Source organism: Triticum urartu, chromosome 3A, assembly GCF_056163025.1.
Source record: "Triticum urartu cultivar PI428250 chromosome 3A, HENAU_Tu73, whole genome shotgun sequence".
NCBI classification, from domain to species: Eukaryota; Viridiplantae; Streptophyta; class Magnoliopsida; order Poales; family Poaceae; genus Triticum; species Triticum urartu.
Window position 1 is genome coordinate 173650440 of NC_141875.1, and position 72089 is coordinate 173722528.

A 72089-nucleotide genomic window follows, 5' to 3' on the forward strand; every position below is an offset into this window, starting at 1 on the left:
ATGATCAAGTAAGATCATAGTGCCCCTTAGTTGGTGCTTTATAAGAGAAGGTGGAGACTCGAATTAAAAATAAAAATTTCATAAAGTAAAAGAAAGGCCCTTCGTAGAGGGAAGTAGGGATTTGTAGAGGTGCTAGAGCTCAAAGCTAAAAACATAGATAAAAACATTTTGGGAGGCATGCTTTTCCTGTCAACGAGAATGATCAAGTAGTTCTCAATACTTTCCATGCTAGATATATCGCAGGCGGTTCCCAAACAGAAATTAAAATTTATTCCTTTTTCAACCATACTTTCACTTTCCGTGGCTAGCCGTATCCACCGGGGCCTTCCATACCAACACTTTCCAAGGAATTTATTATTTGACAACATAAAGTAAATTCATTTTTCATTTCAGGACTGGGCATCCCTAATACCTTTGCCTTACTCTCATGCAATGACAAGTGAATAAACACTCATCGTGAGAATAACATATCTAGCATGGAAATATGTTAGCCACCCCTGACAGTTTCACGAGCGGTACGAGCACACAAAAGAGAAATTTTATTTTGAAAATTAGAGATGGCACATAGAAATTTCCTTAGAACGTCAAAAGAATACCGCATATAGGTAGGTATGGTGGACTCATGTGGCAAAACTGGTTTAAAGGATTTTGGATGCACAAGTAGTGATCATACTTAGTGCAAAATGAAGGCTAGCAAAATATTGAGAACCGACCAACAAAGAAACAAAAAATATCATCAGCGAGCATTGAGCATACTTAAAACCAAATAATGCACCACAAGTAGGATGTAATTTCATTGCATAACTATTGACTTTCATGCTTGCATAGGGAATCACAAACCTTAACACCAATATTCTTACTAAAGCTTAATTACTCATCAACATGACTCGCATATCACATCATCATATCTCAAAACTATTACAAGGAATCAAGTTTATTTTGTCCAATGATCTTCATGAAAGTTTTTTTATTATATCCTCCTTGGATATCTACACTTTGGAACTAATTTTCATGTGTTGCTTTTGATAAGCTCAAACAAATATAAGTGAAGATCATCAGCATAATATTTCTTAATCTCAAAATAATTTAAGTGAAGCAAGAGAGAATTTCTTAAAAAAATTACTAACTCTCAAATAAATCTAAGTGAATCATTAGATCATTTCTTCAAAAATACTAAAGCACACCATGCTCAAAAAGATATAAGTGAAGCACTAGAGCAATTCCATAGCTCATAAAGATTTAAGTGAAGCATATAGAGCAATTCTAACAAGTCATGGCATAATTTTGGCTCTCTCAAATTGGTGTGTCCAGCAAGCATTCAAGATTTAAAAGAAAAAGCAAAACAAGCAAAGACTCATATCATACAAGACGCTCCAAGCAAAACTCATAGTATGCGACGAATAAAAATATAGTTCCGAGTAAAATACCGATGGTCGTTTGAAGAAAGAGGGGATGCCACTCGCGAATCCCCAAGCTTAGTTGATTGCTTATCTTGGGATAATAGCTTGGGATGCCATGGGCATCCTAATCTTAGGCTCTTCTTACTCCTTATTCCTTCATCCATCGTAACATCACCCAAAACTTGAAAACTTCAATCACACAAAACTCAACAAAACCTTCGTGAGATCCATTAGTATAACAAAACAAATCACTACTATAAGTACTGTTGCAAACCCATTCATTTTTTATTCTTGCATTATACCTACTATGTTTCAACTTTTCTATGGCAAAAACTCTTCAAAGAAAACCATAGAATCATCAAAACAAGCACACAATGCAAAGAAAACAGAATTTGTCAAAAACAGAACAGTCTGTAGCAATCTAGATATTTTGAATACTTATATAACTCCAACAGTTCTGAAACATTAGGACCACGTGAGAAATTTGTATATAAATCTTATGCAAAAATAATTGGTATTTTATCAAGCTCCTATTAAAAATGAGAATTATTTGCGTGAGCGCAAAAGTTTCCGTTTTTCAGCAAGATCAAATCAACTATCACCCAACATGATCAAACACTAATTAAAACACACACACAAAAACAATCATAATAGTATCATAATTGTGCAAACACTCAAGAACAGAAAGCAAAATACAAAAATAAATTTTATTCATTGGGTTGCCTCCCAACAAGCGCTATCGTTTTACGCCCCTAGGTAGGCATAAAGCAAGGATCTACGTGTTGTCATCTTTGTTTCTAGATCCATAAGATGCCCTCATGATTGATTTATATGGTGGCCTAATTCTTGTTCTAGGGAAGTGTTCCATACCCTTCCTTAGTGGAAATTAAAATTTAATATTGCCTTCTTTCATATCAATCACGGCACCAATAGTGCATAAAAGCGGTCTACCAAGAATAATTGGACAAGATGGATTGCAATCAATATCAAGAACAATAAAATCTATGGGCACATAATTCCTATTTGCAAGAATAAGAACATCATTAATTATTCCCATAGGCTTTCTAATAGTAGAATCCAGTAAGTGCAAATTCAAAGAACACTCTTGAATATCGGTGAGACCAAGCACATCACATAAAGATTTCGGAATTGAAGAAACACTAGCACCCAAGTCAAATAAAGCAAAACACTTATAATTTTAGCATATCAGCAATCTTATTCCACTTTTCTTCTATTGTAGCATTGAAAACTTTTTGAGTGTTGATAAATTTTCTAACATTATTCTCAAGATAAGTGGTGTTACTATTATTATTATAAGAATGATTACCATAGGAATTACCATAATTATTAGAGGAATTACTAGGAAAAGGCCTACGATTAAAATTACCTCTATAAGCATTGTTATTGAAATTGGTTCGAGAGATAAAATTCACATCTATGGAATCACTATTTTGCTCAATCAAAGTAGACAAAAGCACATCATTAAAATCAATAGGAGCAATTTTATTAGCAACCAATTTCATAAGAGCATCAACTTTTTCACTCAAAGAAGAAATTTCTTCAACTGAATTAACTTTTTTACTAGTAGGAGCTCTTTCGGTATGCCATTGCGAATAATTTTCCATGATATTATCAAGAAATTTTGTGGCTTCACCCAAAGTAATTTCCATAAAAGTACCACCCGTGGTGGAATCTAAAAGATTACGAGAAATAAAATTCAACTCCACGTAAAAATTGTGTATGATCATCCAAGGATTTAACCCATGAGTTGGGCAATTCCTTAGCATCAATTTCATCCTTTCCCAAGATTGTGCAACATGCTCATGTTCAAGTTGCTTGAAATTTATGATCTGGATTCTAAGGGAAATAATTTTCGCGAGCGGAAAATACTTAGTAATAAAAGCATCCTTGCACTTATCCCAAGAATCAATACTATTGCGAGGCAAAGAAGAAAACCAAATTTTGGCATGATCTCGCAAAGAAAATGGAAATAATTTCAACTTCACAACATCATTGTCCACATATTTTTTCTTTTGCATATCGCATAATTCCACGAAGGTGTTAAGATGGGACACGACATCCTCATTAGGAGTACCAGAAAATTGATCTTTCATAAAAAGATTCTGCAAAGCGGTATTAATATCACAAGACTCCACACTAGTGGCAGGAGGAGCAATCGGAGTGCTAATAAAATAATTGTTCTTGGTATTGGAGAAATCACAAAACTTGGTGTTCTCTTGAGTCATTGTGACTACGTAACAAGATTACACTCCAAAACAGATCCGGCAAGAAAAGGGCGAACGGAAAAGAGGACGAATAAAACGGCAAATTTTTGTGAAGTGGGGGAGAGAAAAATGGGAGGAAAATGGCAAATAATATAAATTGCAAGGAGATGATATTTGTGATTAGGAACCTGGTAGATGTTCATGATGTGTCCCTGGCAACGGAGCCAGAAATTCCTTTTGATGTTTGCTTGAACTACGTCGGTATTTCCCCAAAGAGGAAGGGATGATGCAGCACAAAAATGGTAGGTATTTCCCTTAGTGATGAGACCAAGGTTATCGAACCAGTAGGAGAACCACGCAACACTACGTGAACGGCACCTGCACACAAATAAGAAATACTCGCAACCCGACGTATTAAAGGGGTTGTCAATCCCTTCCGGGCAACGGCGCTAGAAATTGGCAAGTGGACGTGAGAAAGTTGTAATAAATTGATAGATAGATCACCAAATAAAATAAAGTGCAGCAAGGTATTTTTGCATTTTTTTGTTTAATATATCTGAAAATAAAAGCAAATAAAAATAGATCCTGAAGGCAAATATAATAAAGAAGATACCCGGGGGCCGTAGATTTCACTCGTGGCTTCTCTCGAGAAAAATAGCAAACTGTAGGTAAACGAATTACTGTTAGGCAATTGATAGAACTTCAAATAATCATGATGATATCCAGGCAATGATCATTATATAGGCATCACATCCAAGATTAGTAGACCGACTCCTACCTGCATCTACTCCTATTACTCCACATATTGACTGCTATCTAGCATGCATCTAGTGTATTGATGTCTACTACACAACTTGTTCTTGTAGAATCATGTTGGGCCTCCAAGCGCAGAGTTTTGTAGGACAGTAGAAAATTTCCCTCAAGTGGATGACCTAAGGTTTGTCAATCCATGAGAGGCGTAGGATGAAGATGGTCTCTCTCAAACAACCCTGCAATCAAATACAAGAAATCTCTTGTGTCCCCAACACACGCAATACAATGGCAAATTGTATAGGTGCACTAGTTCGGCGAAGAGATCGGGATAAAAGTGTAATATGGATGGTAGAAATATATTTTTATAATCTGAATAAATAAAAACAGCAAGGTAGCAAATAGAAAACGGGCACAAAACGGTATTGCAATGCTTGAAAATGAGGCCTAGGGTCCGTACTTTCGCTAGTGCAATCTCTCAACAATGCTAATATAATTGGATTACATAACCATCCCTCAACGTGCAACGAAGAATCACTCCAAAGTTCTTGTCTAGCGGAGAACATAAGAAGAAATCATTTGTAGGGTACGAAACCACCTCGAAGCTATTCTTTCTGATCGATCAATCCAAGAGTTCGTACTAAAATAACACTAAATAATTTCAGATTCATAATACTCAATCCAACACAAAGAACCTTAAAGAGTGCCCCAATATTTCTACCAGAGAAACAAAGACAAGAACCAAATCTCAAAGGGAAAAGCTCAATTCATCACAACAAGATAGAGAGGGGAAAACAGCATATGATCCGACTATATTAACAAAGCCCGTGATACATCAAGATCATGAAATCTCAAGAACACGAGAGAGAGAGAGAGAGAGAGAGAGATTAAACACATAGCTACTGGTACAAACCCTCAGCCCCAAGGGTGGACTACTCCCTCCTCATCGTGGTGGCCGCCGGGATGATGAAGATGGCCACTGGTGATGATTTCCCCCTCCGGCAGAGTGTCGGAATGGGGTCTAGATTTGTTTTCGGTGGCTAAAGAGCCTTGCGGCGGCGGAACATCTGATCTAGGGTTACCCCCATGGTTTCTGGATTTTTTGGTGATTTATAGGGTAAAGAGGGGTGCGGGAGGCCACCGAGGTGGACACAACCCACCTGGGCATGCCTGGGCCCCCAGGCGCGCCCTGGTGGGTTGTGCCCCCCTCGAGGAACCCCACAGGTGCTGCTCTGGCCCATTGGTGGTCTTCTGGTCCATAAAAATCCACAAAAAGTTTCGCGTTCGCAAAAACAACAACTGGCACTGGGCACCGGGTCAATAGGTTAAGTTGCAATAAAATGATTGTAAAACATCCAGCAATGATAATTAAACTGCATGAATACTTCATAAATTATAGATACATCGGAGACGTATCAGCATCCCCAAGCTTAATTCCTACTCGTTCTCGAGTAGGTAAATGATAAAAGAAATAATTTATGAAGTGTGAATGCTAGCAAAGTGCACAAGTTTGACCAATGACAATTTCAATCACTTCTCCTAGCATCATAACATCAATTCTTGCTTATAAAACTTCTCATGTTAAAGTAGCAACCAATTCACATGTTAAGGTTCAAACAATGAATTCTCTTAAAACTCAACAACCTATGTTCTCAGTCACAAAGCAATTACAATTCAACTTATTCAACAGAGTCTAAGTAAGCTCTCCACATACTCAACCATCATATAGTATTCCATGATTGCTAATGCTCACCGCATACACATGAGCAAAACGTTTCAACTGAACACATAGAAAGATAAGGGCTTATAATTTTGCCTCCCAACGTATTCACCTCAAGGGTGATGTTAACAATAATAACTCATGCTACCCATATCCAATTGGACATATGTGCCTAGATATTTCCTCACCACATGATGCTTGCCAAAAGAGAAAAATAAAAAGGAATTGAGAGAAAAACTTTGATTCTTTTCATAAAAGTAAATACTGAAAAGTAAAAGATAGGCCCTTCGCAGAGGGAAGCAAAGGTTGCCATGCGCTTATTTGTTTGTATGCTCAACCCCTTAGTGCAAAAGAATGTCACATTGTATTGCCCCTTGTGATGGCAACCTTTATTATGCAGTCTGTCGCTTTTATTCTTCATCATCACAAGTTCATACAACGCTCGATTTTCTCTTACACTAAATGATCTAACACTTTTAGAAGCAACTTTTATTGCCTTATTGCATCGATGACAACTTACTTGAAGGATCTTGCTGAGTCCTTAGGTAGGTATGGTGGATGCTTGAAAATAAGATTTGGGTTTAAGGGTTTTTGGATGCACAAGTAGTATCTCTACTTGGTGCGAAATTTTTGGCTAGCAAGGATGGGGGGCCAGCACCACATGTTGAAGGATCTATGACAATATAACTTCTATGTGAATATGACCGAACATAAACCATTACATTATCTTCCTTGTCCAACATCAACAATTTAGGCATATAATATTTTGATGGGGGCTCGCAATCACAAAAGATTTCCAAGATAGTGTATTTGCATGTGAAAGTTCTCTTAGTTATACTAATTATTCATGAATTGCTTGTATGACCAATATTGTGATTGTCAAGCTTCAAAATATTTCACTTCCTAAACCCAATGCGAAGCTACCACTAGGCATGATATAATTTCAACTTCATGATATTCAATTCATTCTACAATTTACTCATAGGATATAAGTGAAGCACAAGAGTAAATGACAAGCTAGTCCAAAAAGATATAAGTGAAGATCAAGTGAGAAGTTATGTAAATGGGTAGCTATTTTAGGACTCTCTCTTATTTAAAAACTTTCAGATCTAAGTATTCTATTAAAACAGCAAGCAAAAAACAAAATAAAATGACATTCTAATAATAGCGCAACTCATGTGAAGAGGCAAAAACTTAGGCTCAACCGATACTAACCGATAATTATTGATGAAGAAAGGTGGGATGCCTACCGGGGCATCCCCAAGCTTAGATGCTTGAGACTTCTTGAAATATTATCTTGGGATGCCTTGGGCATCCCCAAGATTGAACTTTTGTGTCTCCTTAATTCCTTTTATATCACAGTTTCCCTAAATCTTAAAAACTTCATCCACACAAAACTCAACAAGAACTCGTGAGATAAGTTAGTATAAACCAATGCAAAAACTTTATCATTCTCTACTCTAGAAAATCACTAAAATTATTATTTAACATTGAGTACTAAATTCCACTGCATATTCAACACTCCTATCCTCAAATAGAATCATTAAACAAGCAAGCATATGCAAACAATGCAAACATAACAGCAATCTGCCAAAACAGTACAACATGTAAAGAATGCAAGAGTATCAATACTCATTTAACTCCAAAAATTTATGAAAATTTAACACACTATAGAAAATTTATCAGAGATTAATATTCAAAAAGTTTCAGCATTTTATCACATTCTGACTTTTCTAGGGAAGTTTTGCAACAGCGGTAAACTTTCTGTTTTGAAAAAGCAACATATAGACTTGAAAAATAAGCATGGTAAAGGATACCCTTGTCATTTTTATTTAAAATAAAGATGCAAAACATTATAATAAATAACAGAAATCAAATCCTAACAAAATAAAATGACGCTCCAAGAAAAATAAAATATTCATGTGACGAATAAAAATATAGCTCCAAGTGAGGTTACCGATAATGTTGGAGACGAAAGAGGGGATGCCTTCCGGGGCATCCTCAAGCTTATATGCTTGGATCTTCCTTGAATATTAACTTGGGGTTCCTTGGGCATCCCCAAGATTAGGGTATTGTCACTCCTTATTCTCCTCATATCGATGTCTCGCCCAAAAATTGAAAACTTCAATCACACAAAACTTAACGGAACTTCGTGAGATAGGTTAGTATGATAAAGAGCAAACCATTTCACTTTGGTACTGTCGAAGACAAGATTCATAATTGTTTCCAAACAATGCCTACTATAGCATATCATTTCCACAATTTATATTGAGCAATATAAGCCATAGAAACTAGAAAACAAGCAAGCTATGCATTGAAAACAGAATATGTCAAAAACATAATAGCCTGTAGTAATCTGTACTCCAACCAAACTTCTCCTACTCCAAAAATTCTGAAAATTAGGAGTACCTGGGAAATTTGTCTATTGATCTTCTGAAAAAAGAGTCAGTATTTTATCACGCTTCTGTTAAAAATGATAATTATTTTCCTGAGCGCAAAAGTTTCTGTTTTTCAGCAAGATCAAATCAACTATCACCATAGGCCATCCCAAAGGTCTTGGCACTTTATTGAAACAAAATCTATAAATCATGATTACTACAGTAGCCTAATTATGTGAACACACAAAACAGTAGGTAAAAGTGTTGGGTTGTCTCCTAACAAGCGCTTTTCTTTAATGCCTTTTAGCTAGGCATGAGGAATTCAATGATGCTCACATAAAAGATAAGGATTGAAACATAACAAGAGCATCATGAATCATAAGTTCCTCTCTCATAATAGTTTCCAATAGCATCATGAATATATTCATCAATATAACCATCACATAAAACATTCTTTTCATGATCTAAAGGCATAGAAAAATTATTACTCTCCATATAAGCAATTTTATTCTCATTCACAATAGTGGGAGTATCATATGAAAGGATATTCAAAATTATGAGAGTAATGTCCCACATTAAGAGAGTACTAAAAATTGTTCCCACATTAAGAGAGTAATGTCCAGTAAAAGGATATTAAAAATTATGACAATAATTATCACTACTTTTTATAACGTAAGTATCATCACAATAATCATCATAAGTAGGAGGCATGCAATCATCATAGAAAATTTGATCATTCAAAGTAAGGGGACTAAAAAGATCATCTCCATTAAGCATAGCACCCCCAAGCTTGGAAAAAACATTAATTGCAGCAAATAAATTATCAAACATGTCATTCTCATCAAACATAGCATCCACAAGCTTGTGGCTTGGCATGTCATAAGCATAATCACTCTCATCATTAATAGTATGAATAACACCAACGGTATAACAATTGCTATCATCATAATTTCCCAAGTTGGTGCCAAAAAGATTTCCAAGATTATAAGAAGTATCATTATCTTCCCAATCATAATCATCACAACAAGCAATAGGCATAACAAAATCATCATCAATAGTGCTCTTGGACATTGTGCCATAAGACATAGAAGCAATATCATCATCAAGTACATCATCTTACACAATTATTTTTGATTTATTTTCATAAGGCACAACAATAATAGGAGCAACATAATTTGGGAGAGATACCTTTTTACCTCTATTCTTTCTTCTTTTCCTTTTCTTCTTTACCTCCTCACGTATGGGTTTAATCAATTTTTTCAAGCTTCTTGTTGAAGAGATTGGTTGAATAGGGATCTCCTCCTTGTCACCTATTTCATCATGAGAGACAATATGAGGGAAAGTGGAAATCTTTACCCTTTCATAAGTATTCCTTTTTATATTCTATTAGTTTTCCCATCTTTCTATAGTTGGCAATATAGGCATTCTCATTGCAATTTACCATGCAAAACATATAGATATTCTTTAGTTTAGTTTCAATGTCATTTGTGAGAATGAATACTTCAAACCAACTATTTTTATGTGTCAATTCTTCACTCCCCAAAAATATACAAAGCTCATTATAAAGTTCAAGGGTGATCAAGTTATTGCAATATTTGGACATGATTCGATCATGAAAAAGTTTGCATTGGAAATTAAGATGACCAACCTTATTGCAAAGTTCACAAGTAATAGGACAAAGAGAACATAATTTTGTAGCAAATTCATCTATCACTTTGAGCAAAGAATTGGTTCTACCATGTTTGTGCTTCTTACAAAAGCTATCTTCCCTATAAGGCACGTCTTCACAAACTTTATGCACTCCACAAAAATTGTCATTCTTATAAGAAACATTTTTCTCATGACTAGTGCAATAATAATTAGCACTTTGGATATTCAAAGAATTCATACTAACAACATTGCAAGCATTCTCATCATTCAAATATTTTGTGCCAAACATTTTATTGACTTCTTGTAACAACTAAGCACAATTTTCCGATCCATCATTTTCAAGAAAGATATTATAAAGATGATCAATAATATGATGCAACCTCAATTCCATTTTTTGTAGTTCTCTTTTTTAACCAAACTAGTGATAAAACAATAAACTAAAAGACTCAATTGCAAGATCTAAAGATATATCTTCATGCACTAACCTCCCTGGCAATGGCGCTAGAAAAGATCTTGATGTCTACTACACAACTTGTTCTCGTAGACTCGTGTTGGCCCTCCAAGCACAGAGTTTTGTAGGACAGTAGCAAATTTCCCTCAAGTGGATGACCTAAGGTTTATCAATCCGTGGGAGGCATAGGATGAAGATGGTCTCTCTCAAACAACCCTGCAATCAAACACAAGAAATCTCTTGTGTCCCCAACACACCCAATACAATGGAAAATTGTATAGGTGCACTAGTTCGACGAAGAGATGGTGACAGAAGTGTAATATGGATGGTAGAAATATATTTTTATAATATGAATAAATAAAAACAGCAAGGTAGCAAATAGAAAACGGGCACAAAAACGGTATTGCAATGCTTGAAAATGAGGCATAGGGTCCGTACTTTCGCTAGTGTAATCTCTCAACAATGATAATACAATTGGATCACATAACCATCCCTCAACGTGCAACGTAGAATCACTCCAAAGTTCTTATCTAGCGGGGAACATAAGAAGAAATCATTTGTAGGGTACGAAACCACCTCGAAGCTATTCTTTCCGATCAATCTATCCAAGAGTTCATACTAAAATAACACCAAATAATTTCATATTCATAATACTCAATCCAACACAAAGAACCTCAAAGAGTGCCCCTAGATTTCTATCGGAGAAACAAAGAAAAGAACGAAATCTCAAAGGGAAAAATTCAATTCATCACAACAAGATTGAGAGGGGAAAACACCATATGATTCGAATATGTTAACAAAGCCCGCGATACATCAAGATCGTGACATCTCAAGAACATGAGAGAGAGAGAAAGAGAGAGAGATTAAACACATAGCTATTGGTACAAACCTCAGCCCCGAGGGTGGACTACTCCCTCCTCGTCGTGGTGGCTGCCGGGATGATGAAGGTGGCCACCGGTGATGATTTTCCCCTCCGCCAGAGTGCCGGAACGGGGTCTAGATTGGTTCTCGGTGGCTACAGAGCCTTGCGGTGGCAGAACTTCTGATCTAGGGTTACCCCCAGGGTTTTGGAATATTTGGTGATTTATAGGGCAAAGAGGGGGTGCAGGAGGCCACCGAGGTGGGCACAACCCACCTGGGGTGCCTGGGCCCTCAGGCGCACCCTGTTGGGTTGTGCCCCCTCGGGGCACCCCCCAGGTGCTGCTCTGGCCCACTGGTGGTCTTCTGGTCCATAAAAAATCCACAAAAAGTTTCGTGGTGTTTGGACTCCATTTGATATTGATTTCCTGCGATGTAAAAAAACAAGCAAAAAACAACAACTGGCACTAGGCACTGGGTGAATAGGTTAGTCCCAAAAAATGATATAAAGTTGTTTTAAAATGATTATAAAACATCCAAGAATGATAGTAAAATAGAATGAAAACTTTATAAATTATAGATACGTCGGAGACGTATCATGTATTAAGTTCTTGGAGAAACGGAGTAATGCAATAAGATCGATGACATGATGTAGACAAGATCTATTTATGTAGAAATAGACCCCATCTTGTTATCCTCAATGGCAACGATACATATGTGTCGCTTACCCTTCTGTCCCTGGGATCAAGCACCGTAAGATCGAATGCATCACAAAGCACTCTTCCCGTTGCAAGATAAATAGATCAAGTTGGCCAAACAAAAGCCAAATATCAGATAAGAAATATGAGGCTATAAGCAATCATGCATATAAGCGATCAAAGAAGACTCAAATAACTTTCATGGATAAAAAGATAGATCTGATCATAAACTCAAAGTTCATCGGATCCCAACAAACACACCATAAAAAGGGTTACATCATATGGATCTCCAAGAGACCATTGTATTGAGAATCAAGAGAGAGAGAGGAAGCCATCTAGCTACTAACTACGGACCCGAAGGTCCTCAAATAACTACTCACGCATCATCGGAGAGGCACCAATGGACATGATGAACCCCTCTGTGATGGTGTCTAGATTGGATCTGGTGGTTCTGGAACTTGCGGCGGCTGGAATTGATTTTCATTGACTCCCCTAGGTTTTTTGGAATATTGGGGTATTTATAGGGCAAAGAGGCGGTTCGGGAGGCCACCGAGGTGGGTACAACCCACCAGGGTGCGCCCGGGCCTCTAGGCGCGCCCCGGTGTCTTGTGATAACCTCAGGCTCCCTCTTCGGTACTTCTTTGGCCCACTAGATGTCTTCTGGTCCAAAAAAATCCACAAAAAGTTACGTTGCATTTGGACTCTGTTTGATATTGATTTCCTGCGATGTAAAAAACATGCAGAAAACAGCAACTGGCACTGGGCACTATGTCAATAGGTTAGTACCAAAAATTGATATGAAATGACTATAAAATGATTGTAAAACATCCAAGAATAATAATATAACAACATGGAACAATAAAAAATTATAGATATGTTGGAGACGTATCAGGCATACACACAAAGCAATACGTTCCACATGGAGTAATGAATGTAGTCTTCTCGTCATCTTCCTTGGACATGAATATGTAATGGTACCCGGAGTATGCATCAAGGAACAAGAGCAAATCGCAGCCGGTACTGGAGTCTACAATTTGGTCAATGCGCGGCAAGGGGAAAGGATCCTTTGGGCATGCTTTGTTGAGATCTGTGTAATTGATACAAAGTCTCCATTTCCCATTTGCCTTGCGCACAATAACTGGATTTGCCAATCAAGTTGGATGTAACACTCCCCTGACCAGGCTTGCTGCCTCGATTTTCTTGATTTCTTCCGCTACGAACTGTTGTCATTCCAAAGCTTGCTTCCTGACCTTCTGCTTGACGGGCCGAGCATCGGGACAGACATCAAGGTGGTGCTCAATTAACTCCCTGGGAACACCGGGGATGTTAGATGGCTGCCATGCAAACACATCTACATTCGCTCGCAGGAATGTAACGAGCACGCTTTCCTATTTACTGTAAAGGGTGGCACCGACGGTGAAGGTACCGCCAGTGCCATCCTCCCTTGTCGGCACCTTCTTTGTTGTAGGTGGAGTAGCTTTGTATCTTTTGCCGGTAGAGCTTTCTAACGATTCTTCGACGGATGCGCAACTCTCCAAAGAGGTGTGCTTCCCAGAAGCCTCGTTGGATGTCTTGCCGGGTTTCTTTCTCTTCCTCTGTTTGGCGGGAGCCGGCGCCTTGACGGACTCTGCTGCAACCGCATCTATGTATAGCTTGTCAACACATATTACTACATCCTTCTTGTCGGAGTTGATGGTGATGAAACCCATGGGCCCTGGCATTTTCAGTGTGTTGTAGGCATAACGGGATGCTGCCATGAACTTGGCCAAGGCTGGGCGACCAAGAATTCCATTGAACGTCAAGGGGATCTTAACTACATCAAACACGATTTTCTCTGTCCTGTAGTTCAGCTCCCCGCCAAATGTCACCGGTAGCGTGATCTTCCCCTTAGGTTTGCTCCTCCCCGAGTTGATCCCTTGGAACGTCCCAGTCTTCTTGAGCTCTTCTTCAGGAATCTGCAGCCTCTCGATCACCTACGGGGAGATCAAGTTCAAGCCAGCCCCACCGACTAGTACTTTCGTGACTTTGAGGTTGCGTATCATTGGGGAAACTGCACACTGTGTGATGTTCAAGTATTAACTGTCCAGCTCAATTTCACCAATACCGGTAGCAAACTTACAATACATGAATCAGGATATCACTAGAGATGTTGCCCATTTGCTATTTTTGGTGGATGCTAACCCTGTTGTACTTAACATTCCTGTCCATGTACATATGCAGGGTCATAACAGGCGATGATGTTGTTTGCGTCGAGGTTAGCTGCATCCCATGTCTTACAATATTTCACATCATTTGTGCAATTGCAGTTTAACTTCTAACATTTACTGGTTGCCTATAGGTACACATGTCAGCGGCACTGATCCATGCTTCGACCCGGAGGAATAGCTCACCTCCGCCACTGACTTTGGGCGGGCTCTGGCCAAGATGAAGTGCCCCAACAACTACCTCTCGTGACTTACCAAGTATGAACTCACTAGTTCAATCTTATTAATACCAGTTGCAATTAATGGCTATGTTTTGTACGGTCGATGTATGAAGCATATTGTAGTAAACATGCCTAACACGTTTTAGCTATTTCCCTACCTTTTTATAGACAACTGGGTCATTCTCTGCTTTGGGAGCACCTTCCTTGCGATGTTTAACTCTGCCAATTGCATTTTTATCAGTACCGGTTTCAATGGCTATTAAGCCTGTTGCAATTAGCAGTTGTATCCATTTTTAAGTAGTTGTATTTCAATGGCTACAAACTTACAAAACATGACTTAGGATGTTGTTAAGCATGTTGCAATTAACAGTTGTATCCATTTTTTAATCTGTCCCTTTGCTACCATGTTACTCTCCGCAATGAAGATATACTAGAGATGTTGGCCATTTGCTATTTGTAGTGGATGCTAACCCTATTGTACTTAACATGCCTTTCCATTTACTTACACAGGGCCATAATGGGCGATGTTGTTGTTTGCCATCGAGGTTAGCTGCATCCCATGTCTTACAATATTTTACATCATTGGTGCAATTGCAGTTTGGCTTCTAACATTTACTTGCTTCTTGTAGGTACACATGTTGGCGGCACTGGTCCACTCTTTGACCTGGAGGAACACCTCGCCTTTGTTGTGTCCACCTTGGGGCGGGCTCTTGTCCATATGAAGTGCCCCAGCCACTACCCCTCGGGACTTACCAAGTAAGAACTCACCAGTTGAATCTTACCAATACTAGTTGCAATGGCCATGTTTTGTACGGTTCATGTATTAAGCATGTTTTAGTAAACATGCCTAGCCCGTCTTATCTATTTTCCCTACCTTTTAATAGACAACATGGCCATTCTCTGCTCCAGTAACACCTACCTTGTGATGTTTATCTCTAACAATTTCATTTCTATCAATACTAGTTTCAATGGTTATACTAGGTTTTCTGTTGCAGTAAACAATTCTATCCATTTTGTAATCCGTCCCTTTGTTAGCATGCTACTCTTTTGCAATGAAGATATCACTACAGATGCTACCGTTTTATTACCATTTGCTATTTTTGGTGGATGTTAACCCTATTGTAGTTAACATTGGCTTTCCATGTACTTACACAGGGTTATAATGGGTGATGTCGTTGTTTGCCGTTGAGGTTAGTTGCTTCCCATGTCTTATACACCATCTATTCCTAAATATAAGTATCTTTAGAGATTCCAATATAGACTACATATGGAGGAAAATGAGTGAATCTAGATTCTAATCTAAACTATATCTATAATTCTATATACATCCGTATGTAGTTCATATTGAAATCTCTAAAAAATACTTGTACTTAGGAACATAGGTAGTTGTATTTTACATCATTTGTGCAATCTCAGTTTAGCTTCTAACATTTATTGGTTGCTTGTAGGTACATATATGAGCGTAGTGATCCATGCTTCGATCCCTTTTGTGTATGGGGCAATGGGATATTCATGAACAAGCGTCAAGTGAGGAAACTAAGAAAGATTGTTAGGTGAAAGAAATGGGTGATGGGAATTAAGCTCTTTATTTACACTTTGTCCAAGACAACAGTGAACTTTAGGATGGTAAGTAATGTGTTGCCTTTTCCCCCTACCCACAACAAGTTACTCTATTACACCATAGTATCTGAAATTTTTCTCTTTTCAGTGGTTTCCGAAGCTATTTACTGATGATTACCTTGCAAACTACATGACCGGAGTGGAGGAAACTAAGGTTAAAGTATATAATTCATGCTACCATGATAATGCTCTAGAAGTCTTCCTGAAGATGGTGAAGGATGGATGGGCGATTGTCACAAGGGGTTGGACAAAAGTTGTCCGTGCCTATGGCATGTAGGAGGGAACATTATGGGCATTCTGCTTCTTCAACACCATCGGCAGCCAAAATGGTTTACACTTATCTCTTCACCTTTACTGCCTCTAAATATTGTGGTTCATCATAGTTAATTGTTGTCCAATCCTGTAATTATTGAACATATTGTACTAACAATTTTATTTATGGACTTGTTGTTGAACCATGGTGCTGAGAATTTGAATTCCACGTTTCATATTTAAAAATTCCCAATTCGAATAATAAATTATAGGGTAAAATAAAAGTATACACGAGCGAATAAAATAATGTGCACAGGGTTAGAAAGAAAACAGTGTGTGCGATGAAAAATAGAGAACAGGCGGTTCTTTGACGTGAAATGTTTGCGATGCCCGACGGACGCACACCCGGTTTCATCTCATATGCATGTGCGATTCATGGTAATATAGCAAACGTTTCAAACCTGTGTGCGTGTGTGATAGGAATACCTATCGCACACAGTTATGAAAATGGACATGTTGGCGTTAGTAGAGGCACCACACACATTTTACATTCTTGAATTGTGTGCGATAACGTACCTATCACAAACATATCAGTAGATTAAATGTTGATGTCCACCTTTTTCACACGACTATAGCAGCGTAATCGTTTGGGATGTCTCTCAGATCAGAAATGTAATGTCGAGATGTAACATGTGGGACTGGGGCGACTTCTCATACGTTTATTCTATGGCGATCGTCAGTAGCCGCTCACCTATCCCCGACTATTTCTGGGTCGTGTGGAAAGGACCCCCCCTATTGCAGTCACTCACTTGGCGATAGTTCAGAATGCCGTCGCGGAAAGGGGTTAAAAACCGTTTGTATAGCACCTAACGGTACCAGTGGGTCCTGCTTTCTCCGCAGGAGTTGTGGGGATTCCCCCAAATGCAAGGGTGAAGCAGAAGGGTAGCAAGTATTTCCCTTAGTTGGAGAATCAAGGTTATGAATCCAGTAGGAGTCTCCCAAGCTAGAAACATGAGTAGCACCTACGCACAAAACACACACACTCGTCCCCAATAGGGCAAGAGGGTTGCCAATCCCCTTGTGTTGGTAGTTACAGAATTAAACGCAAGTCATAGAGATAGATAGTAGAAAAGTAACACGGCATATAAAAGTAGTAGTTGTGTAGAAGAATTTAGTAATGGAGAATAGACCCCATAGGCCATAGGTCCAGTAGTCGCATCTCTCTTCAAAATAACAAATGGCATGGTAAACAACTTGTAGTTGGGTAACTGACCAAATTACAATATTTATAACTAGGATCGTTCATGGTATAATCTCATTTAGGCATTACATTCGTGATAAGCAGAAAATTAATCCAATTGCATCTACTAGTAATAGTCAACCTCAAAACCGCTATCCAGCATGCATCTCAAGGTATTAAGTTTGCAAGAAACAGAGTAACACAATAAGCAAGGTGACATAAAGTAGACAAGAAGAAGTCAACCAATATTACAAAACCCCATTGTTTTATCCTTAGTGGCAACAATATAATACGTGTCTTGTCCCTTATTGTCACTAGGTTAGAGCACCGCAATATTAAACCCACTACAAAGCACCACTCCCTTTGAAGAAAAACCCATCGAACTTGATCAAAGAAGGTAGATAGATCAAAGAGATATTTAATTATACAAAAATAAAACCTCAAAAGATTCAAATCAATTAACAATCTGATCATAAAGTGACAATTCATCATGTCCCAACAAACACACCACCGATTACATCGAATTGATCCCTATTATGTGAGAATGCTCACGGGAACATGATATCAAAGATCCAAAAAGAGAGAGAAACATCTACCTACTACTACGGACCTTTAGGCCATAATGGAACTAGGCACACATCATCATGGAGGCAACAAGGTTGATGAAGAAGGCTCCGACAATGGAATCCCCCTCTAGCAGAGCTCCGGAACAGACCTCCAGATTGGATCTTTGTGAAATGGGAACTTGCAGTTGCGATGAGATTCTTCTGAACATATGGTGAAGGGTTTCTGTATTTATAGGAATTTATGGCAGCAAAATCAACATAAGGCGATGGACCCCACACGACCTAGGGGCGCACCCTACCCCCTACTCCAAGGGCACGCGGGGGTGGCTCTGTGGGCTCCCGCTGATCTTCTCGTTCTCTCTCGAAGCTTCCAGGGTTCCTTGTTGCCCCAAAAAGTTCGTACTAAATCGACAAGTGATTTTCACCTCCACAGATTTCCTGCGAAACTAAAAGCAGGAACTGGCACTAGGCACTAAATTAATAGACTAGTCCAGAAAAATAATATAAATTGTTATAATATATATATATAAATAATAGTATAATAGCATGCAACAATAAAAAATTTATAGATATGTTTGAGACATATTAGGGCCCATCTCAAATAAGGTCCCAATACATCTACATACCAAATAAGTTACAAAAGATGTGATTTACATAACATAACATCAACACTACTACGAGGTGAGCAATGGCATTTGCCTCCCCCTGCGGCGGAAAACAAAAAAATCATACTACGTACATGCGAGGACCACTATGAAGATCCATTCAGGGTTTGATCTAATAATTACCAACTCATAGGAGCAGCGGAAGGAAAGTTGGTGAAGATCGTCAGTGCAGATTCCTGCAACTAGGATTCCACAACCTCCCAACCACGAGAATATTTCCACCCTCGAACAGAAGATCAAACATATGATCTCTCTACCAGTTTACAATAATACGATATCACCGATCCAATAGCACTTTGTCGCCCAGAACTAATCGCTACCGGAGACTAGGTGGCCTTTCGATAGAAACAGAACTATTTCGTGTAGGACGAGAGAGAAGGCCAGATCATTGCATGCAATTGTTGGAGAACTTTAGTTGTGAATGGAGAGCTCCTTTCCTCCTCTATTTATAGGGGAATTAAGGGGTGGGGAGGCATAAGGATGACTTCCCAAAGGCTCCCCCCCAAAAATCAACCCACAAAAGGGGAGGTTGCCCCAAAGCCCTGTTGGGGAACGTAGTAATTTCAAAAAAAAAATCCTACGCACACGCAAGATCCATCTAGGTGATGCATAGAAACGAGAGGGGAAGAGTGTTGTCCACGTACCCTCGTAGACCGTAAGTGGAAGCATTATGACAACGCGGTTGATGTAGTCGAACGTCTTCACGATCCGACTGATCCTAGCACCAAAGTTACGACACCTCTGCGATCTGCACAAGTTCAGCTCGGAGACGTCCCACAAACTCTAGATCAAGCTGAGTGTTGAGGGAGAGTCTCGTCAGCACGACGGCGTGATGACGGTGATGATGAAGCTACCGGAATAGGGCTTCGCCTAAGCACTGCAACGATATGACCGAGGAGGATTATGGTGGAGGGGGCACCGCACACAGCTAAGACAATTGTCAACTTGTGTGTCTATGGGGTGCCCCCCTCCCGTATATAAAGGAGTAGAGGAGGGGGAGGGGTTGGCACTCCATGGCGTGCCCAAGGGAGTCCTACTCCCACCGGGAGTAGGATTCCCCCCCCCCCTTCCCTAGTTGGATTAGGAGAGGAAGGAAGGGGGAGAGAGGGGGAAAGGAAAGGGGGGGCCCACCCAATTCGGATTGGGATTGGGGGCTGCCCCTCCTAGGCTCCCTTTTCCTCTCTCCCACTATGGCCCAATAAGGCCCATATACTTCCCGAGGGGTTCCGATAACCTCCCGGTACTCTGGTATACTCCCGAACTCACCCGGAACCGTTCCGATGTCCAAACATAGGCTTCCAATATATTGATCTTTATGTCTCGACCATTTTGGGACTCCTCGTCATGCCCGTGGTCACATCCGGGACTCCGAACAACCTTTGGTACATCAAAACAAATAAACTCATAATACCGATCGCCACCGAACGTTAAGCGTGCGGACCCTACAGGTTCGAGAACCATGTAGACATGACTGAGACTCATCTCCGGTTAATAACCAACAGCGGAACCTAGATGCTCATATTGGTTCCTACATATTCTACGAAGATATTTATCGGTCAAACCGCATAACAACATACGTTGTTCCCTTTGTTATCGGTATGTTTCTTGCCCGAGATTCGATCGTCGGTACCTCAATACCTAGTTCAATCTCATTACCGGCAAGTCTCTTTACTCGTTCCGTAATGCAACATCCCATGACTAACCCATTAGTCACATTGCTTGCAAGGCTTATAGTGATGTGCATTACCGAGAGGGCCCAGAGATACCTCTCCGATACATGGAGACAAATCCTAATCTTGATCTATGCCAACTCAACAAACACCATCAGAGACACCTGTAGAGCATCTTTATAGTCACCAAGTTACGTTGTGACGTTTGATAGCACACTAAGTGTTCCTCTGGTATTCGGGAGTTGCATAATCTCATAGTCATAGGAACATGTATAAGTTATGGAGAAAGCAATAACAATAAACTAAAAGATCATAGTGCTAAGCTAACAGATGGGTCAAGTCAATCAAATCATTCTCTAATGATGTGATCCTGTTTATCAAATGACAACTCTATGTCCATGGTTAGGAAACTTAACCATCTTTGATTAACGAGCTAGTCAACTAGAGGCATACCAGTGAAACTTTGTTTGTCTATGTATTCACACATGTACTAAGTTTCCGGTTAATACAATTCTAGCATGAATAATACATATTTATCATGATATAAGGAAATATAAATAACAACTTTATTATTGCCTCCAGGGCATATTTCCTTCAGTCTCCCACTTGCACTAGAGTCAATAATCTAGATTACATTGTAATGATTCTAACACCCATGGAGTATTGGTGCTGATCATGTTTTACTTGTGAGAGAGGCTTAGTTAGCGGGTCTGCAACATTTAGATCCGTATGTATCTTGCAAATCTCTATGTCTCCCTCCTTGACTTGATCGCAGATGGAATTGAAGCGTCTCTTGATGTGCTTGGTTCTCTTGTGAAATCTGGATTCCTTTGCCAAGGCAATTGCACCAGTATTGTCACAAAAGATTTTCATTGGACCTAAAGGAAATATTCCCTAGAGGCAATAATAAAGTTGTTATTTATATTTCCTTATATCATGATAAATGTTTATTATTCATGCTAGAATTATATTAACCGGAAACATGATACATGTGTGAATACATAGACAAACAGAGTGTCCCTAGTATGCCTCTACTTGACTAGCTCGTTAATCAAAGAGGGTGAAGTTTCCTAGCTGTAGACATATGTTGTCATTTGATGAATGGGATCACATCATTAGAGAATGATGTGATGGACAAGACCCATCCGTTAGCTTAGCACTATGATCGTTTAGTTTGTTACTATTTCTTTCTTCATGACTTATACATGTTCCTATGACTATGCGATTATGCAACTCCCGAATACCGGAGGGACACTTAGTGTGCTATCAAATGTCACAACGTAACTGGGTAATTATAAAGATGCTCTACAGGTGTCTCTGATGGTGTTTGTTGAGTTGGCGTAGATCGAGATTAGGATTTGTCACTCCGATTGTCGGAGAGGTATCTGTGGGCCCTCTCGGTAATGCTCATCACTATAAGCCTTGCAAGCAATGTGACTAAAGAGTTAGTTATAGGATGATGCATTACGGAACGAGTAAAGAGACTTGCCGGTAATGAGATTGAACTACGTATGAGGATACCGACGATCGAATATCGGGCAAGTAACATACCGACGACAAAGGGAACAAAGTATGTTGTTATGCGGTTTGACCGATAAAGGTCTTAGTAGAATCTGTAGGAGCCAATATGAGCATCCAGGTTCCGCTATTGGTTATTGACCGGAGATGTGTCTCAGTCATGTCTACATAGTTCTCGAACCCGTAGGGTCCGCACGCTTAACGTTTGATGACGATTGGTATTATGAGTTTATGTCATTTGATGTACCGAAGGTTGTTCGGAGTCCCGGATGAGATCACGAACATGATGAGGAGTCTTGAAATGGTCGAGACGTAAAGATCAATATATTGGAAGGCTATATTCGGACATCGGAAAAGTTCCGAGTGGTTCGGGTATTTTTCGGAGTACCGGAGAGTTACGGGAATTCGCCGGGAAGTAGTGGGCCTTCATGGGCCTTAGTGGAAAGGAGAGAAGGGCCACAAGGGGAGGCCGCACGCCCCCCATGGGCTGATCCGAATTGGACTAGGGAGGGGGCGGCGCCCCCCTCTTTCCTTCTCCCTCTCCTCTCCTTCCTTCTTCTCCTACATGGACTAGGAAAGGGGGAAACCTACTCCTAGTAGGAGCAGGAATCCCCCCTTTGGGAGCGCCCCTTGTGGCCGTCCCTCCTCCTCCTCCTCTCCTCCTTTATATACGGGGGAGGGGCACCCCATATACACACAAGTTGATCTCTTAGCTGTGTGCGGTGCCCCCCTCCACAGATTTCCACCTCGGTCATATTGTCGTAGTGCTTAGGCGAAGCCCTGCGTCGGTGACTTCGTCATCACCGTCAACACGCCGTCGTGCTGATGAAACTCTCCCTCGGGCTCAGCTAGATCTAGAGTTCGAGGGACGTCACCGAGCTGAACGTGTGCAGATCGTGGAGGTGTCGTGCGTTCGGTGCTTGATCGATTGGATCGCAAAGACGTTCGACTACATCAACCGCATTACTCAACGCTTCCGCTTTCGGTCTACGAGGGTACGTGGATACACTCTCCCCTCTTGTTGCTATGCATCTCCTAGATAGATCTTGCGCGATCGTAGGAATTTTTTTTAAATACTGCGTTCCCCAACAGTGATATGAGAGCCAGGTCTATGCGTAGATGTTATATGCATGAGTAGAACACAAAGGAGTTGCGGGCCTGGGTATATACATATTGCTTGCCGTCACTAGTTGTTTCTTGATTCGGCGGTATTGTTGGATGAAGCGGCCCGGACCGACATTACATGACCGCGTTCATGAGACTGGTTCTACCGTCGTGCTTTGCACACAGGTGGCTGGCGGGTGTCAGTTTCTCCAACTTTAGTTGAATCGGATTCATTGAATAGGGTTCTTCCTGAAGATCAAAAAGCAATCACTATACCGCGTTGTGGTTTTTTGATGCGTAGGTAAGAACGGATCTTGCTAAGCCCATAGCAGCCACGTAAAACTTGCAACAACAAAGTAGGGGACGTCTAACTTGTTTTTGCAGGGCATGATGTGATGTGATATGGTCAAGACGTGATTATATAAATTGTTGTATGAGATGATCATGTTTTGTAACACTGTTATCGGCAACTGGCAGGAGCCATATGGTTGTCGCTTTATTGTATGAAATGCAATCACCATGTAATTGCTTTACTTTATCACTAAGTGGTGGCGATAGTCATAGAAGCAATGGCGAGACGACAACAATGCTACGATGGAGATCAAGGTGTCAAGCCGGTGATGATGGTGATCATGATGGTGCTTTGGAGATGGAGATCAAAGACACAAGATGATGAGGGCCATATCATATCACTTATATTGATTGCATGTGATGTTTATCCTTTATGCATCTTATCTTGCTTAGTACGGTGGTAGCATTATAAGATGATCTCTCACTAAATTTCAAGGTATAAGTGTTCTCCCTGAGTATGCACCATTGCTATAGTTCGTCGTGCCGAGACACCACATGATGATCGGGTGTGATAAGCTCTACGTTCGCATATAACGGGTGCAAGACAGTTTTGCACACGCGAAATACTCGGGTTAAACTTGACGAGCCTATCATATGCAGATATGGACTCGGAACACTGAGACCGAAAGGTTGAGCGTGAATCATATAGAAGATATGATCAACATAGTGATGTTCACCATTGAAAACTACTCCATCTCACGTGATGATCGGACATGGTTTATGTGACACCTCGATAGTTAAGCTACAGAAAACCCCTGTTAATGATGCCAAGTCATCATAATTAAAATTTTGCTAAACATCACTCGTTTCAAAATTAGTCTAATGCAAATTCAAATAACAAGTAAAATTATAATTTTATAAAATAGTAAATTAAAAATGTTCATTAGGTTAAAAATATTCACTACATAAATTTCATGCTTTAATAAGACAATTTTGGATATGTTTAAAATGCACGGGGAAATTATATCAGTGGACCAACCGTTAATCATTTGACCTTTTCAATTTCTAAAAATAGTTAAGCAACCCCAAAATGCTTTGGAACTTTTTGAGGAGCCCCTTGATGTTTCCCTATGTGTTGTGTGGCAAGTTTCGTATTAATTAAAAATCTATTGCTATCTAAGCTAAATAGAACATAGTAGCAAGTTTATTACAGAAAAGTAAATAGGTAAAGGGCTTTGTGCACTTAGGCCTAGGAACGAACAATGGCCCAGCCCACCTCCACCTCTCCTTCAACCTCCCGCTACAGTGGAAAGCAGGGGAGCCGTGGCGGCCATCCGTCGGCTGTGCCGTGCGTGGCGGTCATCCCTGCCTCCCTGACGACTACATCACCCCCCGGACGCCCCTCTCACCCTCCCCAAAACCCTAGCCCCCAAATCCCCTCACTCCCTCTCTCTCACTTAGAATTTGTTCATGCCCGAGCTGCTCGCCATGGTGGCTCTGTCGTCACGGCCACTAGCCTCCCCTGCGCCTGATAATACGTGGAGGGGCTCCTCCATCGTCGTCTCCTTCGCCCTCGACTAAGGTCTCGAGCTAGGAGGGCCCCGTGCCCCGCCATCGACTGTCTTCTCCGCGCACGGCCGCCGTCGATTGCCTCGGCTACGGACCACCCCCCGGCCTCCCCGAGCTCTCCATCTGCCTCAATTCCCCTCGTCCTCAATCTTGATCCGCTCTGTTTACTATCGCCCCACGGGCATGGTCGCCATGGCCGAAGCTTCCGTCTGTATGCGCTTGCTACGTATGGCCGCGTCCGCCCCGCGCCCGCCAGTGCGTGCGCCCGCTGCTACAGGGGCCGCGCGCCCGCAGCCGCCCGCGCGCCAGCGATCCCTGCTACTCTACTATGCAGTTGCTGCCGCTGCTACGTGCTGCTGCTGCTCAAGCACCTGCCGCTGTGCGCTGCTGCCTGGCTGCTTTGTTGCTCCGCTGCAGCTGTTGCTCCGCTGCAACTGTTGCTCCCGCTGGCTGCTGGCGCTGGCCGCTGGCGTTGCTTGCCGCTGCCTACTAGTTACTGCCGCTGCTACCTTGTTGCTCCTGCCAATGGAGGCTGGCCATTGTTTATTTAGGCTAGATCTAATTAGTACTAGTTACATTAGTTGCTACCCTATGACACGTGGGGCCCCTTTAGTTAGATTAGTTTTATTTATTTGTTTAGGTACACCCTATGACATGTGGGCACCCCCTCCCTATTTGACCAGTCAAAGTGACCTAGTCAACTCGAATTATTAATAATTATAGAAATATCAAAAAATCATTTAATCTTCAGAAATTCATATAAAATAAACCGTAACTCCGATGAAAATAATTTGTATACGAAAAATGATCAGAAAAATATGATGAATCCAAATATGCCATCCACATACTTGTCACATGCCTCCAACACAGCAAACATGGAACATTCCTCCTACGGTCTGTTTGTCCGAAAATGCGAAACACCGGCAATACTTTCTTGGATGTTTCCCCCCTTCACCGGTATCACCTCCTACTGCGTTAGGGCACACCTAGCACCGCTCATTGTCATGTCATGCATCGATATGCATCTGTTTGCATTGTATTCATTATTTCTTCCCCCTCTTCTCTCCGATAGACTACGAGACTGACGTCGCTGCTGGCGCCCTGATCGACTACGTTGTTGACGACCCCTGCTTGCCACAGCTACCAGGCAAGCCCCCCTTGATCAACCCGATATCGCCTATTCTTCTCTCTACTGCTTGCATTAGAGTAGTGTAGCATGTTACTGCTTTCTGTTAATCCTATTTTGATGCATAGCCTGTCTTTGCTACTACTATTGTTACCTTTACCTTCAATCCTAAATGCTTAGTATAAGATGCTAGTATTCCATTAGTGGCCCTACACTCTTGTTCGTCTGCCATGCTATACTACTGAGCCGTGATCACTTCGGGAGGTGATCACGGGGATATACTATATACTTTATACTGTTACATTACTTATGCTACAATTCGGAGATGGGGGCTAAAGGGGCAGGTGATTCCACCCAGGTAGTGGTGGGCTAGGGTTCCTGACAGCCCTCGACTACTACTTTGTGGCGGAGCAACAGGGCAGGTTGAGACCACCTAGGAGAGAGGTGGGCCTGGCCCTGGTCGGCGTCCGCGGTTACTTCAAAATAACATGCTTAATGATATCTTGGTATTTGATCTGAGTCTGGCCACTGGCCATTACGCACTAACCAACTACGCGGGGACAGTTATGGGCACTCGACATCGTGGTATCAGCCGAAGCCTTCTTGACGTCCGCGACTAAGCGGCGCACGCCGGATTGGACTGGAACGCCTGCTCTTATATTAGGGAGGCTAGGTCTGCTTACCGGCCGCGTACGCAACGTGCAGGTGTGCAATAGGCAATGGGCCTAGACCCCTGTGTGCATAGGATTTAGACCGGCGTGCTGACCTCTCTGTTGTGCCTAGATAGGGCTGTGACGTGTTGATCTCCCGAGGCCGGGCATGACCCAGGAAAGTGTGTCCGGCCAGAGGGATTGAGCGTGTTGGGTTATGTGGTGCACCCCTGCAAAGTAGTTTATCTATTCGAATAGTTGTGTCCCTCAGTAAAAGGATGATCCGGAGTTGTACCTTGACCTTATGACTAATAGAACCGAATAATTAATAAAATACACCCTTTCAATTGCCAGATACAACTCGGTGATCGCTCTCTCACAGGGCGACGAGGGGAGGATCGCCGGGTAGGATTTATGCTATGCGATGATACTTGGTTAATTTACCATCTATTCTCTTCTACGGCTTCAAGATGGAGGTTGCCAGAAGCGTAGTCTTTGATAGGACTAGCTATCCCCCTTTTATTCTGGCATTCTGCAGTTCAGTCCACAGATACTACACATTCCATTGATACCAATGCATATGTAGTGTAGATCCTTGCTTGTGAGTACTTTGGATGAGTACTCATGGTTGCTTTCCTACTTCTTTTTCCCCTTTTGTTGGTTATTGAGGGAGTCCTGGATTAAGGGGTCCTCGGGCGTCCGGCCTGTTAGCCATGGGTCGGACTGATGGGCTGTGAGGATACGAAGACCGAACACTGCGCCCGTGTCCGGATGGGACTCTCCATGGCGTGGAAGGAAAGTTTGGCGACCAAATATGTAGATTCCTTTCTTTGTAACCGACCTTGTGTAACCCTAGATCCTCCTGGCGTCTATATAAACCAGAGGACTTAGTCCGGAGGATACTCATTATCATAACCATACAAGCTAGACCTCTAGGGTTTAGCCATTACGATCTCATGGTAGATCAACTCTTGTAATACTCATATTCATCAAGATCAATCAAGCAGGACGTAGGGTATTACCTCCATAGAGAGGGCCCGAACCTAGGTAAAACATTGTGTCCCCTGTCTCCTGTTACCATCGACCTTAAACGCATAGTTCGGGACCTCCTACCCGAGATCCGCCGGTTTTGACACCGACATTTGTGCTTTCATTGAGAGTTCCACTGTGCCATCATCGAAAGGGTTGATGGCTCGACTATCGTCAAGGAAAATATCATCTCCGGAGGAGCTCTGGCCATAGGCCAAACCCTTTAGCTGGGCGGTTTTATCATGACCGCCCGTTCGGCCCTTGAGCCGACGATGATGACCTCTCGAGTCATAGAATATCGCCTCTGTGTTGATTCTGAATATGCCAAACGGATGGATCCGACGGAGTTATCGTCTTTAAACGAACTCCTAGATCGCATTGCCGCCTTGGGGTCGCTACAGACTACGATCGGATTGGGCTTAAACCCGACCAGAGAGAAATTAAATCTCCACCGATCACCCACCAGATAGCGATAGTCGAGGAGAAAGATAACTCTTCATCTATATTGAGCATGAACTATGTTCGGATCTCCAACCTCGAGAAGCCGTCTAGCTACCGACCGAAAAACACGCCTTGTCCTCCGAACATAGAATCGGACGATAAACTTCAAAAATCAGTTGATATCCCGGAGCTCGAACCACTAAGTCCGGAAGATCTTCGGACTCTGGACCCAAAATTGGGTCAGGGTTCGGATTTAATTCCACCCACCCACCCAGACATAAGCGCTCTCTTGAGCACGCAGCAGCAATATCAGGAAACGGTCCACCACTTTTGGGCCAGATTCCTCCTTGTCAAAAATAAGATCAAAGATTGCTGCGACGAAGACGCGATCTCAGTGTTTCGCAACAATTGGACGGACGAGGGAATCCTCAATGCCATCAACCACCATCACATATTACACTTTGCGGACTTGGCAACTATCGTGCGGAAGTACAACGCAATGGAAAGCGCCTGGAAAACTCAGGCAGCACGGTGGGGACCAGCAGTCCCCACTCAACCCCTCGTTCAGACGAAGAGGACGCACCCTCATGGCACGCCGGGACAAATGGTAAAGAAGCACAAGCCCGTTACAGGGCGCGGTACCGTTCTGGAAGGATGGCTCGATGGGCCATGCAAAATACACACAACACTAGATAGCATACCAACCCACAGCCTTAGAGCATGTTGGATACTCTGGCAGGTGGCCAAGATCGGTGAAGACATCCTCACCAGAAATACCCCAGAGCAACACCCCACAGAAGACGACGACCTCAAAGTATTGATGGTCTTCGAGACATTCCCCTCAAACAATAGGCGCAAAAGGGCACTCCGCGAACTCGCCGAAGTCTGCCAGATTGCAACAATAAACCATTAGAATGACACGGCGATAACCTTTAATGCTGGCGACGAGCCAAAATACAGGACAGTCCGAGCACCAGCCGCCTTGGTCCTCAGCCCAATTGTGGACGACTTTCGGCTCACCAAGGTTCTCATGGACGGCGGCCGCAGACTAAACCTCATCTATGAGGATACAATACAAAAAATGGAAATAGACAGAAGCCGCATCGAGCAAAGCAACACGACCTTCCGAGGAATCATTCCCAGTCGGGAGGCACAGTGTGCGGGGAAAATCACACTCGACGTGGTATTCGGCACACCGGAGAACTATAGGTCCGAAGAAATAACCTTCCAAGTGGCCCCTTTCAACAGCGGATATCACGCCCTCTTAGGCGAGATGCATTTACGCGCTTCCAAGCGGTACCCCATTATGGATACATGAGGCTTAAGATACCTGGGCCCAACGGTATAATCACTCTAGCTAGTGATCCGAACATAGCACTCCGCGCCGAGAATAAAACCGCATCCCTGGCCCTCGAGGCATTATCTGAAGCCCTCACGACCGAAGAATTAACCGTGCTGCGCTCCACGGTGGACAGGGATGATGTGGTCCTAGACAAACGACCCAAATCCACCTCCTTCAAACCGGAAGAAGAAATAGTCAAATTCCAAGTCCATCCAACGGACCCCAAGAAGATAGCATCCATTGGAGCACAACTAGACCCAACGGTTGACACCGCGCTACGAGAGTTCCTGCGCGAGAATTGGGATATATTCGCCTGGCACTCTTCTGATATGCCAGGAATGCCACGTGAGTTGGCCGAACACAGCCTCAATATATTGAAAGGATATAAACCGGTCAAGCAAACACTGCGGCGCTTTTCCGAACCCAAACGTCAAGCTATGGGGGAGGAGCTAGACAAGCTAATTGAGGCAGGATTCAATAGTGAAATAAAACATCCGGAATGGCTAGCAAACCTGGTGATGGTTCCAAAGAAAGACAAGTCCTGGCGCTTGTGCGCCGACTTCAAAGACCTCAACAAGGCTTGCCCTAAGGATCCCTTCCCCCTCCCCCGCATTGACCAGATCATTGATGCTACCGCAGGACATGACTCATTATGCTTCCTTGACGTGATACCATCAAATTAAAATGAAGGAGTTCGATCAAGCTGCAACAAAATTCATCACCCCATACGGGCCATTCTGCTTCAACACCATGCCCTTTGGACTCAAGAACGCCGGCACCACTTATCAACACATGATCCAAACATGCCTGGAGAAACAGATCAAAAAGACAGTTGAAGCCTATGTGGATGACGTCGTAATCAAGACAAGGCACATCGAAACAGTAATAGACGACCTACGCCTCACATTTGACAGCCTCCGCCCATATGACATTAAGCTCAATCCGGACAAGTGTGTTTTTGGCATCACCGCAGGAAAGCTACTGGGCTTCATCATTTCAAATGGAGGAATTGAAGCAAATCCAGCCAAAATCCGAGCTCTGTCACAATTGGCTACGCCAACAGACCTTAAACAAGTCCAAAAACTCATGGGTTCCGTGGCAGCTCTACGCCGCTTTATCTCCAGATTGGGAGAAAAGGCACTGCCACTCTATCGTCTTCTATGGCAAACCGATCACTTCGAGTGGACGGACGCGGCAACAGCCATAATAGAAGAAATAAAAACCCTTCTAGCGAGCAACCCAATCCTGGCCGCACCAAACATCGGCTGTAACACCCTCGATGCAACTATAGTTCCCACGTGTCGAGGCACGACTTAGAGGCATAATCGCATTGAAGGCATATGTCGCAAGTTAGGCAATCTTCACAACATCCCATGTAATATGAATAATAAAGGGGAGATAACATAGTTGGCTTACACTTGCCACGTCAATCAAGTACATAAATAACATTACATCATCCAAACACTCATGGCCTGACTACGGCGCCAAAATAAAAGAGAACCCAACATGCGACACGGTCCCGATCACCCCCAACTGGGCACCACTACTGATCATCAGGAAAGGAAACATAGTAACATTGAGAGTCCTCGTCAAACTCCCACTTGAGCTCAAGCGCGTCACCTGGAGCGGAATGATTGGGCCCTGCATCTGGTGTAATAGTAATCTGTGAGCCACGGGGACTCAACAATCTCGCACCCTCGCGATCAAGACTATTTAAGCTTATAGGTATGACAAGGTAAAGTATATGTGGAGCTGCAGCAAGCGACTAGCAAGTATGGTGGCTAATTTATGCGCAAAAGAGAGCGAGAAGAGGAGGCAAAGCGCGAGCGAGAAACAAAAGAGCAACCTGCGCAAACATTACTCCAACACCGTGTCCACTTCCCGGACTCCGCCGAGAAGAGGCCATCACGGTAACACACTCAGTTGATTCATTTTAATTAAGTTAAGGTTTAAGTTATCTACAACCAGACATTAACAAACTCCCATCTGCCCATAACCACGGCACAGCTTTCGAAAGTTCAAATCCTTGCAGGGGAGTCCCAACTTAGCCCATGACAAGCTCTCACGGTCAACGAAGGAATAGACCTCCTCCCAAGACGTTCCGATCAGACTCGGTATCTCGGTTCTTCAAGACACTTCGACAGGTTAAAACAAGACCAGCAACACCGCCCGAATGTGCCGACAAATCTCGATAGGAGCTGCACATATCTCGTTCTCAGGGCACACTCAGATGAGACTAGCTACGAGTAAAACCAACCCTCAAGTTTCCCCGAGGTGTCCCCGCAGGCAGCTCAGTTCGGACCAACACTCAGAGGAGCACTGGCCCGGGGGGGGGGGGTTAAATAAGATGACCCTCGGGCTCCGGAAACCCAAGGGAAAAGAGGCTAGGTGACAAATGGTAAAACCAAGGTTGGGCATTGCTGGAAAAGCTTTAATCAAGGCGAACTATCAAGGGGTTCCCATTATAACCCAACCGCGTAAGGAACGCAAAATCCGGGAACATAACACCGATATGACGGAAACTAGGGCAGCAAGAGTGGAACAAAACACTAGGCGAGAGGCCAAGCCTTCCACCCTTTACCTAGTACATAGATGCATTAAGATAACAAGATAATATATAATGATATCCCAACAAGTAAATAAATGTTCCAACAAGGAACGGCCTTCAATCTTCACCTGCAACTAGCCAATCAATGGTTTTCTAGTACATGGTGGGTTAGAGGTTTGACATGGCAATTTGGGAGGCTTGAAAGCAAATGGTAGGCATCGTAGCATTGGCATAGCAAAAGAGCGAGCAAACTAGCATAGCAAAGATAGTAGTGATTTCGAGGGTATGATCATCTTGCCTGCACAGTTGTCAGAGTTGACTGGATCCTCGAAAGCGAACTCAACGGGCTCCTCGTTAGCAAACTCATCTCCCGGCTCTACCCAAACACGACAAACAAGCAACAAGGACACAAATCAACCACGTGCAACTCAAACAATATGATGCAAGGACGATATGCTATGCGGGATGCGATGCGGGATGCATATGCAAGATTTGACAAGGGATGCATGAACCTGGCCTCAACTTGGGAATCCAAGTGTGCCACTGGAAATATGAGATTAAATCGCTCGAAAACGATATAAAGAACGTCGGAATCGGAGTTACGGTTTGGAAATGGCAAGCGATTCAAAAATGGCACCGTTCTGCGATTTACAGCAAGTAGCCATCTAAATGCAATGAGATGAACATGCTACAGCACCCAAACATGACAAAAAGTTACATGGCAGGGATGCATTCATGATGCTTAACAAAAGTCTAGCACTGAGCTACGGCCAATTCATCCATTCACAGGTTCAACCAAGCATGGCAAAAATGCATATGGCAAACAGATCTCAGACTTAGTGAAATTAACACTTGTCTGGAATTTCAGATCAGGTAGCACTCTTCGGAGCAACAAAACTACATGCTACAGGACTTGAACATGGCAAATTAAAGCATGGCATGGAGCTACTCAAAGAGCTTAACAAAAGTCCCTTAGTGACCTTGAGCCAAAAGGGATCAGAAAATACAATTGCAAGCATGTGAACATAGCAAAAACATAATCAGTTTTCAGACTTAGTGAAAACTAGCACATGTACTCTCTGAGGCGAACATTTTGATATACTATATGCATGAATCGGAGCTACGGATGCAAAGTCACGAGGCTATGGACATGAGCACTTGGATCTGAAATTTTTGGGACTTATAGGAAAAATCAACCCCGAGATAAAAGTTAACGGAGCACGGAAGTCGAGGCGGTGGCGGATCTCGCCGGAGCCGGCCGGGACTTCGCCGGAGAGGGGGCGGGGAGGCAGATCCGGAGCTTCCTCGGCCGGATCCCGACGGCGGCGAGGTAGAGGATGGACGGCGGGGTTGGCGGCTCGCGGTGGCGCCGGGCCGAGGCGGCGAGGCGCGCGGCGGAGCGGCGACCGGCCGGGTGGCGGGCGCGTGCCGGCGGGGAGGCGGCGGCGGCCGGCTCGGAGGAGGAGGCAGCGGCGGAGAGGCGGCTGCGGGCCGCGGGGGCCCCGGCTGGGCCGCGCGGGCCTCGGGCGGTGGCGGTGGCGGCTTGCCACGTGGCAGGCGGGGGTTGGCGGTGGCGGATCCGTCCGGTCCGGACGGAAAATGTCCGGCGCGCGCGAGGGGACGATCTAGGGTTTCGGGGGGGAAGAAGAAGGAGATTTTCGGGGGATCTTTAAATAGGCATAGAGGGAGCTAGAAGAGTCCAAATGAGGTGCGGTTTTCGGCCACGCGATCGTGATCGAACGCTCTAGACGATGGAGCAGGCTTAGGTGGGTTTTGGACCAAATTGGAGGGGTGTTGGGCTGCAACACACACGAGGCCTTTTTTGTCCCACGGTTAACCGTTGGAGTATCAAACGAAGTCCAAATGGTACGAAACTTGACAGGCGGTCTACCGGTAGTAAACCAAGGCCGCATGGCAAGTCTCGATCCAATCCGGAAATGTTTAATACCCACACATGAAAGAAAGCTAGAAATGACCACCGGAGGAGAACGAAGTGCCGGAATGCAAAATGGACAACGGGGAAAATGCTCGAATGCATGAGACGAACACGTATGCAAATGCAATGCACATGATGACATGATATGAGATGCATGACAACGATAAAAACACACGGGGACAAAGACCCGAACCCGAGAAAATAAAATAACTTAACGCCGAAACGACAAGAGTTGGAGTACAAATTGGGAAAGTTATATCCGGGGTGTTACAACACTCCACCACTACGAAAGGATCTCGTCCCGAGATCTAGGACTGAAAGAACGCCGGGTATTTAGAATGGAGGTGATCCTCGCGTTCCCAGTTAGCTTCACGGTCGGAATGGTGTGACCACTTGACTTTGAGAAATTTGATTGACTTGTTGCGAGTCTTGCGTTCAGTCTCTTCAAGAATAGCAACTGGGTGCTCACGATAGGAGAGATCTTCTTGGAGCTCAATGTCCTCGAAGTTGACGGTGCGGTCAGGAGTCTTGAAGCACTTTCGGAGCTGAGAGACATGGAACACATCATGAACATTTGCAAAGTTTGAAGGAAGCTCGAGTTGATAGGCGAGGTCGCCTCTCTTGCTGACAATCTTGAAAGGTCCCACGTATCGAGGGGCAAGCTTCCCTTTGATACCGAAGCGACGAGTACCTTTCATAGGAGAGACGCGGAGGTAAACATGATCTCTGATCTCGAAAGCCAAATCACGGTGCTTACTATCATAGTAGCTCTTCTGGCGGGATTGGACTGCTTTGAGATTATCACGAATGACTTTGCACATTTCCTCTGCCTCTGTGATTAAGTCATTTCCCAAAAGCTGACGTTCACCGGTTTCAGACCAGTTGAGAGGGGTACGACACTTCCTGCCATACAGAATTTCAAATGGGGCCTTGCCCGAACTTGCTTGAAAACTGTTGTTGTAGGAGAATTCAGCATAAGGAAGACAATCCTCCCACTTCATGCCGAAGGAGATCACACAAGCCCTGAGCATATCTTCAAGAATCTGGTTGACACGCTCGACTTGACCGCTAGTTTGAGGATGGAAAGCTGTGCTGAAGCGGATGTTGGTACCCATGGCCTTCTGAAAAGATTCCCAAAACTTGGATGTAAAGATGCTGCCACGGTCTGAAGAGATCACTTGTGGAATACCATGCAGAGAGACAATACGAGAGGTATAGAGTTCCGCCAATTGAGTTGCAGTGATTGACTCTTTGGTAGGTAGAAAATGAGCCACTTTGGTGAGTTTGTCGATGACAACGAATATAGCATCATTGCCACGCTTGGACTTTGGAAACCCCGTCACGAAGTCCATTTCAATGTGGTCAAACTTCCATTCTAGAATGGCAAGAGGTTGGAGGAGACCTGCTGGCCTTTGGTGTTCTGCCTTCACTCTTCTGCAGACATCACATTCATTCACGAATTGAGCAATCTCGTGCTTCATTTGAGTCCACCAATAAGCCTCCTTAAGGTCCTGATACATCTTCGTGCTCCTAGGGTGGATGGAGAGGAGAGAATTGTGAGCCTCGTTCATGATCACTTTACGGAGGTCACCTTTGGGTCATCAAGGCGGTAGCACTTGTACTTGGGTTGACTCTTGGCAATCCCAATCTTCACCTTTTTCACCATAGCATCAAGAAGCTGGGCTTGGCGAATCTAGTCTTCCAAGGTAGGAGATACTTGAAGGTTGGCGAGGAAACCTTGAGGAACAACTTGCAGATTAAGTTTGCGGAAAGCTTCACAAAGCTCGGGTTGATAAGGCTTGAGAATCAGACTATTGCAGTAAGCTTTCCTGCTCAATGCGTCAGCAATCACATTGGCCTTGCCTGGAGTATACTCGATACTCGGATTATACTCTTGAATCATTTCGACCCATCGAGTTTGCCTGAGGTTGAGATTAGGCTGAGTGAAGATGTACTTGAGACTCTTGTGATCAGTGAAAATGTCCACTTTTCTTCCCAATAAGAGATGTCTCCAAGTCAAAAGAGCATGCACAACTGCGGCCAACTTGAGATCATGAGTGGGGTAGTTCTTCTCATTAGGCTTCAACTGGCGAGAGGTATAAGCAACAACTTTCTTCTCTTGCATCAATACTGCGCCAAGACCTTGGAGAGAGGCATCACAAAAGACATCGTACGGCTTGGATTCATCAGGCGGAGTCAGGTGGAACAGTGATCAATTTCTCTTTCAAAGTGTTGAAAGAAATATCACACTCCGGAGACCAAACGTACTTGACGTGCTTCTGGAGAAGATTTGAGAGAGGCTTCGCGATCTTAGAAAAGTTTTCAACGAATCTTCAACAATAGCTTGCGAGACCGAGGAAGCTATGGAGTTGCTTCACGTTCTGAGGAGGTTCCCAATTCACAATTGTAGACACCTTCTCAGGATTCACGGCAATGCCCTTGGCAGAGATGATATGACCTAGATAAAGAACCTCATCGAGTGAAAATTCACACTTGGAGAACTTGGCATAGAACTGATGTTCCCTGAGCTTATCGAGTACCAAACGCAAGTGCTTGGCATGATCTTCCTTGTTCTTGGAGAAAACCAGAATGTCGTTGAGATAGACCAAAACGAAGTCATAGGTGTAGGCGTTAAAGATGAAATTCATCATGCGAGAGAACGTCGGAGGAGCATTGACGAGACCAAAAGACATGACAGTGTATTCGTATGAACCATAGCTTGTCCTGAAAGCTGTCTTGGGAATATCTTGCTCATGTATTCGAATCTGATGATAACCCATACGGAGATCAAGCTTGGAGAATACTTGGGCACCTTTGAGTTGTTCGAACAGCTCGTTGATATTGGGAAGTGGGTATTTGTTCTTGATGGTCTTCTTGTTCAATGGACGGTAATCAACACAAAGTCGGTCCGTTCCATCCTTCTTCTTCACAAAAAGAACACCACAACCCCATGGAGAAGAACTAGGTCAGATGAGACCCATTTTCTCTTGAATATCGAGTTGCTTATTCAGCTCCTTCAACTCTTCAGGTCCGAGTTTGTAAGGACGTTTGCACACAGGTTCCGTGCCAGGCTCAAGATCAATAACGAATTCAACTGGCCGGTGCGGAGGCATTCCTGGAAGCTCTTCTGGAAAGACGTCTTGATATTCGCAAACGACTGGAATTTGCGAGATAGCATCCAGTTCACCCTTCTCATTGAGAGAAAACTGACGGATGGTATTATCCCAAGCAGCAAAGACAATTACATCCTTAGACGAATGAGTCAATTGAATCTGCCTGGCTGCACAATCAAGCTGAGCCTTGTGCTTAGAAAGCCAATCCATCCCGAGAATAAGATCAATATCTGAGTTACCAAGAACCATTGGAGAAGCCAGAAACTTGAAATCACCCATCAAGATAGAATTATCCGGAACCATCACACTAGAGCTCAGATGCTTAGCCGGAGAGACGACTTGCATAGCTCTAGGTAAAGCCTTAGTACTAAAATTGTTCTCCGATGCAAATGGGAATGACATAAAGGAATGAGTAGAGGAAGAAGGAGTAACATCTCTGACTCGCTTCTTGGAAGCATCACACCTCAACTGAGCAGCCTCTTGCTTCAACGCCATGTTGTAGAACTCATCGTATCTCAAGGGCTCAAAGAGAGCAAGATCTAGCTGAATTTCTTCTCTGAGACCACCCCTGAACTGGTATATCATGCTCTTCTCATCAGGTACGTCCTGCTTGGCAAAGCGGGCGAGCTTCTGGAACAACTTGTTGTAGTCATAGACAGACAAAGAGCCTTGCTTCAGGTTGCGGAATTCCTCACGCTTGCTTTCAACCACGCTCTGAGGGATATGATGAGCTCTGAAATCTTGACGGAATTCATCCCAAGTGATAACACGTCCACCTCTGGAGTCCTTGTACTGCTGGAACCATTCTGCAGCTTGATCTTTGAGTTGGAAGGAAGCGAACTTGACAAAGTCCTCAGGCCTGACGTTACTGCACTCGAAATGCTTGCACAGATCCACTAGCCAATCGTCAGCATCGGTTGCCTCAACACAATTGCTGAAAGTCTTTGGCCCGTTAGCAAGGAACTGGTTGAGTATAGCAAAGTGATTCTGATTGTTGCCTTGGTTCCCTTGGTTGCCTTGATTGCGCTCTCAGAGAATTTGCATGATCAACTGTGTGTTTGCATTGGTTGCGGCCATCACAGCTTGCCATGCCTCCGGAGGAGGTGGAGGTGGTGGCGGATCAGGATTCGGAGTCGTGTGCGTTGGAGGAGCCATCCTGAAGAGGTTGACATCCATTAGCACATTGATAGACAAATATTGAAGCTGAATCCAACGGAATGAAAATTGCAACATATAGTCTTCACATCCGAACAAAATGAACGAATGCATTCCTCTTGAAATGGTCACACATCCCTAAATTGAGAAGCCACTTAGAATTTAGGTAGAGAAATAAATCAACAAGGTACGGATCAAGAACGAATAATCGGTAAGAAACCCCAATCTCAAACCAATATCCGTGGAAGAAGAACTAGAGCTACAAGAATTCCCACCTATGAAACTCCCGAACCTTTCCGGTTATGCAATCAGGTGTTGGGGATACAGGGGAAGCATAATATCTCACCCAAATCTAGCAAATCCTACATCCAGCTGTATCCATCCTTCAACACATAACCAAGAAACCTTCGGAAACCATCTACCTCAACCTTCGAAAAGCATCCGTTATACAAGTTATGGCGATACTCCCGAATTCCCGTCCTAGTACTGGGTGGCGTCGAGGTTATCTCACCAACGAACTGCATAAAAGAGATTTTCGATGTCGGCGTACTAAACTCAGGTATTCCAGAACTGCAACGATAAAATTATGACGACAACACCTCAGAGCTCAACTCCCTGGGACACTTCCACAAAACCCCTGACAGGAGGCACCAAGACAATGTTCTCATCATAAAACCATCGGAACGATTCCAAGATACCCGCGTGATCCTAAATTATTTTTTTGTGAAATTTGAGAAGAGAAGAGTCAAAACTCTACGTCAGGATGCCTTACCAGAGCGATGAGGAGACTGGGAAGTAAAAAGAATTCCTAAACTCTCCGATATATAATTCCTAAATGACTCAAAACATTTTTCTAGACACAACTCGGCCGCTAAAAACGATCAAGCAATGGGGCTCCTAAGGTCGGGGAAGGCTCTGATTACCAACTTGTAACACCCTCGATGCGACTATAGCTCCCACGTGTCGAGGCACGACTTAGAGGCATAATCGCATTAAAGGCATATGTCGCAAGTTAGGCAATGTTCACAACATCCCATGTAACATGAATAATAAAGGGGAGATAACATAGTTGGCTTACACTCGCCACGTCAATGAAGTACATAAATAACATTACATCATCCAAACACTCATGGCCCGACTACGGCGCCAAAATAAAAGAGAACCCAACATGCGACACGGTCCTGATCACCCCCAACTGGGCACCACTACTGATCATCAGGAAAGGAAACACAGTAACGTTGAGAGTCCTCGTCGAACTCCCACTTGAGCCCAAGCGCGTCACCTGGAGCGGAACCATCGGGCCCTGCATCTGGTGTAATAGTAATCTGTGAGCCACAGGGACTCAGCAATCTCGCACCCTCGCGATCAAGACTATTTAAGCTTATAGGTATGACAAGGTAAAGTATATGTGGAGCTGCAGCAAGCGACTAGCAAGTATGGTGGCTAACTTATGCGCAAAAGAGAGCGAGAAGAGGAGGCAAAGCGCGAGCGAGAAACTAGAGAGCAACCTGCGCAAACATTACTCCAACACCGTGTCCACTTCTCGGACTCCGCCGAGAAGAGGCCATCACGGTAACACACTCAGTTGATTCATTTTAATTAAGTTAAGGTTTAAGTTATCTACAACCAGACATTAACAAACTCTCATCTGCCCATAACCGCGGGCACGGCTTTCGAAAGTTCAAATCCCTGTAGGGGAGTCCCAACTTAGCCCATGACAAGCTCTCACGGTCAACGAAGGAATAGACCTTCTCCCAAGACGTTCCGATCAGACTCGGTATCTCGGTTCTTCAAGACACTTCGACAGGTTAAAACAAGACGAGCAACACAGCCCGAATGTGCCGACAAATCCCGATAGGAGCTGCACATATCTCGTTCTCAGGGCACACTCAGATGAGACTAGCTACGAGTAAAACCAACCCTCAAGTTTCCCCGAGGTGGCCCCGCAGGCAGCTCAGTTCGGACCAACACTCAGAGGAGCACTGGCCCGGGGGGGGGGGGTTTAAATAAGATGACCCTCGGGCTCCGGAAACCCAAGGGAAAAGAGGCTAGGTGACAAATGGTAAAACCAAGGTTGGGCGTTGCTGGAAAAGCTTTAATCAAGGCGAACTATCAAGGGGTTCCCATTATAACCCAACCGCATAAGGAACGCAAAATCCGGGAACTTAACACCGATATGACGGAAACTAGGGCAGCAAGAGTGGAACAAAACACTAGGCGAGAGGCCAAGCCTTCCACCCTTTACCAAGTATATAGATTCATTAAGATAACAAGATAATATATAATGATATCCCAACAAGTAAATAAATGTTCCAACAAGGAACGGCCTTCAATCTTCACCTGCAACTAGCAACGCTATAAGAGGGGCTGAGCAAAGCGGTAACATAGTCAATCAATGGTTTGCTAGGACATGGTGGGTTAGAGGTTTGACATGGCAATTTGGGAGGCTTGAAAGCAAATGGTAGGCATCGTAGCATTGGCATAGAAAAAGAGCGAGCAAACTAGCATAGCAAAGATAGTAGTGATTTCGAGGGTATGATCATCTTGCCTGCACAGTTGTCAGAGTTGACTGGATCCTCGAAAGTAAACTCAACAAGCTCCTCGTTAGCGAACTCGTCTCCCGGCTCTACCCAAACAAGACAAATAATCAACAAGGACACAAATCAACCACGTGCAACTCAAACAATATGATGCAAGGACGATATGCTATGCGGGATGCGATGCGGGATGCATATGCAAGATTTGACAAGGGATGCATGAACCTGGCCTCAACTTGGGAATCCAAGTGTGCCACTGGAAAGATGAGATTAAATCGCTCGAAAACGATATAAAGAACGTCGGAATCGGAGTTACGGTTTGGAAATGGCAAGCGATTCAAAAATGGCACCGTTCTGCGATTTACAGCAAGTAGCCATCTAAATGCAATGAGATGAACATGCTACAGCACCCAAACATGACAAAAAAATACATGGAAGGGATGCATTCATGATTCTTAACAAAAGTCTAGCACTGAGCTACGGCCAATTCATCCATTCACAGGTTCAAACAAGCATGGCAAAAATGCATATGGCAAACAGATCTCAGACTTAGTGAAAGTAACACTTGTCTGGAATTTCAGATCAGGTAGCACTCTTCGGAGCAACAAAACTACATGCTAAAGGGCCTGATCATGGAAAATTAAAGCATGGAATGGAGCTACTCAAAGAGCTTAACAAAAGTCCCTTAGTGACCTTGAGCCAAAAGGGATCAGAAAATACAATTGCAAGCATGTGAACATAGCAAAAACATAATCAGTTTTCAGACTTAGTGAAAACTAGCACATGCTGAAACATAACTCAAGTAGGCATGTTTACGAGCTCGATGCACTCGCTACGGTGCAAGACATGATAAGCTAAGCATACATCTATCAAGAACACACAAAATTCAAGCTATACATGGCAAGTACAATAGCATAGCATGCACGGATCTACTACAACATCATCGGCAAAATTGCAAACAAGTTGACAATCTTCCCAGATTCACAAAGTAGCAAAAGTAGAGCTCGATTGACTCAAGCTAGGGTGCTCCATAATTTAAACAAAGACATGTATGGATAGATCACTACAAGATTAACAAAACATCCTTATTGATCATCCTCAAAAGAGGCACGGATCACTAGGATACAACATGAACATATGGCAACATGAGATAAACAGATCAAGGACTTAGTGGAAATGCTAAGTCCCTGAAAACAGAATTACCAAGTGCACCACTTTGCAAGTTTGTGCTAGTCACCACACACACCACAAAAATACATGGGTTGCACCTCTGGAAATATGACAAAACCCTTAACAAAACATATGAAGAACTCATGGGCATATCATGCACACATTAATCATGGCAAAAATGACAAAAAACTAAATGGAGTAGCAGATCTGACAATTATCTCAAGTAGCCCTCTTCTAACAGCATTTCGGGCATCAAGATGAACTCAAATGAAAATGATGCAATGGAATGAAATGATGTACTCTCTAAGACGAACATTTTGATATGCTATATGCATGAATCGGAGCTACAGATGCAAAGTTACGAGGCTATGAACATGAGCACTTGGATATGGAATTTTTGGGACTTAGAGGAAAAATCAACCCCGAGATAAAAGTCAACGGAGCACGGAAGTCGAGGCGGTGGCGGATCTCGCCAGAGCCGGCCGGGACTTCGCCGGAGAGGGGGCGGGGAGGCAGATCCGGAGCTCCCTTGGCCGGATCCCGACGGCAGCGAGGTAGAGGATGGCCGACGGGGTCGGCGGCTCGCGGTGGCGCCGGACGGAAGCGGCGAGGCGCGCGGCGGAGCGGCGACCGGCCGGGCGGCGGGCGCGCGCCGGCGGGGAGGTGGCGTGGAGGCGGCGGCGGCCGGCTCGGAGGAGGAGGCAGTGGCGGAGAGGCGGCTGCGGGCCTCAGGCGGTGGCGGCGGCGGCTTGCCACGTGGCAGGCGGCGGTTGGCGGCGGCGGATCCGTCCGGTCCGGACGGACAATGTCCGGCGCGTGCGAGGGGACGATCTAGGGTTTCGGGGGGGAAGAAGAAGGAGATTTTCGGGGGATCTTTAAATAGGCATGGAGGGAGCTAGGAGAGTCCCAATGAGGTGCGGTTTTCGGCCACGCGATCGTGATCGAACGCTCTAGACGATGGAGCAGGCTTAGGTGGGTTTTGGACCAAATTGGAGGGGTGTTGGGCTGCAACACACACGAGGCCTTTTTGGTCCCTCGGTTAACCGTTGGAGTATCAAACAAAGTCCAAATGGTACGAAACTTGACAGGCGGTCTACCGGTAGTAAACCAAGGCCGCATGGAAAGTCTCGGTCCAATCCGGAAATGTTTAATCCCCACACACGAAAGAAAGCTAGAAATGACCACCGGAGGAGAACGAAGCGCCGGAATGCAAAACGGACAACGGGGAAAATGCTCGAATGCATTAGACGAACACGTATGCAAATGCAATGCACATGATGACATGATATGAGATGCATGACAACGATAAAAACACACGGGGACAAAGACCCGAACCCGAGAAAATAAAATAACTTAACGCCGAAACGGCAAGAGTTGGAGTACAAATTGGGAAAGTTACATCCGGGGTGTTACATCGGCGAACCCATATTGCTATACATATCGGCAACACATCAGGTGGTGAGCGCCGTACTCGTCGTTGAACGAGAACAGGACGGACACAAATTCCCGCTTCAGAAGCCAGTATACTACGTATCCATTGTCCTTACACCGTGCAAATCCCGGTACTCCCATTATCAAAAGATAGCATATGCGGTCTTCATGGCATCCCGAAAGCTACGACACTACTTCCAAGAGTGTTCGATCACGGTGGATTCTGAAGTACCACTCAACCACATACTAAACAACCGCGATGCCATGGGCCGGATTAACAAATGGGACATTGAGCTCCTCCCATTTGACATTACATATAAACCACGTCGAGCTATTAAATCCCAAGTACTGGCTGACTTCGTCGCCGAATGGACAGAGGCCAAACTCCCTAAAGAGTACGACACATATTCCAATTGGGTTATGTATTTCGACGGCTCCAAAATGCTGGCAGGACTAGGAGCGGGCGTCGTTTTAACGTCCCTACTGGAGACGTCGTTCAGTACATACTCCAAATACTATACAAAGACTCCAATAACGTAGCCGAATATGAGGCCTTATTGCATGGTCTCCGGATGGCTGTCTCCATGGGCATACAGCGCCAGGAAGTGTGCGGGGACTCAAACCTCACAATATCTCAAATAAACGGAGACTTCGATGCCAAAGACCCGAAGATGGTAGCTTATCGTAATGCCGTCCTAAAAATGCCGGCTCGATTTGAGGGACTCGAGTTCCATCATGTGGCTCGAGAAAGTAATCAAGTGGTGGACGTTCTTGCCCGCATAGGCGCTAAGCGCGACCCCGTCCCACCTAACATTTTTTTGGAAAGGCTATTTAAGCCATCCGTGGTGTGGTGGGGGGGGGCAGCAACACTAGTCCGGATCCGAACACATCCCCAGATTTCGAACACACCGATATCGTCGAAGGCTCAACCATCGAAATAACACCATTGGCCGATCTCATTATGGCAGTCATTGCCCAATGGACCGAACCCTTCCAGGCCTACCTTAATAAGAAGGAGCTTCCCGAGGATCAGAATTAGGCCTGCTGCATTGTCCGGCGTTCGAAGGCATACAAGGTTCATGACGGAGAGCTTTATAAGAAAAGCACTACCGGAGTCCTTCAAAGATGTATCTCCGAAGAGGAGGGCGACAACTTCTGGCTGAGATTCATGCAGGTCTTGGCGGGCACCATGCCGCAGCTCAGGCCCTTGTTAGCAAGGCCTTCCGTACAGGGTTTTATTGGCCGACGACCCGAGAAGATGCATAGGACCTTGTCCAACGTTGCGTCGGATGCCAACTCTTCCCCAACCAAAGCCATATGCCCCCCACTGCCTTACAAACAATCCCCATCACTTGGCCTTTTGCGGTCTAGGGACTCGATATGGTCGGACCCCTTAAAGGAGGAAGCCATAAGAGAAAGTATCTGCTGGTCATGGTGGATAAATTCACTAAGTGGATAGAGGCCAAACCAGTCAAAACGGCCGAGGCGGGGCCAATAATAGATTTTATATCCGGCTTGGTACACCGTTATGGTGTTCCACACAGCATCATCATCAATAACGGCTCCAATTTCACAGCCGATGAAGTGAAAACTTGGTGTGCTAATCTGGGCATTAAGTTCGATTACGCCTCTGTCTATCACCCGCAGACAAACGGTCAAGTCGAATGGGCTAATGGTCTTATTATGAGAGGCATCAAACCTAGAGCAGTGCGGTCTTTGAAAGAATCAGACAAGCACTGGGTGGAGGAACTTGACTCCATACTCTGTGGGCTGCTGACCACGCCCAACCGCACTACTGGATATACACCTTTCTTCATGGTGTATGGCACGGAAGCAGTGTTACCCTGTGACATTATTGATGACTCACCTCTAGTGTGCATGTATGAAGAGAGAGAGGCCGAGCTTGATCGACATGACAGCTTAGATGCCCTGGAGGAGGAGCGCGACGTTGCAAAAGCCCGTTCTGCATTTTATCAACAGCAGGCTCGCAGGTATCAAAGCAGAGAAGTGCGGGCCAAGACTTATAACATTGGTGAACTCATTCTATGCCTACTCGAGAAGAAAAAGGACAAACCCAAGCCCAAGTGGGAGGGTCCCTTCATCATTGACGAAGTTCTCACCAAAGGAGCGTACCGCCTGCATGATGCGTTAGACAATCACTTGGAGGCGAACCCCTGGAATGCGGCCAGAATCCGACGATTCTATGCCTAGCGCCGAACTCTGTGTTCGTATCCTTCCTCCTGTTATTAACGTTATTTTTTCTCTCTTTTCGTCTTTTATCTCTTTTCTTTTTGCTCTTTAGCCCTACGGCTTTAGTACGGCTATATCGTGCTCCCCTCATGCGTACATCTCCAAATATGTACGTCCATTATACCTGAGGGCTTCTTGTACAGAAGCTTATTATCATTCTTCGAGCATCAAGCTCACCACATATGCGTTCTTCCCATATGTACCTTTTCTTCGCCATTTATATGCATCGATATGACTTAAGTTTGGGACAAGCTGGGTTGCCTAGCTCCTGTGCTTATGCACTACGTTCCCGTTAGTTCGGCTAGGGCATAAATGGAGCACCTCTGCGATTGTTACTGCCAGGTCATCCGGATGTGTACCTCAGACTGGGTGAAGCCGAAAGGTAGCATTCTTAAGGGAATATTCGGTCGGTGAATTAAAGATGTTTCCGCAGTCACTCCATTGTGAAACCCCAGAAGTTACTTACTCTACGATTTTTTTCAATCACAGTTCGGACATGCACATTTAACGCATGCACACCCAGGGAAAGGAACCCTTAACGGAACTATTCTCTCTGGAAGATGTTTCTTACATAATGTAATATAACATAACTAGCCGGATACACATTGTCTGTTCAAGCAACTATGACCCCTACGCCTGGTTCCCATGCATACCCCGGTATATTCTACCGCTAGGGTATTCGGAAACACTCCACACCTTCGAGTCCAGAGGTCGAAGTGAAAAGGTCGGCCATGACAATTGTTTTTATAATCCAGCTAGAGTCATATATGTCAGGGAAACTACATAGTACTACGACTCAAAAATTTCCTTCTTTATGCCGTCCAGCAGGCGGTCTAATTTACAATCCTGCTGGGAATATTTGGCGGCTACCTCTACTTGGTCATATACTAAACTAACGGGAATTTCTTCCCCATTTGACCCTAGTGGTCCGACCCGGACCATGTGATTCGGATCCAGCTTGGTATACCGCATTTTTACCATGGCCCAGGCCTCTCACGCACCCTCTCGGCAGGCCGACATCTTCCATAGTCGGATATGCCGCCGCGCTCCCTTGAACAGCTCTACAAGCTTCTCCATACTCCCTGGAGGGGAGGCGGATGGCCATAAGGCCTTGGCTACACTCCGCATTGCCTGTCGAGCTTGCTCGTGCAACTGCGACAGCCCTTGCAGAAGACCACTTGATGATCCGGACACCTCCTCTTCGGGATGGCCCGTCAACATACCTGCAATCATAGCTATATCAGCTAATTTTACCCCCAAACTGTTATAAGATAAATTCGGCCACAACTGAATATGCCGCCTCGCAGCTTTTTGTTCTCCTTCACGGAATCAGCTAGCTGGGCTCGCACATCTTTCAGTTCTTTGCCCAGTTTGGTGTTTGAGTCCTGGAGTTTGTTTTTCTCCTCTCTGACTCAGGTCAGAACACGCTCGCCTGCGGTATGTTGTCTCTTCGCCTCTTTTTCACTCGTTTGAGCGGCCTTCAGTTCCTCTCCCAGTTGGTCCGATGACCCTGTTATGAGACAAGAAGCAGTTGCAATAAAGATGGCGTATGATTTTTTGTTTCTCAAGGGAGGGAAATATTACCAGAGGACGCCTTCTTGAACTTTTCCAGTTCGGTGGTAATAGTAGTTAGCTGTGTCCGGCACTGCTCCAGCTCTTGGGCTAGCAGGTTCTTCTCCATAAGAACCTGGTTATACAACGATCCTTAAAACATTTGTCCCAACTGCTTCAAGTATCGAGGCTACGGGAACATGGTTATCAAATTCGGACAAGGTAAACTTACCTGCACATCTTTCAAATATTGCTCGGTGGCTCTGTTAAGCCCATCTCGAGCAGCTCGGATGTATGCATCCGCCGAGTTGAAGGCACCAAACGCCTCTTTTGAGAAGCGGGGATTTCGTAAAACGGCTCTCCGGCGCCAGTGATCCATGGTGCTCTCCACTTCCGAATTGGTGACGGACATATTTTCTGAACCCTCGGCATAAGGACAGCCCAGTGCCACTCCCATATCGGGCCCCGTCTCTTCGGCTGGGACCGAATCTTGGTTATCAGGAGTACGACCGGCCGGATCCCCGGGCACAGTCTGGCGGATACTTTTCGTACTGGAATACGGCGAGTGGCATTTTAGTTGGATGTGACGATCAGAACGGGTATTCTTGAAAATAAAAGCCTTACCTCTTTGATGAGGGTTCTGTCGTGCTATCATTGGCCTTCCTCTTTGAAGATGTGCCAGGCGCAGGCACTGCTCTCCTTGGAGGCGTCGTCTTCCCCATTGTAATGCCACATGGGTAGCCCTCTATATTGGAGTGGTTGGACCCCCCATGTTATGGAGACCGCCATTACCTCGACTATTGACAATCCGGACTGGGCAAGCATCTTAATCTTACCCAGCAGCAGACTGATCTCTGTCCTATCCTCTTCCTCGAGGCTCTGAGGATGCCAGCTATGGCGTTTCTTCAACGAAGCACTCGAAAATTCGGGGAGGCCCATCTGGATTGGATCTGGAAGTACGACGTCCTCAATGTAAAACCATTCAGAGGTCCACTCCTTGGAAGCTTTCTTCGGTGTGCCGGATAGGTATCCGGTCTCAGCAATGTGCCATATTTCGGCCCCGCCCACTTCAAATATCGATCCCTCGTGGTTATGCGGGACAAGACAAAACAACCTTCTCCACAGATCAAAATGGGCCTCATGATACGTCTCCGTCGTATCTATAATTTTTGATTGCTCCATGCCAATATTCTACAACTTCCATATACTTTTTGGCAACTTTTTATATTATTTTTGGGACTAACATGTTGATCCAGTGCCCAGTGACAGTTCCTGTCTGTTGCATGTTTTTGGTTTCGCAAAATATCCATATCAAACGGAATCCAAACGGTATAAAAACGGAAGGAGAATTATTTTGGAATATTTGTGATTTTTGGGAAGAAAATCAACACGAGAAGGTGCCCGAGGTGGCCACGAGGGTGGGGCCCACGGCCACTATAGGCAGGCGCCCCCCACCCTCGTGGGCCCCTCGTAAGCCGGTTGATGCTCTACTTTGGTCGCAATAAAGCTAATTTTGGACAAAGATCTGGGCGAAGGTTTCAACCCAATCGGAGTTACGGATCTTCGGATATAAAAGTAACGGTGAAAGGGCAGCAGAACAGAACGCAGAAACAGAGAGAGACAAAGAGACAGATCCAATCTCGGAGGGGCTCTCGCCCCTCCCACACCATGGAGGCCATGGACCAACGGGGAAACCCTTCTCCCATCTAGGGAGGAGGTCAAGGAAGAAGAAGAAGGAGGGGGGCTCTCTCCCCCTCGCTTCCGGTGGCACCGGAGTGCCACCGGGGGCCATCATCATCACCGCAATCTTCACCAACAACTTCACCGCCATCATCACCAACTCTTCCCCCCTCTATGCAGCGGTGTAACCTCTCTCTTACCTGCTGTAATCTCTACTTAAACATGGCGCTCAACTCTATAAATTATTTCCCAATGATGTATGGCTATCCTATGATGTTTGAGTAGATCTATTTTGTCCTATGGGCTATTTTATGATCAAGATTGGTTTGGGTTGCATGTTTTGTTATTGGTGCTATCCTATGGTGCTCTCCGTGTCGCGCAAGCGTGAGGGATCCCCTCTGTAGGGTGTTGCAATACGTTCATGATTCGCTTATAGTGGGTTGTGTGAGTGACTGAAACACAAACCCGAGTAAGGGGGTTGTTGTGTATGGGACAAAGAGGACTTGATACTTTAATGCTATGGTTGGGTTTTACCTTAATGATCTTTAGTAGTTGCGGATGCTTGCTAGAGTTCCAATCATAAGTGCATATGATCCAAGTAGAGAAAGTATGTTAGCTTATGCCTCTCCCTCATATAAAATTGCAATAATGATTACCGGTCTAGTTATCGACTGCCTAGGGACAAATAAGTTTCTCGTAACAACAAGCTCTCTACTAAACCTAACTTTGTTGTGTCTTTATCTAAACAGCCCCTACTTTTTATTTACATAATCTTTATTATCTTGCAAACCTATCCAACAACACCTACAAAGTACTTCTAGTTTCATACTTGTTCTAGGTAAAGCGAATGTCAAGCGTGCGTAGAGTTGTATCGGTGGTCGATAGAACTTGAGGGAATATTTGTTCTGCCTTTAGCTCCTCGTTGGGTTCGACACTCTTACTTATCGAAAACTATCGCGATCACCTATACTTGTGGGTTAGCAAGACCTTTTTCTGGCGTCGTTGCCAGGGAGCAATAGCATGGGGTGAATATTCTTCTGTGTGCTTGTTTGCTTTATCACTAAGTAATTTTTATTTGCTATTCTTAGTTGTTCTATATCTTTAGTTATGGATATGGAACATGAAATACCAAAAAAATAGGTGTACCTGCTACTCATGGAGATGGGGAACCTCCTAAGACCCTCGATGCTCAATATGTGAAAAATATTATGTACCACTTTGATAATCCTAAGAAAACCTCATTCAATCTGCTAATGGGAGTAATGTTGGATCAACATGAATACTTTAGGGATTATCGCTTGACACAAAAAGGGAAACTATTATGGGATCAAATTTATATATTGTATTGGTATGCTAGGCAACTATGCTTGAGATATGATTATACTTGTCGCTCTAGGATGAAGGCTCCACAACTTCCCTTTTCATGTGAATTTAATGATAATGAAACCTCAGCTTCTTATGCTAATGGTATATATGATTACTATGATGTGTAACAAATAGAAGAATTTGTTGCTTTTAAGGGTGCTTATGAAATTGAATCTTTGTTTGAAAAGTATGAAGCTTTGGATGATAATGTTTATAGGCCTGAAAATTTAGCTATTCTAAAATATTGCTATGATAATTATGAATATAATTCCTATATTAATGCGCTTATTAAGAAAGTCTCCGCTATGCAAGAAGAGACTAATATTTTGCAGGAATATATGGAAGAAGAAATTGATGAAACTATGAGCTCATTGGATGAAAAAGATGAGGAGGAGAGCGAAGAACAAAAGGAGGAAGAGCGGATTAGCTACCCGTTCCCACCTTCTAATGAGAGTAACTCTTCAACTCATACATTGTTTAATTTCCCTTCGTGCTTACCGAAGGATGATTGCTATGATCCCGTTGATTCTCTTGAAATATCCCTTTTTGATGATGCTTGCTATGTTTGTGGCCAAGATGCCAATATGAATTATGCTTATGGAGATGAACTTGCTATAGTTCCTTATGTTAAACATGAAATTGTTGCTATTGCACCCACACATGATAGTCCTATTATCTTTTTGAATTCTCCCGACTACACTATATCGGAGAAGTTTGCCCTTATTAAGGATTACATTGATAGGTTGCCTTTTACCGTTGCACATGATGATTTTGATGAATATAATATGCATGTTCTTGCTGCTCCTACTTGCAATTATTATGAGAGAGGAACTATATCTCCACCTCTCTATGTTTCCAATATGGTAAAATTGCAAGAAACTGCTTATGCTATGCATTGGCCTTTACTATGTGTGCATGAATTGTTCTTTTATGACATGCCGATGCGTAGGAAGAGAGTTAGACTTTGTTGTTATATGATATATGTTACTTTGTTCTCACTACTAAATTACAAATCATTGTTAATTAAAATTGGCTTTGATATACCTTGGGATCCGGGTGGATTCACTACTTGAGCACTATATGCCTAGCTTAATGGCTTTAAAGAAAGCGCTGCCAGGGAGAAAACCCGAAAGTTTTAGAGAGTCATTTATTTCTGTTGAGTGCTTTCATATAGTTTAAAAGCAACAAAAATAAAGAGGGGAACCCAAAACTTTTTCAAAAAGGAAAGTGAAAGTGAGAAAGACAAGCATTGTTGAAGTGGGAGAGCTCCTTGAACTTTGTTCATGCTCACGACAATTTTGTGAATCTTGATTACAGAAACTTTTCAACAAAAAAGATTATCCCCTTGTACAATTCCATTGTATTATAAAAATAATGTGCCAAGGTTTGCCTTTAGGATGTTTACATTTGCTTGATGGTCTGTACGGTGCAGGACAGAAACTTTGGCTGTAGTGCGCGATTTTACATTTTTAGCTGGAACTTCAAATGGTTCTGATTATTTTTGCACTGTATTTCTATACAATTTTTTTTATTTTTCCTAATTTTGGCAGAATTTTTCAAGTATCATAAGTATGGTGAATGTTCAGATTATTACAGACTGTTCTGTTTTAGACAGATTCTGTTTTTGATGCATAGTTTGCTTGTTTTGATGAAACTATCAAATTTATATCAGTGGATTAAGCCATGGAAAATCTATATTACAGTATACACAATGCAAAAACAAAATATGAATTGGTTTGCAACAGTACTTAGAGTAGTGATTTGCTTTATTATACTAACGGATCTTACCGAGTTTTCTGTTGAAGTTTTGTGTGGATGAAGTGTTCGATGATCGAGAAGGTCTCGATGTGAGAAGAAGGAAGAGAGGCAAGAGCTCAAGCTTGGGGATGCCCGAGGCACCCCAAGTAAATATTCAAGGAAACTCAAGCGTCTAAGCTTGGGGATGCCCCGGAAGGCATCCCCTCTTTCTTCAACAAGTATCCGTATGTTTTCGGATTCGTTTCGTTCATGCGATATGTGCAATCTTGGAGCGTATTTTGCATATAGTTTTCATTTTTCTTTTATGCACCATGCTGGTATGAGATAGTCCTTGGTTGATTTATAGGATGCTCTTTGCACTTCACTTATATCTTTTGAGTAGGGCTTTATAGAATGCTTCATGTGCTTCACTTATATCATTTGAAGTTTGGATTGCCTGTTTCTCTTTACATAAAAAACCTCCATTTGTAGAATGCTCTTTTGCTTCACTTATATTTGTTAGAGCGCAGGCATATCTTTTGTAGAAAGAATTAAACTCTCTTGCTTCACTTATATCTATTTAGAGAGATGACAGGAACTGGTCATTCACATGGTTAGTCATAAAATCTTACATAAAACTTGTAGATCACTGAGTATGATATGTTTGATTCATTGCAATAGTTTTGCGATATAAAGATGGTGATATTAGAGTCATGCTAGTGGGTAGTTGTGGATTGTAGAAATACTTGTGTTGAGGTTTGTGATTCCCGTAGCATGCACGTATGGTGAACCGTCATGTAACGAAGTCGGAGCATGATTTATTTATTGATTGTCTTCCTTATGAGTGGCGGTCGGGGACGAGCGATGGTCTTTTCCTACCAATCTATCCCCCTAGGAGCATGCGCGTAGTAATTTGTTTCAATGACTAATAGATTTTTGCAACAAGTATGTGAGTTCTTTATGACTAATGTTGAGTCCATGAATTATACGCACTCTCACCCTTCCATCATTGCTAGCCTCTCTAGTACCGCGCAACTTTCGCCGGTACCTTAAACCCACCATATACCTTCCTCAAAACAGCCACCGTACCTACCTATCATGTCATTTCCATTGCCATTCCGAGATATATTGCCATGCAACTTCCATCATCATCATATACATGGCTTGAGCATTCATTGTCACATTTCTTTGCATGATCGTAAGATAGCTAGCATGATGTTTTCATGGCTTGTCCGTTTTTTATGTCATTGCTACGCTAGATCATTGCACATCCCGGTACACCACCGGAGGCATTCATATAGAGTCATATCTTTGTTCTAGTATCGAGTTGTAATATCAAGTTGTAAGTAAATAAAAGTGTGATGATCATCATTATTAGAGCATTGCCCCAGTGAGGAAAGGATGATGTAGACTATGATTCCCCCACAAGTCGGGATGAGATTCCGGACCAAAAAAAGAGAAGGCCCAAAAATGAGAGAAAAAGAGAGAAGGGGCAATGTTACTATCCTTTTACCACACTTGTGCTTCAAAGTAGCACCATGTTCTTCATACAGAGAGTCTCTTGAGTTATCACTTTCATATACTAGTGGGAATTTTCATTATAGAACTTGGCTTGTATATTCCGATGATGGGCTTCCTCAAATGCCCGAGGTCTTCATGAGCAAGCAAGTTGGACGCACACCCACTTAGTTTCAGTCTGAGCTTTCATACACTTATAGCTCTTAGTGCATCCGTTGCATGGCAATCCCTACTCACTCACATTGATATCTATTGATGGGCATCTCCGTAGCCCGTTGATACGCCTAGTTGATGTGAGACTATCTTCTCCTTTTTGTCTTCTCCACAACCACCATTCTATTCCACCTATAGTGTTATGTCCATGGCTCACGCTCATGTATTGCGTGAAAGTTGAAAAGGTTTGAGAACGTCAAAAGTATGAAACAATTGCTTGGCTTGTCATCGGGGTTGTGCATGATGTGAATATTTTGTGTGGTGAAGATGGAGCATAGCAAGACTATATGATTTTGTAGGGATAGCTTTCTTTGGCCATGTTATTTTGAAAAGACATGATTGCTTTATTAGTAGGCTTGAAGTATTATTGTTTTTATGTCAAATGATAGACTATTGCTTTGAATCACTCGTATCTTAATATTCATGCCATGATTAGATATGTGATCAAGATTATGCTAGGTAGCATTCCACATCAAAAATTATCTTTTTTATCATTTACCTACTCGACGAGCAGGAATTAAGCTTGGGGATGCTGATACGTGTCCGTCGTATCTATAAGTTTTGATTGTTCCATGCCAATATTCTACAACTTCCATATACTTTTTCATAACTTTTTATACTATTTTTGGGACTAACATATTGATCCAGTGCCCAGTGTCAGTTCCTGTCTTTTGCGTGTATTTGATTTTGCAGAATATCCATACCAAACGGAATCCAAACGGGATACGGAGAGTTATTTTGGAATATTTGTGATTTTTGGGAAGAAAATCAACGTGAGACGATGCCCGAGGTGGCCACGAGGGTGGGGCCCATGACAACGGGGAAAATGCTCGAATGCATGAGACGAACACGTATGCAAATGCAATGCACATACTGACATGATGTGAGATGCATGACAACGATAAAAACACATGGGGACAAAGACCCGAACCCGAGAAAATAATATAACTTAACGCCGAAACGGCAAGAGTTGGAGTACAAATTGGGAAAGTTACATCCGGGGTGTTACAACACTCCACCACTACGAAAGGATCTCGTCCCGAGACCTAGGACTGAAAGAACGCCGGGTATTCAGAACGGAGGTGATCATCGCGTTCCTAGTTAGCTTCACGGTCGGAATGGTGTGACCACTTGACTTTGAGAATTTTGATTGACTTGTTGCAATTCTTGCGTTCAGTCTCTTCAAGAATAGCAACTGGGTGCTCACGATAGGAGAGATCTTCTTGGAGCTCAATGTCCTCAAAGTTGACGGTGCGGTCAGGAGTCTTGAAGCACTTTCGGAGCTGAGAGACATGGAACACGTCATGAACATTTGCAAAGTTTGAAGGAAGCTCGAGTTGATAGGCGAGGTCGCCTCTCTTGCTGACAATCTTGAAAGGTCCCACGTATCTAGGGGCAAGCTTCCCTTTGATACTGAAGCGATGAGTACCTTTCATAGGAGAGACGCGGAGGTAAACATGATCTCCGATCTCGAAAGACAAGTCACGGTGCTTACTATCATAGTAGCTCTTCTGGCGGGATTGGACTGCTTTGAGATTATCACGAATGACTTTGCACATTTCCTCTGCCTCTGTGATTAAGTCATTTCCCAAAAGCTGACGTTCACCGGTTTCAGACCAGTTGAGTGGGGTACGGCACTTCCTGCCATACAGAATTTCAAATGGGGCCTTGCCCGAACTTGCTTGAAAACTGTTGTTGTAGGAGAATTCAGCATAAGGAAGACAATCCTCCCACTTCATGCCGAAGGAGATCACACAAGCCCTGAGCATATCTTCAAGAATCTGGTTGACACGCTCGACTTGACCGCTAGTTTGAGGATGGAAAGCTGTGCTGAAGCGGATGTTGGTACCCATGGCCTTCTGAAAAGATTCCCAAAACTTGGATGTAAAGATGCTGCCACGGTCTGAAGAGATCACTTGTGGAATACCATGCAGAGAGACAATACGAGAGGTATAGAGTTCCGCCAATTGAGCTGCAGTGATTGACTCTTTGGTAGGTAGAAAATGAGCCACTTTGGTGAGTTTGTCGATGACAACGAATATAGCATCATTGCCATGCTTGGACTTTGGAAACCCCATCACGAAGTCCATTTCAATGTGGTCAAACATCCATTCTGGAATGGCAAGAGGTTGGAGGAGACCTGCTGGCCTTTGGTGTTCTGCCTTCACTCTTCTGCAGACATCACATTCATTCACGAATTGAGCAATCTCGTGCTTCATTCGAGTCCACCAATAAGCCTCCTTAAGGTTCTGATACATCTTCATGCTCCCAGGGTGGATGGAGAGGAGAGAATTGTGAGCCTCGTTCATGATCACTTTACGGAGGTCACCTTTGGGTACAACAATACGATCCTCGAAGAAGAGAGTATCCTTGTCATCAAGGCGGTAGCACTTGTACTTGGGTTGACTCTTGGCAATCCCAATCTTCACCTTTTTCACCATAGCATCAAGAAGCTGGGCTTGGCGAATCTGGTCTTCCAAGGTAGGAGAGACTTGAAGGTTGGCGAGGAAACCATGAGGAACAACTTGCAGATTAAGTTTGCAGAAAGCTTCACAAAGCTCGGGTTGATAAGGCTTGAGAATCAGACTGTTGCAGTAAGCTTTCCTGCTCAATGCGTCAGCAATCACATTGGCCTTGCCTGGAGTATACTCGATACTCGGATTATACTCTTGAATCATTTTGACCCATCGAGTTTGCCTGAGGTTGAGATTAGGCTGAGTGAAGATGTACTTGAGACTCTTGTGATCAGTGAAAATGTCCACTTTTCTTCCCAATAAGAGATGTCTCCAAGTCAAAAGAGCATGCACAACTTTCGCCAACTCGAGATCATGAGTGGGGTAGTTCTTCTCATTAGGCTTCAACTGGCGAGAGGTATAAGCAACAACTTTCTTCTCTTGCATCAATACTGCGCCAAGACCTTCGAGAGAGGCATCACAAAAGACATCGTACGGCTTGGATTCATCAGGCGGAGTCAGAACTGGAGCAGTGATCAATTTCTCTTTCAAAGTGTTGAAAGCAATATCACACTCCGGAGACCAAACATACTTGACGTGCTTCTGGAGAAGATTTGAGAGAGGCTTCGCGATCTTAGAAAAGTTTTCAACGAATCTTCGGCAATAGCTTGCGAGACCGAGGAAGCTATGGAGTTGCTTCACGTTCTGAGGAGGTTCCCAATTCACAATTGCAGACACCTTCTCAGGATTCACGGCAATGCCCTTGGCAGAGATGATATGACCAAGATAAAGAACCTCATCGAGCCAAAATTCACACTTGGAGAACTTGGCGTAGAACTTGTGTTCCCTGAGCTTATCAAGAACCAAACGCAAGTGTTTGGCATGATCTTCCTTGTTCTTGGAGAAAACCAGAATGTCGTCGAGATAGACCAAAACGAAGTCATTGGTGTAGGCGTTGAAGATAAAGTTCATCATTCGAGAGAACATCGGAGGAGCGTTGGCGAGGCCAAAAGACATGACAGTGTATTCATATGAACCAAAGCTTGTTCTGAATGCTGTCTTGGGAATATCTTCTTCACGAATGCGAATCTAGTGATAACCCATACGGAGATCAAGCTTGGAGAATACTTGGGCACCTTTGAGTTGTTTGAACAGCTCATTGATGTTGGGAAGTGGGTATTTGTTATTGATGGTCTTCTTGTTCAATGGACGGTAATCAACACAAAGTCGGTCCGTTCCGTCCTTCTTCTTGAATATCACAACCCCACGGAGAAGAACTAGGTCGGATGAGACCCATTTTCTCTTGAATATCGAGTTGCTTCTTCATCTCCTTCAACTCTTCAGGTCCGAGATTGTAAGGACGTTTGCACACAGGTTCCGTGCCAGGCTCAAGATCAATAACGAATTCAACTGGCCAGTGCGGAGGCATTCCTAGAGGCTCTTCTGGAAAGACGTCTTGATATTCGCAAACGACTGGAATTTGCGAGATAGCATCCAGTTCACCCTTCTCATTGAGAGAAAACAGACGGATGGTATTATCCCAAGCAGCAAAGACAATTACATCCTCAGACGAATGAGTCAATTGAATCTGCCTGGCTGCACAATCAAGCTGAGCCTTGTGCTTAGAAAGCCAATCCATCCCGAGAATAAGATCAATATCCGAGTTACCAAGAACCATTGGAGAAGCCAAAAACTTGAAATCACCCATCAAGATAGAATTATCCGGAACCATCATACTAGAGCTCAGACGCTTAGCCGGAGACACAACTTGCATAGCTCTAGGTAAAGCCTTAGTACTAAAACTGTTCTCCGATGCAAATGGGAATGACATGAAGGAATGCGATGCACCAGAGTCAAAAAGTACTTTAGCTGGAATATCATTAACAGGAAGGTTTCCCATGATGACATCTGATGAGTCCTCTGCCTGAGCTGCATTCATCAAGTTGACCTTGGCGTGCTTGGGGTTATGCTTGACCACAGCTGTACTTGCCGATCTGACAGGAGGAGGAGGAGGAAGACGCCTCCGGTTGAAACACTTGTTGGCATAGTGACCCTTCTGTTGGCACTTGTTGCACGTGACCTCTGAAAGCGGACGAAGATACGGAGCACTCGATCTTGGAGCTTGAGACGAAGTCTTGTTCTGAAAGCCAGGGTTGGGTGGGTGGGAAGAACCACTGCCACCTTTGTTCTTCTGTTGATACGGTTGACGGAACGGAGGAGGAGGAAGCCAATACTTCTGCTGCTTGGCCACTTGAGTAGAGGAAGAAGGAGTAACATCTCTAACTCGCTTCTTGGAACCATCACACCTCAACTGAGCAGCCTCTTGCTTCAACGCCATGTTGTAGAACTCATCGTAGTTAGCGAGCCAGAAACTTGAAATCACCCATCGAGATAGAAATATCCGGAACCTCGTAGTTAGCGAGCAAACATCTGCCCGGAGAGACAACTGCTAATGGCTTAAGCATAACTTGAGAAAACCACCCATGCTTAGATGCAAAAGGTCTCGAGATAAAACAATGTGATGCACTAGTGTCAAAAAGAACTTTTGCAGGAACATCGTTAACAGGAAGGTTACCCATGATGACATCTGATGAATCCTCTGCCTGAGCTGCATTCACCATATTGACCTTGGCATACTTGGGATTATGCTTGACCACAGCTGTACTTGCCGATCTGACATGAGGAGGACGAGGAAGACGCCTCTGGTTGAAACACTTGTTGGCATAGTGACCCTTCTGTTGGCACTTGTTGCATGTGACCTCTGAAAGCAGACGGTGGTACGGAGCACTCGATCTTGGAGGTTGAGACGAAGTCTTGTTTTGAAAGCCTGGGTTGGGTGGGTGGGAAGATCCACTGCCACCTTTGCTCTTCTGCTGATACGGCTGACGGAACGGAGGAGGAGGAAGCCAATACTTCTGCTGCTTGGCCACTTGAGTAGAGGAAGAAGGAGTAACATCTCTGACTCGCTTCTTGGAAGCATCTATAACACCCTCGATGCGAATATAGCTCCCACGTGTCGAGGCACGACTTAGAGACATAATCGCATGGAAGGCATATGTCGCAAGTTAGGCAATCTTCACAACATCCCATGTAATTTAAATAATAAAGGGGAGATAACATAGCTGGCTTACACTCTCCACGTCAATCACGTACATAAATAACATTACATCATCCAAACACTCATGGCCCGACTACAGCGCCAAAATAAAAGAGAACCCAACATGCAACACGGTCCCAATCACCCCCAACTAGGCACCACTACTGATCATCGGGAAAGGAAACATAGTAACATTGAGAGTCTTCGTCGAACTCCCACTTGAGCTCATACGCGTCTGCTGGAGCGGAATCATCAGGCCCTGCATCTGGCGTAATAGTAATCTGTGAGCCACAGGGACTCAGCAATCTCGCACCCTCGCGATCAAGACTATTTAAGCTCGTAGGTAAGGCAAGGTAAATATATGTGGATCTGCAGCAAGCGACTAGCACATATGGTGGCTAACTTATTCGCAAAGGAGAGCGAGAAGAGGAGGCAAGGCGCGAGCGAGAAACTAGAGAGCAACCTGCGCAAACATTACTCCAACACCGTGTCCACTTCCCGGACTCCGCCGAGAAGAGGCCATCACGGTAACACACTCAGTTGATTCATTTTAATTAATTAAGGTTCAAGTTAACTACAACTGGACATTAACAAATTCCCATCTGCCCATAACCGCGGGCACGGCTTTCGAAAGTTCAAATCCCTGCAGGGGAGTCCCAACTTAGCCCATGACAAGCTCTCACGGTCAACGAAGGAATAGACCTCCTCCCAAGACGTTTCGATCAGACTCGGTATCTCGGTAATTCAAGACACTTCGACAGGTTAAAACAAGACCAGCAACACCGCCCGAATGTGCCGACAAATCCCGATAGGAGCTGCACATATCTCTTTCTCAGGGCACACTCAGATTGTCCTAGGTATGGGTAGGCCAGCCCAGAGTTGCCCCTGGTGGCCACCGGTAGCTGACAGGTGGACCAACACTCAGAGGAGCACTGGCCCGGGGGGTTAAAATAATGATGACCCTTGAGTCTGCAGAACCCAAGGGAAAGAAAAGGCTAGGTGGCAAATGGTAAAACCAATGTTGGGCATTGCTGGAAAAGCTTTAATCAAGGCGAACTATCAAGGGGTTCCCATTATAACCCAACCGCGTAAGGAACGCAAAATCCGGGAACATAACACCAATATGACGGAAACTAGGGCGGCAAGAGTGGAACAAAACACTAGGCGAGAGGCCGAGCCTTCCACCCTTTACCAAGTATATAGATGTATTAAGATAACATGGCAATATAATGATATCCCAACAAATAAATAAATGTTCCAACAAGGAACGGCCTCCAATCTTCACCTGCAACTAGCAACGCTATAAGAGGGGCTGAGCAAAGCGGTAACATAGCCAATCAATGGTTTGCTAGGACAATGGTGGGTTAGAGGTTTGACATGGCAATTTGGGAGGCTTGCAAGCAAGTGGTAGGCATCGTAGCAATGGCATAGCAAAAGAGCGAGCAAACTAGCATAGCAAAGATAGTAGTGATTTCGAGGGTATAATCATCTTGCCTGCACAGTTGTTAGAGTTGACTGGATCCTCGAAAGCAAACTCAATGGGCTCCTCGTTAGCGAACTCGTCTCCCGGCTCTACCCAAACAAGACAAACAAGCAACAAGGATACAATCAACCACGTGCAAGGATCAAGCGATATGATGCAATGATGATATGCTATGCGGGATGCGATGCGGGATGCAAAATGCAAGATATGACAGGAAATGCATGAACCTTTCCTCAACTTGGAAAACCAAGTGTGCAACTGGAAAGATGAGATTAAATCGCTTGAAAACAATATAAAGAACTCCGGAATCGGAGTTACGGTTTGGAAATGGCAAGCGATTCAAAAATGACACCGGTCTGCGATTTACAGCAAGTAGGCCTCTAAATGCAATGCAATGAACATGCTACAGCACCCAAACATGAAAAAAAATACATGGCAGGGATTCACACAAGATGCTTAACAAAAGTCTAGCACTGAGCTACGGCCAAATCATCCATTAACAGGTTCAAACAAGCATGGCAAAAATGCAAAAGACAAACAGATCTCAGACTTAGTGAAATTAACACTTGTCTGGAATTTCAGATCAGGTAGCCCTCTTCGGAGCAACAAAACTAAATGTTACAGGATCTGAACATGGCAAAGTAAAGCATGGCATGGAGCTACTAAAAGATCTTAACAAAAGTCCCTTGGTGACCTTGAGCCAAAAGGGATCATAAAATACAATTGCAAGCACGTGAACATAGCAAAAACATAATCAGTTTTCATACTTAGTGAAAACTGGCACATGCTGAAATATAACTCAAGTAGGCATGTTTACGAGCTCGATGCAATCACTACGGTGCAAGTCATGGCAAGACAAGCATACATCCATCAAGAAGGAACAAAATACAAGCTAGAAATGGCAAGAACAATAGCATAGTATGCACGGATCAACTACAACATCACAGGCAAAATTGCAAACAAGTTGACAATCTGCCCAGATTCACAAAGTAGCAAAAGTAGAGCTCGATTGACTCAAGCTAGGTTGCTCCATAATTTCAAAGAAAGATATGGATGGATAGAGCACTACAAGATTAACAAAACTTCCATACTGATCATCCTCAAAAGAGGCACGGATCACTAGGAAACAACAAGAACATATGGCATCATGAGATAAACAGCCCCAGGACTTAGTGAAATCACTAAGTCCCTGAAAACAGAATTAGCAAGTCCACCACTTTGCAAGCTTGCACAAGTCATCACACACATCCTAAAAATACATGGGTTGCACCTTTGGAAAGATGACAAAACCCTTAACAAAACATATGTAGAGCACACGGGCATATCATGCACACAATAATCATGGCAAAAATGACAAAAGTGCTAAACGGAGTAGCAGATCTGACAATTAACTCAAGTAGCCCTCTTCTAACAGCATTTCGGGCATCAAGATGAACTCAAATGAAAATGATGCAATGGAACGAAATGATGTACTCTCTGAGATGAACATTTTGATATGCTATATGCCCAAACCGGAGCAACGGATGCAAAGTTACGGAGCCGTGAACATGAGCACTTGAATAGAAAATCTCCGGGACTTAGTGAAAAAAAACACATCTCTTAGATCTAGGGTTTACCCCGCGCGCGAACCGAGGCGGCCGGAGCACCGTTCGCCGGCGACGGGCAGGGCGGCGGCGACTGGAGCTGAGGGGCTCGCCGGATCTGGCCGTGGGGCGCCGGATCCGGCCAGCAGCGAGGCGGCGACAGCGGAGGAGGGCGGAGCGGGGCGGCGCGGCACCCCGGGCGGCGGCGGCCGGGCGAGGTGGCGACGGTGGAGCGAGGCGGCGGCGTCGGTGGCGAGGCGGCGGTGCGGGCAGCCAGGCGGCGGGGCGAGGGAGCGGGCCGCGGGGGCCGGCTCCGGGCTCCCGGGCCGCGCGGTGGGAGGCGGCGGCGGCGTGGACACGTGGCAGCCCAGGAGTGGCTGCGGGCGGCGGAGCGGACGCGTCCGGTCCGTCCGGACGTGTCCGGCGGCGTCGGAGGAGATATTTTAGGGTTAGGGACGAGGTGGATCCGGAATTTGGAATGGGGGTGTATATATAGGCATAGAGGGAGCTAGGAGAGTCCAAATGAGGTGCGGTTTTCAGCCACGCGATCGTGATCGAATGCTCTAGATGATGGAGCAGAGTTTGGTGGGTCTTGGGACAAAATGGAGGGGTGTTGGGCTGCAACACACACGAGGCCTTTTCGGTCCCTCGGTTAACCGTTGGAGTATCAAACGAAGTCCAAATGATACGAAACTTGACAGGCGGTCTACCGGTAGTAAACCAAGGCCGCTTGGCAAGTCTCGGTCCAATCCGGAATTGTTTAATACCCATACATGAAAGAAAGCTAGAAATGACCACCGGAGGAGAACGAAGCGCCGGAATGCAAAACGGACAACGGGGAAAAAGCTCGAATGCATGAGACGAACACGTATGCAAATGCAATGCACATGATGACATGATATGAGATGCATGATAACGATAACAACACACGGAGACAAAAACCCGAACCCGAGGAAATAAATAACTTAACGCCGGAAACGGCAAGAGTTGGAGTACAAATAGGGAAAGTTACATCCGGGGTGTTACAACACTCCACCACTACGAAAGGATCTCGTCCTGAGATCTAGGACTGAAAGAACGCCGGGTACTCAGAACGGAGGTGATCCTCGTGTTCCCAGGTAGCTTCACAGTCGGAATGGTGTGACCACTTGACTTTGAAAAATTTGATTGACTTGTTGCGAGTCTTGCGTTCAGTCTCTTCAAGAATAGCAACTGGGTGCTCACGATAAGAGAGATCTTCTTGGAGCTCAATGTCCTCGAAGTTGACGGTGCGGTCAGGAGTCTTGAAGCATTTTCGAAGCTGAGAGACATGGAACACGTCACGAACATTTGCAAAGTTTGAAGGAAGCTCGAGTTGATAGGCGAGGTCGCCTCTCTTGCTGACAATCTTGAAAGGTCCCACGTATCTAGGGGCAAGCTTCCCTTTGATACCGAAGCGACGAGTACCTTTCATAGGAGAGACGCGGAGGTAAACATGATCTCCGATCTCGAAAGCCAAATCATGGTGCTTACTATCATAGTAGCTCTTCTGACGGGATTGGGCTGCTTTGAGGTTATCATGAATGACTTTGCACATTTCTTCCGCCTCTGTGATTAAGTCATTACCCAAAAGCTGACGTTCACCGGTTTCGGACCAGTTGAGAGGGGTACGACACTTCCTGCCATACAGAATTTCAAATGGGGCCTTGCCCGAACTTGCTTGAAAACTGTTGTTGTAGGAGAATTCAGCATAAGGAAGACAATCCTCCCACTTCATGCCGAAGGAGATCACACAAGCCCTGAGCATATCTTCAAGAATCTGGTTGACACGCTCGACTTGACCGCTTGTTTGAGGATGGAAAGCTGTGCTGAAGCGGATGTTGGTGCCCATGGCCTTCTGAAAAGAATCCCAAAACTTCGAGGTAAAAATGTTGCTGTAGTCTAAAGAGATCACTTGAGGAATACCGTGTAGAGAAACAATTCGAGAGGTATAGAGTTCCACCAATTGAGCTGCAGTGATCGACTCTTTGATAGGTAGAAAGTGAGCCACTTTGGTGAGTTTGTCGATGACAACGAATATAGCATCATTGCCACGCTTGGACTTTGGAAAGCCAGTCACGAAGTCCATTTCAATGTGGTCAAACTTCCATTCTGGAATGGCAAGAGGTTGGAGGAGACCTGCTGGCCTTTGGTGTTCTGCCTTCACTCTTCTGCAGACATCACATTCATTCACGAATTGAGCGATCTCACGCTTCATTCGAGTCCACCAATAAGCTTGCTTGAGGTCCTGATACATCTTCGTGCTCCCAGGGTGGATGGAGAGGAGAGAATTGTGAGCCTCGTTCATGATCACTTTACGGAGGTCACCTTTGGGTACAACAATACGATCCTCGAAGAAGAGAGTGTCCTTGTCATCAAGGCGGTAGCACTTGTACTTGGACAGACTCTTGGCAATCCCAATCTTCACCTTTTTCACCATAGCATCAAGAAGATGGGCTTGGCGAATATGGTCTTCCAAGGTAGGAGATGCTTGAAGGTTGGCGAGGAAACCTTGAGGAACAACTTGTAGATTAAGTTTGCGGAAAGCTTCACAAAGCTCGGGTTGATAAGGCTTGAGAATCAGACTGTTGCAGTAAGCTTTTCTGCTCAATGCGTCAGCAATCACATTGGCCTTGACTGGAGTATACTCAATACTCGGATTATACTCTTGAATCATTTCGACCCATCGAGTTTGCCTGAGGTTGAGATTAGGCTGAGTGAAGATCTACTTGAGACTCTTGTGATCATTCAAAATGTCCACTTTTCTTCCCAATAGAAGATGTCTACAAGTCAAAAGAGCATGCACAATCGCCGCCAACTCGAGATCATGAGTGGGGTAGTTCTTCTCATTAGGTTTCAACTGGCGAGAGGTATAAGCAACAACTTTCTTCTCTTGCATCAATACCGCGCCAAGACCTTGGAGAGAGGCATCACAAAAGACCTCGTATGGCTTGGATTCATCAGGCGGAGTCAGAACTGGGGCAGTAATCAATTTCTCTTTCAAAGTGTTGAAAGCAATATCACTCTCCAGAGACCAAACGTACTTGACGTGCTTCTGAAGAAGATTTGAGAGAGGCTTCGCGATCTTAGAAAAGTTTTCAACGAATCTTCGGCAATAGCTTGCGAGACCGAGGAAGCTACGGAGTTGCTTCACGTTCTGAGGAGGTTCCCAATTCACAATTGCATTCACCTTCTCAGGATTCACGGCAATGCCCTTGGCAGAGATGATATGACCAAGATAAAGAACCTCATCGAGCCAAAATTCACACTTGGAGAACTTTGCGTAGAACTTGTGTTCCCTAAGCTTATCAAGAACTAAACGCAAGTGTTTGGCATGATCTTCCTTGTTCTTGGAGAAAACCAGAATGTCATCGAGATAGACCAAAACGAAGTCATTGGTGTAGGCGTCGAAGATGAAGTTCATCATTCGTGAGAACGTCGGAGGAGCATTGGCGAGGCCAAAAGACATGACAATGTATTCATATGAACCAAAGCTTGTTCTGAATGCTCTCTTGGGAATATCTTCTTCACGAATGCGAATCTGGTGATAACCCATACGGAGATCAAGCTTGGAGAATACTTGGGCACCTTTGAGTTGTTCGAACAGCTCATTGATGTTGGGAAGTGGGTATTTGTTCTTGATGGTCTTCTTGTTCAATGCACGGTAATCAACACAAAGTCGGTCCGTTCCATCCATCTTCTTCACAAAAAGAACACCACAACCCCACGGAGAAGAACTAGGTCGGATGGGACCCATTTTCTCTTGAATATCGAGTTGCTTCTTCAGCTCCTTCAACTCTTCAGGTCCGAGATTGTAAGGACGTTTGCACACAGGTTCCGTGCCAGGCTCAAGATCAATAACGAATTCAACTGGCCGGTGCGGAGGCATTCCTGGAGGCTCTTCTGGAAAGACGTCTTGATATTCGCAAACGACTGGAATTTGCGAGATAGCATCCAGTTCACCCTTCTCATTAAGAGAAAACAGACGGATGGTATTATCCCGAGCAGCAAAGACAATTACATCCTCAGACGAATGAGTCAATTGAATCTGCCTGGCTGCACAATCAAGCTGAGCCTTGTGCTTAGAAAGCCAATCCATCCCGAGAATAAGATCAATATCCGAGTTACCAAGAACCATTGGAGAAGCCAAAAACTTGAAATCACCCATCAAGATAGAATTATCCGGAACCATCATACTAGAGCTCAGACGCTTAGCCGGAGACACAACTTGCATAGCTCTAGGTAAAGCCTTAGTACTAAAACTGTTCTCCGATGCAAATGGGAATGACATGAAGGAATGCGATGCACCAGAGTCAAAAAGTACTTTAGCTGGAATATCATTAACAGGAAGGTTTCCCATGATGACATCTGATGAGTCCTCTGCCTGAGCTGCATTCATCAAGTTGACCTTGGCGTGCTTGGGGTTATGCTTGACCACAGCTGTACTTGCCGATCTGACAGGAGGAGGAGGAGGAAGACGCCTCTGGTTGAAACACTTGTTGGCATAGTGACCCTTCTGTTGGCACTTGTTGCACGTGACCTCTGAAAGCGGACGGTGATACGGAGCACTCGATCCTGGAGCTTGAGACGAAGTCTTGTTCTGAAAGCCAGGGTTGGGTGGGTGGGAAGAACCATTGCCACCTTTGTTCTTCTGCTGATACGGCTGACGGAATGGAGGAGGAGGAAGCCAATACTTCTGCTGCTTGGCCACTTGAGTAGAGGAAGAAGGAGTAACATCTCTAACTCGCTTCTTGGAAGCATCACACCTCAACTGAGCAGCCTCTTGCTTCAACGCCATGTTGTAGAACTCATCGTATCTCAAGGGCTCAAAGAGAACAAGATCTAGCTGAATTTCTTCTGTGAGACCACCCCTGAACTGGTATATCATGCTCTTCTCATCAGGTACGTCCTGCTTGGCAAAGCGGGCGAGCTTCTGGAACAACTTGTTGTAGTCATAGACAGACAAAGAGCCTTGCTTCAGGTTGCGGAATTCCTCACGCTTGCTTTCAACCACGCTCTAAGGGATATGATGAGCTCTGAAGTCTTGACGGAATTCATCCCAAGTGATAACACATCCACCTCTGGAGTCCTTGTACTGCTGGAACCATTCTGCAGCTTGATCTTTGAGTTGGAAGGAAGCGAACTTGACAAAGTCCTCAGGCCTGACATTACTGCACTCGAAATGCTTGCACAGATCCACTAGCCAATCGTCAGCATCGGTTGCCTCAACACAATTGCTGAAAGTCTTTGGCCCGTTAGCAAGGAACTGGTTGAGTGTAGCAAAGTGATTCTGATTGTTGCCTTGGTTCCCTTGGTTGCCTTGATTGCGCTCTTGGAGAATTTGCACGATCAACTGTGTGTTTGCATTGGTTGCGGCCATCACAGCTTGCCATGCCTCCGGAGGAGGTGGAGGTGGTGGCGGATCAGGATTCGGAGTCGTGCGCGTTGGAGGAGCCATCCTGAAGAGGTTGACATCCATTAGCACATTGATAGACAAATATTGAAGCTGAATCCAATGGAATGAAAATTGCAACATATAGTCTTCACATCCGAACAAAATGAACGAATGCATTCCTCTTGAAATGGTCACACATCCCTAAATTGAGAAGCCACTTAGAATTTAGGTAGAGAAATAAATCAACAAGGTACGGATTAAGAACGAATAATCGGTAAGAAACCCCAATCTCAAACCAATATCCGTGGAAGAAGAACTAGAGCTACAAGAATTCCCACCTATGAAACTCCCGAACCTTTCCAATTATGCAATCAGGTGTTGGGGATACAGGGGAAGCATAATATCTCACCCAAATCTAGCAAATCCTGCATCCAGCTGTATCCATCCTTCAACACATAACCAAGAAACCTTCGGAAACCATCTACCTCAACCTTCGAAAAGCATCCGTTATACAAGTTATGGCGATACTCCCGAACTCCCATCCTAGTACTGGGTGGCGTCGAGGTTATCTCACCAACGAACTGCATAAAAGAGATTTTCGATGTCGGTGTACTAAACTCAGGTATTCCAGAATAGCAACGATAAAATTGACGACAACACCTCAGAGCTCAACTCCCCGGGACACTTCCACAAAACCCCTGACAGGAGGCACCAAGACAATGTTCTCATCATAAAACCATCGGAACGATTCCAAGATACCGGCGTGATCCTAATTTTTTTTTGTGAAATTTTAGAAGAGAAGAGTCAAAACTCTACGTCAGGATGCCTTACCAGAGCGATGAGGAGACTGGGAAGTAAAAAGAATTCCTAAACTCTCCGATATATAATTCCTAAATGACTCAAAACATTTTTCTAGACACAACTCGGCCGCTAAAAACAATCAAGCAATGGGGCTCCTAAGGTCGGGGAAGGCTCTGATTACCAACTTGTAACACCCTCGATGCGACTATAGCTCCCACGTGTCGAGGCACGACTTAGAGGCATAATCGCATTGAAGGCATATGTCACAAGTTAGGTAATCTTCACAACATCCCATGTAATATGAATAATAAAGGGGAGATAACATAGTTGGCTTACACTCGCCACGTCAATCAAGTACATAAATAACATTACATCATCCAAACACTCATGGCCCGACTACGGCGCCAAAATAAAAGAGAACCCAACATGCGACACGGTCCCGATCACCCCCAACTAGGCACCACTACTGATCATCAGGAAAGGAAACATAGTAATGTTGAGAGTCCTCGTCAAACTCCCACTTGAGCTCAAGCGCGTCACCTGGAGCGGAATCATCGGGCCCTGCATCTGGTGTAATAGTAATCTGTGAGCCACAGGGACTTAGCAATCTCGCACCCTCGCGATCAAGACTATTTAAGCTTATAGGTATGACAAGGTAAAGTATATGTGGAGCTGCAGCAAGCGACTAGCAAGTATGGTGGCTAACTTATGCGCAAAAGAGAGCGAGAAGAGGAGGCAAAGCGCGAGCAAGAAACTAAAGAGCAACCTGCGCAAACATTACTCCAACACCGTGTCCACTTCCCGGACTCCGCCGAGAAGAGGTCATCACGGTAACACACTCATTTGATTCATTTTAATTAAGTTAAGGTTTAAGTTATCTACAACCGGACATTAACAAATTCTCATCTGCCCATAACCACGGGCACGGCTTTCGAAAGTTCAAATCCCTGCAGGGGAGTCCCAACTTAGCCCATGACAAGCTCTCACGGTCAACGAAGGAATAGACCTCCTCCCAAGACGTTCCGATCAGACTCGGTATCTCGGTTCTTCAAGACACTTTGACAGGTTAAAACAAGACCAGCAACACCGCCCGAATGTGCCGAAAAATCCCAATAGGAGCTGCACATATCTCGTTCTCAGGGCACACTCAGATGAGACTAGCTACGAGTAAAACCAACCCTCAAGTTTCCTCGAGGTGGCCCCGCAGGCAGCTCAGTTCGGACCAACACTCAGAGGAACACTGGCCCGGGGGGGTTTAAATAAGATGACCCTCGGGCTCCGGAAACCCAAGGGAAAAGAGGCTAGGTGACAAATGGTAAAACCAAGGTTGGGCATTGCTGGAAAAGCTTTAATCAAGGCGAACTATCAAGGGGTTCCCATTATAACCCAACCGCGTAAGGAACGCAAAATCCGGGAACATAACACCGATATGACGGAAACTAGGGCGGCAAGAGTGGAACAAAACACTAGGTGAGAGGCCAAGCCTTCCACCCTTTACCAAGTATATAGATGCATTAAGATAACAAGATAATATATAATTATATCCCAACAAGTAAATAAATGTTCCAACAAGGAACGACCTTCAATCTTCACCTGCAACTAGCAATGCTATAAGAGGGGCTGAGCAAAGAGGTAACATAGCCAATCAACAGTTTGCTAGGACATGGTGGGTTAGAGGTTTGACATGGCAATTTGGGAGGCTTGAAAGCAAATGGTAGGCATCGTAGCATTGGCATAGAAAAAGAGCGAGCAAACTAGCATAGCAAAGATAGTAGTGATTTCGAGGGTATGATCATCTTGCCTGCACAGTTGTTAGAGTTGACTGGATCCTCGAAAGCAAACTCAACGGGCTCCTCATTAGCGAACTCGTCTCCCGGATCTACCCAAACAAGACAAACAAGCAACAAGGACACAAATCAACCACGTGCAACTCAAATAATATGATGCAAGGACGATATGCTATGCGGGATGCGATGTGGGATGCATATGCAAGATTTGACAAGGGATGCATGAACCTAGCCTCAACATGGGAATCCAAGTGTGCCACTGGAATTATGAGATGAAATCGCTCGAAAACGATATAAAGAACGTCGGAATCGAAGTTACGGTTTGGAAATGGCAAGCGATTCAAAAATGGCACCGTTCTCCGATTTACAACAAGTAGCCATCTAAATGCAATGAGATGAACATGCTACAGCACCCAAACATGACAACAAAATACATGGCAGGGATGCATTCATGATTATTAACAAAAGTCTAGCACTGAGCTACGGCCAATTCATCCATTCACAGGTTCAAACAAGCATGGCAAAAATGCATATGGCAAACAGATCTCAGACTTGGTGAAATTAACACTTGTCTGGAATTTTAGATCAGGTAGCACACTTCGGAGCAACAAAACTACATGCTACAGGACCTGAACATGGCAAAGTAAAGCATGGCATGGAGCTACTCAAAGAGCTTAACAAAAGTCCCTTAGTGACCTTGAGCCAAAAGGGATCAGAAAATACAATTGCAAGCATGTGAACATAGCAAAAAAACATAATCAGTTTTCAGACTTAGTGAAAACTGGCACATGCTGAAACATAACTCAAGTAGGCATGTTTACGACCTCGATGCACTCACTACGGTGCAATACATGATAAGCTAAGAATACATCTATCAAGAACACACAAAATGCAAGCTAGACATGGCAAGAACAATAGCATAACATGCACGGATCAACTACAACATCATCGGCAAAATTGCAAACAAGTTGACAATCTTCCCAGATTCACAAAGTAGCAAAAGTAGAGCTCGATTGACTCAAGCTAGGGTGCTCCATAATTTCAAACAAAGACATGGATGGATAGACCACTACAAGATTAACAAAACATCCTTATTGATCATCCTTAAAAGAGGCACGGATCACTAGGAAACAACATGAACATATGGCAACATGAGATAAACAGATCAAGGACTTAGTGGAAATGATAAGTCCCTGAAAACAGAATTACCAAGTGCACCACTTTGCAAGTTTGTGCTAGTCACCACACACACCACAAAAATACACGGGTTGCACCTCTGGAAAGATGACAAAACCCTTAACAAAACATATGTAGAACTCATGGGCATATCATGCACACATTAATCATGGAAAAAATGACAAAAAAACTAAATGGAGTAGCAGATCTGACAATTATCTCAAGTAGCCCTCTTCTAACAGCATTTCGGGCATCAAGATGAACTCAAATGAAAATGATGCAATGGAATGAAATGATGTACTCTCTGAGGCGAACATTTTGATATGCTATATGCATGAATCGGAGCTACGGATGCAAAGTTATGAGGCTATGAAGATGAGAACTTGGATCTGGAATTTTTGGGACTTGGAGGAAAAATCAACCCCGAGATAAAAGTCAACGGAGCACGGAAGTC